Source organism: Capsicum annuum, chromosome 3 (assembly GCF_002878395.1).
Source record: "Capsicum annuum cultivar UCD-10X-F1 chromosome 3, UCD10Xv1.1, whole genome shotgun sequence".
In the NCBI taxonomy this organism is placed as follows: Eukaryota; Viridiplantae; Streptophyta; class Magnoliopsida; order Solanales; family Solanaceae; genus Capsicum; species Capsicum annuum.
In genome coordinates, this window is record NC_061113.1 from 72,732,954 (window position 1) to 72,805,042 (window position 72,089).

General features: G+C 35.2%; 1 protein-coding gene across 5 annotated transcripts; it reads right to left on the reverse strand.

The window, feature by feature from the left end:
• Nucleotides 1-21,933: 21,933 nt before the first annotated feature.
• Nucleotides 21,934-29,566, reverse strand: LOC107863728 (3-phosphoinositide-dependent protein kinase 2). Of its 5 annotated transcripts, none has more exons than XM_016709831.2 (12): nucleotides 29,445-29,566; nucleotides 28,757-29,049; nucleotides 27,073-27,253; nucleotides 26,909-26,961; nucleotides 26,422-26,523; nucleotides 26,242-26,350; nucleotides 26,049-26,127; nucleotides 24,899-25,064; nucleotides 23,646-23,780; nucleotides 23,379-23,545; nucleotides 22,328-22,550; nucleotides 21,934-22,168 (listed from the first exon to the last, which is right to left on the reverse strand). In XM_016709831.2, exons 2-12 carry the CDS (start codon nucleotides 28,910-28,912, stop codon nucleotides 22,085-22,087), a joined length of 1,455 nt encoding a protein of 484 aa, XP_016565317.1. In that variant the 5' UTR covers nucleotides 28,913-29,049; nucleotides 29,445-29,566; the 3' UTR covers nucleotides 21,934-22,084. The 5 variants fall into 5 exon arrangements, with proteins under 5 accessions (XP_016565317.1, XP_016565316.1, XP_047264003.1 ...); XM_016709830.2 differs by lacking the exon at nucleotides 29,445-29,566 and adding an exon at nucleotides 29,292-29,438; XM_047408047.1 differs by lacking the exon at nucleotides 28,757-29,049 and having other exon boundaries at nucleotides 29,445-29,558.
• Nucleotides 29,567-72,089: the final 42,523 nt, after the last annotated feature.

The following is a 72,089-nucleotide window of genomic DNA, read 5'->3' on the forward strand; positions in this document are numbered from 1 at the left end:
AAGGGGGAAGGTATTGTAAAACCTCAATTTTTCTTCATGTTACAAAACCTCTCATCGTTTCTCATGAGATCAGATCCAGCATAAAGAAATGGTTAATTATAAGTTGACTCTCTTGTTTCTATCTTAGTTATATAGCTATGTTCATAAGAATTCATGCACTTGCAGATCAGTTCAGTAGCACATTATGTTTCAGATTCAGCTATTCAATTTATTTTAGTTGTGCATGATAGCTTATAGCCTCATATTCCTTAGTGTTCCAGCTTAATTAGCCATATTCGAGGACGAATGTTTCCCAAGGGGAGATAATGTAATACCCAGCATTTTTGGGCTAGTCTATGAACCATCGTTCTTACGTGTATAAGTTATTATCCAAGTGATTCTCATGTGAATATAGGTTTCATGATCTTTATACTAGTGTGTGGAATGCTCATGAGGTTTTAAAATGTTCATAGAAATCATTTAGAGCCAAGTTGAGCTAAGATCCTTTGATTCGTCCAAAATTCGATATTCGATTCTACAAGGGTCTACTTCAAACATGTATAAAGTTTTATATACATTGAATTTTTCAGCGTAAGACCCACCAAATTGTATATAATTGAATTATCTTTCCAACGATACCAATTTTGCCAAAATCCGATACCCGAGCTAAAAGTTATGGCCATTTTTGTGAGAGAGGGAGTAGCATCGCGCGATTAGCGTACGACGCACGTCCTATCACACGCACCCAATTTCCAAGTTCTGTTTTTTCGTTTTTAAGGGAAAAAAGGTCCTTTACTTCACCCAAGCTTTTCCATAACAGATAATTAAAGCCTTAGGGAGCATTATGTGCCCCTTTACTCATAATTTCTCTCCAAGCCTCCCTCAAGAACAAACCCTAATTCCCATTCAAGAAATTCAAGCTTTCATTACAATACCTTCAAGAAAAACCATAAATTTGGTTCACTAATCTAAGAATCTCAAGAAGAAGCTTCAAGAACACCATTAGAGATTCAAAAGTTCAAGATTTTACATTCAATTCATCCTAGGAAATCCAAGATTCAAACTTTCTCATCCAAGATCATCAATTAAGGTATGTGGGGTTTCAATAAGGACAATCCTTTCGTCCTTGTGCCCAAAACTTATTTTAACTTATAACTTACTGAATTTTATGTGATTTTCCATGAAATTGAAGTTAGGGTTTATACCAAATTTATAATGTTTGAAGATTATGAGTTTACAAGTGATTAAATATTGAATTGCATGACGATTTTCATGTATTTATGCGCGTAACGCAATTTTTCAGATTTTTGAAACTGAGTTTAAGTATGATATTGAGATTCTTGATCTTATTATTTTGATGGTGTTGAAGTATTTTCAAGAAGCATATTGAGTTGGATGTTTTTCTATGATTTTGAATGTTTATATATGAGTTCTAAATTGGCATTCATACCCATTATCACTATTTACAAGATTTTGAGTTTTTGAGAGCTATTGAAGATAAATTTCATGAGTTTTTTATATTTTCATGAGCATTGCTGAAATTTTCAGATGTTAATATGATTTACGAATGTTTATGTTATCAAGCATGAATTTTGAGATGTCTTGACATGAGTTTGAAGCATGAGCTTTAACCCCTAAGATTGAGTTTTGATATTTCAAGAAGCTTATATTTTTAGCATGCTTTGATAAGCAAGATTTGATCTTTTGATCCTAAGCTAAGATGAGGAATCCACATTATTCATATAGTTCATGATTTATAGCAAAGAGAAGCGTAATTGGTTTTTATTATAAATCCTTATGCTATTTTAAGGTGGGATTTCCTAAAAGTTCTAAGCCTAAGTATGGGAGTAGTATTTAGCACCGAGTTAGGTATGATTTCAAGGTCCCATACCCCAGAACTACGTGCCATCGTAGGATTGAGATTTATGGGCCCGAGGCCGAGATAGTGATCACTAAAGTTAAGGTTCTATTCTGATGGCAAGGGTAGAACAGCTCTCTCCAACGTAGCTAAGACGTTGGACTCCATGTCAGCTCACATGGTTTATGTCGGTTATAATAAACTCCCAATCCCAAAGTCACAAAGTTCTAAAGTCCCAAAATTCCATAATCTCAAGTCTTTTAAGTCCTCAAGTTTCAAAATTAGTCTCCTATTCTCCTCAAGATAAAAGCGTGAGTTTTGAGAGTTATTGTTTTGAGATCTCTTCAGTTTGCAAGTTTTGAGAATAAGAGGAGAATACATATTTTAGAAACTAAATATAATGACTCACGAGATTTACACTATATATTTCATGATTCATGATTTATGAGATTTATATTTCAGATTTATTCAAGCAATGTGAGTCATTTATATCAGCATGCATGATTTCTATAAAGAGTGATGATATTGTTTAACTATTGCATACACCCCCATATACTCAGTACATCCTCAAAGTACTGATCCACATATATGTTTTTGTGCTATATTGTCTCATAATGTAGGTACAAGTTATAGCGCATATACCATATTCAGTCAGTTCGTAACTTCCAGTCAGCAGGTGATGAGTACTTTTAATTCAAGGGCATGAGTTAGTTATACAGTTCGAGAAGTATTATAATTTTTTTATTCAGTCGTATTGAATTGGGATAGTTGGGAGTCATGACCCGGCTACCTATAGTCAGTACTAGTAGAGGCTTCATAGACAGTCTGTAGTGTTAATGTATTTAATTTCAGTTTTGTTTGTAACAGCAGAGTTGTAATCTTATAAATTCAGATTTGTATTGATCCAGTTCAAAAAAGTTTTATGTTTTCGCTGATTTTATTCAGATTTATGTATTTTATTCAGTTGCTTATAAGTATACCAGTAGAAGGGTTAGTTTGGGATGACTTGTGGCCCTTAACACCGTGTGATGTCTCGGGACCCATTTTGGGGGTGTTACAGTGACAGATATCAGTCATGGGTTAGTTTGTGGTCCTTCGAGGTCATGAGCACCGTGTGGCGTTTTGAGTACCAGATTCGGGGCGTTACACATTTTTAAACGGAATAAAAAGAAAAATAGGTCATTTTTCTTTAAAATGGAGCGAGTACCTATTTTGATTTTTACAGTTTGCAAATTGACTTTTCCTTTTAACTATGAGAGAAATTAAACAAACAAAAAAAAAAAAGAGAACGTGGAAAAGAACCTGAATGCGCATGACGCCGGCTAGTTGACAGAAAGAGAAAGAAGAACAAAAGTAAAGTTTTTAACCTTAGGCTTTCTTATTTCTCACCTTTTTGGTTTTATATTTGATTTGAAAAGAGAGAGAAAAGAAAGTGCAGTATTAATATTGAAGTTAGTTTGAATTAACAATGAAAAGCGTCTTCCACCATATTTGAACTCGCGATCTACTGCATCTGACCAGTTTTAAGGGTTTGTTAAGGGGCTCCCACCAACAAATAGTTATTGACTGGTTATACTTTTCAATATAACTAGTTTAAACGTAAAATTTATAATTATTTATTTTAGTTAATTTCAAAATAAATATTAAGAAAATAATCGATTAAGAAATTTTTACCCTACAAAATTCAATTATTTATTAAGCAAAGATTACTTGATATTAAATAAATTATAATAAAGTTAAGTTGATTGGTGGTATGACATGTACCATTTATTTCATATTATTTATTTTATTTTACTTTTGATTACTATTATAAAATAATATGATAATCAAGTGACGAAAAAAATATTAAAATAAACAAATTAGCTATTGATTGAGACATTCAAATCTACACAAAGTTGATAGAAGAAGAATTTTCACTCTATCCAACCTGCAACAATAAAAACTGCACCAGATGTAGTGTGTAATAAACTAAAAATATTTTTAGTCATATGCACCACAAAATTAAAGCAAAAAGAAAATTAAATAACAACCTTCGTCTCGAGAAGAAAACTTACCAAGGTTTTAACAAAGAAATAGCCTACTGTGTATAACCTACAATCCTATGTATAATAATAGTTATTTTTCTAAATTATTTTTCTAAATTATGACATACAAGAAAATTCATGTAATTAAGAAATTTAAATTATGTTAAACTGATACTTTATGCACGTGGCAATAGTTGAATACCTACAAATTAATATATAAGCATAGACCATAAATATAAGATTAAATATTGTACTTTAAAATTAAAAAATAATTTTTAATTTATATTTATAATATTATTGATATCGAGATCTGTATCTATAATCTATTATATATTAAAAATATTGAGGTTTGTCCATTATTAAAAGTCTTTGTTTTAGATAAAATCATCTTTTTACTATTTTTTACTAATATATAAGAGTTCAAAATTAATTAAATATATTATTGTAAAAAAAAAAATTATTAGAAGTCATCAAAATCAATGACAATCAATATTTTTTTCTTTAGTTTAAGAATTCTAAATCAATTAATTTTGATTTTAAGAAGATTTTAAAAATCTAGAAATAAATATAAAAGCGTTAGGATAAGAAAAATTTAAGAAGTATCAAATTTAAAAGTTTTAAGTACATAAAAAGAATATAATCAATGATTTTGTAAAGACTTGACTTTAAAAATTAGGAAAGATTTTAAATATAGAAAAAAATAATTGTACCATAAATATGGTTCAAATTGATGTGTCTCTCTTAGTCTTTGCCAGCAACGAAAAGAGGTACTACATGACAAATGTAAAAGTGATGATCCATCAACCACTTGAAACTTCTAGTGGTAAAATATGTATGTGCTTATGCTGAAATATATGTTTGTGTTTACATTGTTATATTAAAGTGTGAAGAATCTTTGAAAAGTGAATTAAACTTTTTACACTTCATTAAAAATCTTCGCAAAAGACAAAATTATTTAATTGTAAATAATCAAACTTACATGTGCGAGGCACGTGTGGTTAAATTAATTTTATTAAAAGTGTGAAGGTCCACATAAATGTTATTTAAATTTTTTAACTTTCATTAAGAGTCTCTCGAATAGAAAAAAATTGTCATTACTACTTTTTATCAAATTTATTATCTAATTAGATTATATAGAGAATTAATGCGGGTAGATTTGCTTTTCCTTGTATGTATGAAGAAGGACTTCTAAAATATATTATAAGAAACAAAAAAATTATTCATAGGATCTTTTACTAGAAGTAATATTGGTAATATGTACTCTAAAGATAAAAGGAAACACCAACAGTTGTCATCACCGATATAAAATATATGTACTCTAAAGATAAAAGGAAACACCAATAGTTGCCATCAGCGGTACAAAATATAGAATTTTAAGTCACTGTAGATAACTTTTATTTTATAATATTTAAATTAAAGATTTCTAAACTGATAAGAGAAAATAAAATTATTTAAGAAGTAAAATATAACTTTCTACGATTTGTTTATGTTTATTATTCTATGGCATAAATAATATATTAATATTGTGTGTTTAATTTGGTTCGGGATTTTGAGTAGTTAAGTTTAGAATTCTTTATATCATAAATATTAACTAATGTTGTCTTTGATTTAGACTATTTTATGCTTAGGAGTTCTACCGTAGGTTACAACGAAAAAAATTAGGTTTAGGATTATTCCAAAATCCGTAACATGAAATCATGATAATGTCAATGATTTAGGAGAAAAGATTCTTCAATGCATTGTTCCATCCTTCAAGAGGAATTATTATTCTGTGGCCCTGTTTTTTATGCACGAGAATAAAAACTTTGTTTGTTCATTCATGAACTATGTACCATCCTTAACACAACTTATATCCTTAATCCAAGAAGATCTTGATTTCGAATAGTTTTAATAGTTCTACTCACGTCAATACAATGGAAAATCAAGAACTTATGTACCATCCTTAACACTACTTATTTCCTCAATCCAAGAACCAGGGGAATATATCATCTTTCCTTAGGCACAGGTGATAAGAAAGTGGCCCAATTTAGAAATTTATGGCTTTGGTTTCCATCCTATTAGGTTCGAAGATAAAGTAGTTAGAGCTTATAGAGAGGAAATTCTTGGTGATACTAATGGTCTTCGTTATTACAAGTCGGAAGCTCAAGTCTACACCATTGGGAAACTAAAGGGTATGCGATAAGTCGTGAAGGACGTATCATGTATCGTTTTGGATGGTAGTCATATGGGTGGACATTTATGGAAAGGTCCATTATATTGGTTGATTTCTAATGCTAACAAAAATGAGTTAATATGTTCGTTTGATTTAGATAGTGAGTCATTGAATCTTTCCATAATAGCACTGCTGAATTCATTTGTTTCATTCAAATATTACGATAATTTTGCTCTCAGATTGTTTCTTACTTGTATCAGAAAAACCAATCCAAAAATATCACACCAAATCGAACCGAATCGAATTAGTTTTGTCCAGTGTTCGATGCACATTTCTACAAAATCCAAAATCGGTGAACGAAACAAGCTCTAATAAAATCAGATTGAAGAATCGAACGCCCACTCTTAATCTTGAGTTTTAGCAATTTGGTGATTATCATTGAACTATTTTATTTGGTTTGAATTGTGGTTTCTTTTAATTAATACAAAGAGCTTCATGAAATCATAGGTTGAAGGTTGAAAGTTGAACCAAGGGGAAAAATAGTCGAAGGACATTCTTCCTCGCGATTAAACTCTAAGTACTTTTCTTGCGTTATATTCACTAGGTTGTAATGTAAAATGTAAACGGTAAAATTGATATTGTTAATTTTAGCATTTCCTATTTTGTAAGTCAACTTTTTAAATATATATAAGCTTTATAATAATAATAATAAGGGACAAACGTGCACAATACGTTTTCTAAAATATTGTAGTAATAACACGTGTATATATCACATTAATCACTAAAATATTGTATATAAGAGCAACAAATTCTATAAAATAACAATAAATACTAAAATAACAATAGGGGTGTGCATCGATCGAATTGGTTCGGTTTTACGTGTTATTGGTTCAGTTTATCGGTTTTCGATTTTTAAATATGTAAAACCAATAACCAACCAATAAGATATTTTCTTATCGGTTTCGGTTTATCGGTTGTTGGTCCTTAACGGTTCGATTTTCGGTTTAACCAATAAGAAAATACTTATAAAATAGAAATAGTAGCAACCAACATAAAAAGATGAAATCTTAATTACCGCCAAAACCTACGCAATGCATTTCAGTTTACAAGAATCTTCAAACTTGAACTGAATGTTAGTTAGGAAAAAAATTGAATCCTAATTGTTGGAAGCTATAAATGCTTCAAACTTTTTATTACGATAATAGCTGAACTTTATATTGTACATTTATTGCCCTAATAGATTAATACTTTGTGAATCACTGAATTATGAATTAGTAGTGCATATAATCTATATAGATAGATAGATAGATAGATAGATAAAGAGAGAGAGGGAGAGACATTTAAATATATAACATAAATAGGGATAAAACAATAACTTAGTGTATCCACCAATAACCCAATAAGCTAAACTCGATATCGAACCGTTTACCCAATAAAATTTTTTATAAAACCAATTAAAAACCGTTAATCAGATAACCCAATACCAATTACATTTTTATTGGTTCAATTTATCGATCGGTTCGGTTTTTACACAGCCCTAAATAACAGGAAACCACAACAATGCCAATGAAGTAGAACAAATCTCTTTGCTTGCATGTAAGGTCTGAATGAAATTTTTCTTTAAAATATTAATTGTTCCTCAAAAAGATTAAATAGAACATACACCATCCATTCGCTTTTACTTATCATTAGTTTCTAATTGAATTTCTACTTTTACTTATTATTTTTGACATATCAAAAAAAAGATAACTTCATTGTTTCTATTTTATCCTTACCATTAATTGTTTTTTCTTCAAATTAATTTCAAAACATGATGTAAACATCATTTAATAAAAAGGTAGTATGATAAAATAGTTATGTTATTAATTATTTTTTTTAATGTGTGCCAAGTTAAAATGTATCGAGTAAAACCATACAGAGGGAGCATATAGGAGTATTACATTTTAGGGTTTAGAGTCCAAATCCCAATATAGTATGGTAGTGTACGTGTAACTATTATTATTATAAAAAAACAATTGATGCATTTTATTATTTGTTCAATTAAGGAAAAAATTAATTACCCAAATTTTAAGACTTTAATTTTAAATATTTTAAATTTAATTAATAATAAGAAAAAAGTGAAAAGAAGCATGTGTCTATTTAGAGTCTTTTAATTAAGAACAAAAAGTTAAAATCACTTTTATAAAGATTTTCACACTTTTAATATATATATTGTAGATTACGGGATCTACCGCAATAGGTAGAACCTGCATCTGCTACTATAGATCGGCCCCTGCTTATCCTTACTTTCTAATGTGTTTCTCCATATTTCAATAGATGAAAATATTAGAATTTAATTCCATTTTAATTAGTCTTTGAACACTAACAAAATGCTTGCGCGAATAAGGGAAAACTGAGACATTGCAGTTCATTTATTTTTTCCTCAGAAGGTAATTTTAAAGAGTGGAGAGGCTTTAGTACCACAACTATTTTGCAGTTAAAAATTCTTTCTGGTAGGGCTGTTCAAAATCGAACCGTGACCGTTAACCCAATCGCAAAATTAGTTTATTGGCTAATTGGTGATGAGTTATTGGATTAATGATTGGACAACGGATCAAAATTTTATAATTAATGGCTTATTGGTGTGGAGACGGATTACTCAATTTTTTTATCGAGTAAACCGTTAACCCGTTAAGAATTATTATAATTATATTTTAACCCCTAGATATATAAGTATCTTTTGTCAATCCAACATATAAAACTTCATTTATGATTCTATTCACTTCTTAGGTTAGAAAATAACATGCCACTTCTTGAGACATCTAACTGCTGGACAGTAAAATTTTGAGTCGGGAAAATAAATAATTCGAGACAAGAAAATATACTGTAACAATCAATTTATTGATTTCAATATATGAGTGTTACAATCTCTATGAATCCTCTTATTCGCCTTTTCAAATATAAATTCAAGGGTTTAAAGCTTGATCTTGAATTTGAACTTAATTTGTTGATTTGAGGGTCTTGATCTTGACTTTTGCTTGAATTCAAGAGCTTTTGAGCTTGTTCTTGAATATTGCGGTTTTGATCTTGATGAACTTGATTTGAATGTTTGAGCTTTTTAGAGAAATTGTGACGTTTGATCCATGAGCTTTCTCTTGCTACTTGTTAGAGTTCGGGGGGGAGGGGGGTCCTTTTTCTAAATTATGAGGCCCTTATTAACTGAAGGAAAGGAAGAGTCATGATGAATATAGACTTCCTTTGACCAATCAGATTTAAGTGATGTGGCGCCTTTTATGGGCTTTTATTTCATCTGTATCAGTTTGACATGTGGCAAGTTCCTATCGGCTCTTTCACTTGACTTGGCATGCCACGTCATTTGACATGTGGCGCTTATTTGGGCCTCTAGAATATGATAATATCTTGAGCTTAGTAAAGTGGGCTCATCATTTGTAGCCCAAATTAATGGATTAACCCAATAAATATTGGGTCTTATTTAAATCCATACTTATTTGAACTTAAATAATTAATTCAATTATATTAATCCGCAATATTTATCTGGGACTAATATATTTTGAATTTAATATAATTCGAATTTTGTACGGATTTAAATTTAATAAAATTGCATCGTCCATAAATGTCCCTACTTCAAGACTTGTCGAGACATTTAATATTTTAGAGACTAGCCTTGAAGTATGATTATTTAAACATGTTTCCTTCGTGCTTCAACGATTTTCCATACATAAGAACACCTCATTCAAAAATTTTAAAGCCGAACCATATTGACATTGTCTCTCAAAGCTCTCTTATTTTTTTTCACGAATCTCTATACTTAAGACCCGTTGGTGAGGCATGATATCCAATTTCAAACAATTTTGGAAGACTTTTTCATTGCCTTATTTAACCAGGAATAAAACTCTTTCGATGTAAACTTAGATTGGGGAAGGAAACAACCTCCAATTTGACTTTGTATGGGAGAAGGAAACAACCTCCAATTTGAATTTGTATGGAAGAAGAAAATCAACCTCTAATTTGAATTTGTATGGGAGAAGGAAATAACTTCCAATTTGAATTTGTATGGGAAACGGAAACAATCTCCAATTTGAATTTGGAGATAGAAGCTATCCCAATCTAAATTTATATTGGAGAAAGAAACAATCTCCAATTTGAATTTGGAGATGGAAGTTATTCCTATCTGAATTTGTATTGGAGAAGAAAGAATCCATCCTATAACTCTATAAAAGGAGGTAGTTTTCCCATTTTTTCAATATAAATTTTGGGGTTTTCAAGTCATCAACAATATTGAGCTAATTTCTTTCCCTCCTACTTTTCTCTTATTTTCGTCACTTTTTTTTCAGCACAGCATGTTAGTGGCAAAAAGTTCATATCTAATTGTAGGAATATCGAAATTATGAACCGTTTGATATTACAGAAACTAGACTCAAGATCTATAACATATCCAAATTTAGATTTAAATTCCTTCAATATAATTGTCGACAATTTTTTGAAGTTAGCCCTGAATTTTATCATGCTGAAAATTTCAGATCTGCGCGTCTTTACTAAAACTTTCATATCATGAAGTAGGAAAGATGAAATCACAAGCCGCTTAATTCTTTTGAAACTAGACACAAAGATCTATAACATATCCAAAATTCATAATTTAATACAATCGAGATATTTTCAGGTGTTATCCTGAAATCAACATTGAGTTTTGATACATCAACAATTTCAGATTTATGCGACATCACCAAAAAATTATATCTCAATGTGAGATTACCAAAATTATGATCCGCTTAATCCTATAGATTCTAGAAACATGCATGTATTACATATCCAAAATTTAGATTTTAACACTTTTTTTATTGTTCTAGATGATTTTTTGAAGTCGATCTTATATGTTGTCCGACAGAGAATTCTAGATTTGCATTGCCTCACCAAATAATTTATTTCTTGATGTGGCACCATCACCACCAAAGGGCATTTTGATTGCCTCAAACTATATTTTGAGGGATTTATTCTCATCAAGGCATCTTGTCTCAATCCAAGTTGGTGATATACAATTTTTAAGATCACAATGCTTTGATAGGTAAAATCCTTTCTATTTGTGTTTTTGCATTCTTTCTTGTTTTCTCTTTGTTTTTTTTTTTTTTGGAGAATTGAAACAGATAGCAATATGCAACAATCGACTTAGGGTGCGAGAGTTTAACTTCGCCTCCATCACCTTAAGTCCGACCAATTTTACTTAAAGATGGTAGACATCGACTTAAGGTGCGAGAGTTTAACTTCGCCTCCATCACTTTAAGTCCGACCAATTTTACTTGAAGATGGTGGACATCGGCTTAAGGTGCAAGAGTTTAACTTCTCCTCCGTCACTTTAAGTCCGACCAATTTTACTTGAAGACGGTGGACATCGGCTTAAGGTACGAGAGTTTAACTTCACCACCGTCACCTTAAGTCTGACCAATTTTACTTGAAGACGGTGGACATCGGCTTAAGGTGCGAGAGTTTAACTTTGCCTTCGTCACCTTAAGTCCGACCAATTTTACTTGAAGATGGTGGACATCGGCTTAAGGTGCGAGAGTTTAACTTCGCCTCCGTCACTTTAAGTCCAACCAATTTTACTCGAAGACGGTAGACATCGTCTTAAGGTACGAGAGTTTAACTTCGCCTCCATCACCTTAAGTCCGGCCAATTTTACTTGAAGACGGTGGACATCGGCTGAAGGTATGAGAGTTTAACTTCGCCTCCATCACCTTAAGTCCGACCAATTTTACTTGAAGATGGTGGACATCCGCTTAAGGTGCGAGAGTTTAAATTCGCCTTTGTCACCTTAAGTTCGACCAATTTTACTTGAAGATGGTACAGTGATTTTCTTTAAGTATGGGCCCTTTTCAATGTTCAACTTAAGGTGCAAAGGGACAAATCTTGTCCACCTTAAGGCATGAAAATTTTGATATCCTTTTAAGGATAAATATGCGAGAGGCCAGCTTAAGGTGCAAAGGGACACATTTTGTCCACCTTAAGGCATGAAAATATTCAGATCCTTTTAAGGATAAACCTGTTAAAGGCCAGCTTAAGGTGTAAAGGGACAAATTTTGCCCACCTTAAGACATGGAAATTTTGATATTCTTTAAAGATAAACCTGTTAGAGGACAGCTTAAGGTGCAAGGGACACATTTTTTCCACCTTAAGGCATGGAAATTTTGAGATCCTTTTAAGGATAAACCCGTTAAAGGCCAGCTTAAGGTGCAAAGAGACAAATCTTGTCCACCTTAAGGCATGGAAATTTTGAGATTCTTTTAAGGATAAACCCATTAGAGGTCAGCTTAAGGTACAAAGGGACAAATTTTGTCCACCTTAAAGCATGGAAATTTCGATATCCTTTAAAGATAAACCCGTGAGAAGACAGCTTAAGGTGCAAAGGGATAATTTTTGTCCACCTTAAGGCATGGAAATTTCGATATCCTTTTAAGGATAAACCCATGAGAGGCCAGCTTAAGGTGCAAAGGGGCAAATCTTGTCCACCTTAAGGCATGGAAATTTTGATATCCTTTTAAGGATAAGCCCGTGAGAGGTTAGCTTAAGGTGCAAAGGGACAAATCTTGTCCACCTTAAGGCATGAAAATTTCAATATCCTTTAAGGATAAACTCATTAGAGGCCCACTTAAGGTGAAAAAGAACAAATCTTGTCCACCTTAAGGCATGAAAACTTTGAGATCCTTCTAGTTGTAGTCTTGGAGAACTTTGGCATTCCAAATCCCATTGAAGGAACTCTCTTTCTTTTTGACGGGTTGCCTCCATTGAGTCACCGATATTTAGAGTAAGTCCAAAATTTAATTAGAATAGTTTCATAGTTGACATTCATATGACAAACACTGTAGGAACATATTTTTTTTACACTCATGCAACTGAACTCGGAATGAGATTCCAAGCGCCTACGTACCTCAGTGAAGAGGATCAAGTCACAATGTAGTTCTGGGTGAGTTTTTTTTTGTGTCCTAACTTTTGCCTAGGCCGCCTCTTTCGAGGTTTTCAAACTAACAGACTTTTATTTTTTATTTTTTAAGTTGTACACAGTTTATACTCTTGCGGGCCAGGAGTGGACATGCAGTTTATACTCGTGCTTTAAGGAATGTACATGCAGTTTATACTTGTGCCTTAAGGAGTGTACATACAGTTTATACTCGTGCCTTAAGGAGTGTACATCTTCTTTCAGGGATAGTACTTCTTCAAAAACTTGGCGTTGATGGGGACAACCCTCACGCCATCTGCATCGACAAGATTGTAAGCACCGTTTGAATATGCCTCTTGTACGACATATGGTCCATCCTACTTCGGGGTGAATTTGCCCCAGACTTACGAGAAGTGATAATGGGTCTCCTTACTGCAAGGACTTGATCTCTAACTTCGAAGAACCTCAAGCAAACTCTTTTGTTGAAAGAACGAGATAGACAGGTTTGGTAACATTCAAGATTTTGTTGAGCCTCTAGCCTCTTTTCATTAAGAGCTTCTAACTCCGCAAGATGCAACTTAGCATTTTCTTCATCAGTGAGCCCTTCTTGAAAAGCTAGTCTCAAAGAAGGTATTTGGCACTCAAGTGGTAGGACTACTTCAACTCCAAAAGCAAGTGAGTATGAGGTTGTTTGTGTTGGTGTACGGTAAGTTTTCCTATACGCCCATAAAGCTTCTTACATTCGCTCATGCCAATCTTGTTTGGATTTGGAGATAACTTTCTTCAATAAATTGCACAAAGTTTTATTGAAGGCTTCAGTTAGACCATTGGCGGCAGAATGGTACATAGAATACTTGCGCTGCTTGAAGCCAAAGAGATAACATATTTTGTTCATCAGCTTGTTATCAAATGGATTTCCATTGTCAGTTATTATGTACTGAGGAATTCCAAAGCGGTAGACGATATTCACTCGGATAAAATTTGCAACATTTCTTTCTTTACTTCCTTGAGAGTAATAGCTTCGGCTCACTTTGAGAAGTAATCTGTCAGGGCCAAGATGTATAAGTGTCCACTAGAAGATTTTTCTAGTGGACCAACATCATCCATTCCCCAAGCATTGAACGATCAAGACGCTACACTTGGATGTAGTACCTCTGGAGGTTGATGTATGGAGTATGCATGGAATTGGAAAGCTTTGCATATTCTAGCATAGTCCAAGGAATCTTTCACCATCTTTGGCCAATAATATCCCATCCTTTTAATGTGAAAATGGAGCTTTGGTCCAGCCTGTGCGATCCACAAACTCCTGAGTGCGCTTCTTGCAAAGCTTGAATTACTTCTTTCTCTCCCAAACACCGTAAGAGTACTCCTTCAAATGACTTCGGTACAGTGTGTCTTTGTAGTAAAGGAAGTGAGGTGCACAACGATGGATGTTAGTCCTTCTCCTTGAATCTTCTGGAAGTATCCCATAACACAAGTAGTCAAAGATACGTTGTCGCCAATCCTCCTTTACAACTTCGGACACAACAACAAGGTATTCAACCTTGTTTTATAAATCCTCATCTGATGGTGGTACTACCTATTTTTGGTGGACAGTGACGACGGTACTACCCATTTTTGGCGGACAGTAACTTGGGTCTGATTTGGAAGAGTCAGGGTTGAGGCCAAAGCAGCTAGGGCATCAACTTGTTTATTTTCTCTCCTTGGCACATGTCAGAGGGTTACTCCTCCAAGTCACCCCATCAACTTCTGTGCATACTCATGATATGGTCGCAGCTCAAGCTTTCTGACTTTATAGCTTCCCAAAAGCTGCTTGATCACCAATTGAGAGTCACCAAAAACTTGTAATTGCAGTTATTTTATGTCAACTGCCATCTCAAGTCCAAGTATTAAAGCTTGATATTCAGTAATATTATTAGAGCAATGATTTATTAGGGTAAAAAAGTATGTGATGACCTCTTCTTGTGGAGTGACAAACACCACACCGACACCAGCTCCATCTCGATGTGCGGCACCATCAAAGTACATCTTCCATAGGGGTCTAACTTCAATGACCATTGCATCTTCATCAGGAAGTTCATCACTCAATTTCCAATCATCAGGTATTGGGTGGTCTGCCATGAAGTTAGCCAATGCTTGTCCCTTTATGGCCTTTTAGGGAACGTACACAATGTCAAACTGTTGAAATTGAAGGTACATTTTACAAGTCGGTTACTAAGGATTGGTTTCGACATTACAAACTTGATGGGATTCGCCCTAGACAAAAGAAGTACAACATGGGCTTGAAAGTAGTGTTTTATCTTTTGTATTAAGAAAGCCAATGCCAAACCTAACTTTTTGATTGGAGAATACTTTTGGTGTCATCATTATGTTCAAATAGTAAAGAGAGTTCTCTTTGCCTTCACTATTTTATTGAGCCAGTAGTGGTCCGACTGACCTTTTTTGTACCACAATGTAGAGTATCAATGGTCTTCCAGGTATGGGTGCCGCAAGAACTGGTGGCTTCATTAAGTATGATTTGATACTCTCAAAGACATTACTACAAGCTTGGTCCCATTCGAAGGGAGTGTCCTTCTTTATGAGACAACTAAATGGTTGACATTTTTCGGCCAGGTTTGAGATGAACCTCCTTAAATATGCTAACCTTCTTTGAAGGCTTTTTAACTTATGAATATTTCTAGGTTCGGGCATCTTCAAAATCGCATCAACCTTGTCTTGATCAATTTCAATTCCTCGATGTCGTACAATGAAGCCAAGAAACTTTCCAGAAGTAAATCCAAAGGCATATTTCAATGGATTCATCCTTAGTTGATATCTTTGAAGTAATTCGAATACCATTCTTAGGTCTTTTAAGTGGTCGTATCTCTTTCTTGACTTCACCACTAGATCATCCACATAGCATTCAACATTTGTATGGAGCAGGCCATCAAAGATGTTCTGCATAGCCTTTTGATAAGTGGCACCAGCATTCTTCAAACCAAAAGGCATCACCTTGTAGCAATAAATACCTTTGGGCATACGAAATGCAGTAAATTCTTCATCCTTTGGCGCCATACGGATTTGGTTGTAGCCGGATGAACCATTCATGAAGGACATTGCCTCATAACCAGTGATAGCATCAATCATCAACTCTGGTATGGGGATTGGAACGTCATCTTTAGGGCAGGCGTTGTTGAGATCCCAAAAGTCGACACATACTCGAATTTGGCCATTCTTCTTCCATACTGGAACAATACTTGAAATCCACGTGGGATATTTGACTTCGCGATAAAGCCAGCTTCAATGAGTTTTTTAACTTCATTTTCGATCAATGGAACTAACTCTGGCCTAAAGCGCCTTTAGGCTTGCTTAACAGGACGAGCGTCATTCCTGACCGTCAACTGATGGACCACTAGTTTTAGATCTAATCCAGGCATTTCCTTATTGCTCCAGTCGAAGACATCCATATATTCTTTGAGTATGTCCATGTAAGCGATTTTCTTCTCCACTTTTAGAAACGCACTCAGGTAAGTTGGTCTTGGGTCTTCATTGGTTCAAGATTAGCTTCCTTCAAGGGATATATTGTGGCCTTTACTCCTTCTTCAAGTTTCAATAGAGCATCTCCAGCCTCTTCCTCCTCTTGAGGATCATCGTCATTGATGGATATATGATGACACCAAAAGGCATCTTCTATCTCTTTATCAACCTTCATTTAAGACGAGACATCTTTCTCATTCTGGGTCGTAACATGATATGAAAAGCCAACACTCTCTTTATCTTCTTCGCATTGCTTGGTATAAACTACAGTATGCGCCTTTGATTTTAGCACCTCGTTGCATGAAACAACCAGTTTCGTCTGTCGCTTCATTCTAGAAGGAATCAAACTTTGGAAATCCTTTTGTATCTTAAGTGAAGAGTACATCGATGGAATTAGACTTAAGGTCCGTATACCAATCAAACGCATTTTTCGTTAGGGAACGAACAAACTGTTTGACAAGATAGTCACCGTAAGTTCCAACATTGTTACATCTCTCAATGAAGTATGCGACATGCTGTTTTGGGTTCCCTTTGCCCTCAAATTGTTGAAATTTGGGGGGTTGATAGCTGGCAGGAATTTTGAGGCTATCAATCCTTGCCATGTAAGGCTTGGCATAAGTAAGGAAAGACTTAGCAACAACATCATACTTGTATTTTAGGGTCCCTTTAATGAATTCCCTCAATTTCCCAATCGGGATCATTCCCTCAGAAGAAACTTGCACCTCTTTAATCGCTGGTGTTTGTTTCACAGAATTTTCTGTCTCATGAACCTCTGGAGATTTTTCAGGTGCATGGATAGACTTTTCGTCTATCAGACCTTCTACCCTATCCACTATATTATCAATTCAAGCATCTTGATTCTGAATATATTTGGTTAGGCCATCAATTGCCTTTGCCAGTTTCGCAAATTGCTCCTCCATAGACGAGGTATCAGTTACCATCACTTGCATAATCACTGGAGATGTTGGAGAGTAGCACGGATTATCGCATAAGTTGATCTTTGAAGTGCTTAAATTATGCGGTGTAGTCGAAGATAATGAGTTGCTTGAACAACCATCGCTCTTCGCACCAGAGTATTTGGACCGGAATGCTCAAGTAGAGCTAGAGTCTTCTTAAGCGATTCTGCGACACTGCTTCCTCTTTCCGAAGTATTTGTATTGGACTTCGTTCCCTTTAGGGTTGAAGATCCAACAACTGGAGTTGGTGCGAACGACACTGGATGTGTTTGTTGTCCTAGCAAGCCTGCCTTGCTCCTTGTAACAGCTCCTAAGCTTTCGAAAGTAACACCAAGGATACTCTCTACTTCAGCAGAGAACTTTGAGTCAGTAGCCTTAGAAGCAATTGATTGAGAGTTGACCTTCTTGGAAGTTATTTAGTTGTTCTTAAACTTTGAAGTATGAAAATTTGAGATGAGAGGTAGAGATTGTCCCACTGAGCGTGCCAGAATTTGTTGGACAGTAAAAAATTTTGAGACGGGGAAATAAATAATTCGAGACAAGAAAATATACTGCAACAATCAATTTATTGATTTCAATATGTGAGTGTTACAATCTCCATGAATCCTCTGATTCGCCTTTTCAAATATAAATTCAAGGCTTAAAGCTTGATCTTGAATTTGAACTTGATTTGTTGATTTGAGGGTCTTGATCTTGACTTGTGCTTGAATTCAAGGGTTTTTGAGCTTGTTCTTGAATATTGCAGTCTTGATCTTAAATCTTGAGGAACTTGACTTGAATGTTTGAGCTTTTTAGAGAAATTGTGGTGTTTGATCCATGAGCTTTCTCTTGCTACTTGTTAGACTTCTGGGGGGTTCTTTTTTTGAATTATGAGGCCCCTATTTATAGTTGTAGGAAAAGAAGAGTCATGATGAATATGGACTTTTTTTGACCAATCAGATTTAAGTGATGTGGCGCCTTTTATGGGTTTTTCTTTCATGGGTTTGCTGCATCAGTTTGACATGTGACACTATCCTGTTGGCTCCTTTAGTTGACTTGCATGCCATGTCATTTGACACATGGTGCTTATTTGGGCCTCTAGACTATGACAATATCTTGGGCTTAGTAAAGTGGGCTCATCATTTGTAGCCCAATTTAATGGACTAACCCAATAAATATTGGGCCTTATTTAAATCAATACCTATTCGGACTTAAATAATTAATTCAATTATATTAATCCATAATATTTATTTGGGACTAATATGTTTTAAATTTAATATAATCCAAATTTTGTATGGATTTAAATTTAATAAAATTGCATCGCCCACACTAATCATAAAGTGCAGTCAAACTCCCTAAAATATAAAGAAAATCTAAAATTAATTCTTAAATCAAAACATAAATTATTCTTGACAACACAAAGGACCGCAATAAAAATGAAACAACCCAAATGTGTCCTTTCACAAAGTTTGATACAAAACATAAAAATTCAAATAATATTAAAGTTTTAATTTTTTTCTGTCAATCTAGTAATTAAAAATGTTTCTACATACATTTTTGGTCTAGAAAAAAAAACTTATTTGATTCGATGTTTTAACCTATTAAATAACTGCATGAACTAAACTCAAGAAGCCTAAAAGACTGATAAATAAATCAATCATAGTATACAAATAATTTAGTCAGTGAAGAAATGAAGGAACTACCAATCGCTCAATATTTCATTCTCTCTTAAATTTATCTGTTACACCATCTAATACCGCCCGTTAATTGCTGATCCGATACCGAACCAACCGTTATCTTATTGGGTGGCTAGCGGATTAGTATATTTAAAAATCGATAACCAATAAACCGAACCGTTAAGTATAATTATCCAACCGATCTAATCGATAAGCAACCTTACTTTTCTGTTAACTTTGTTATCTCTTTTAATCCCCACTTGGTCCTAGAAATATTAAAAGAAAAAGCAATTTAGGTTTGGTATTTGGATAACAAGGTGTTAGCTTGAAGTTGATTTGAAATTATTATTAGGGCCCGTTTGGCCATAAAAAATTCCCTTTTTTTCGGAATATTTTTTCACTTTTTTCACTTTTTTAAAAATTGTGGTGTTTGGCTATGAAACTCCAAAAAATTATTTCAGAGTTGGATTTCAAAAAGTGAAAACAACTTTTTGTTGTTTTCACAATTTTTCACTCCCATTTTCAACTTTCATTATTATTATATATAACCTCAATCTTTAAATTTTTACACAAACACCTCTTATAACTACAACCACCAAGAAAAAATTATTATTTGTTTTCTATGGTACAACATCATTTTTAATTGTTACAGATATTCTAATATCTTTTTCTTCTTTTAACTAAAATTTACTAACGTGAAGTAAAGACTAATAAATGGCAATCTATGGCGGAAATATATCAACTTTTTTTTGAATGAACTATATTATAGGAATATAAGGCCTAATACATTATGTTATTTAAAAATGAAAAATTTAATATTTTTTTCTTGTCATTCTAATTTTCTGTATATGTCATATAATGGCTATGATGATTTTAATAAATTATTAAAAAGTGGTCAATAAAGTCGCATATCAAACATAACGTAACGATCCATATTGACGATTACCTTATTTGGGTTTTATGAATTTCGAACAGAGACTAGTGTGGTAATTAGCTTAACAAAAGTTTGTTCTCTTTACCAAAAAAAAAAAACATATATATTCAAGGAAAATCAATATCATCAATAAAGAGAAAAGCAAAAAATTAGCACTAATCTATTCATAAATAATTCATTCGTAAAATTTTTTAAAAAGATCAAATTCAATAAAATAATTAATTCAAGTGAAAGTAATTAAGAATTTTCATCACAAATTTAAAAATATATAAAATATATTTATATCCATCAATCATATTTATCAAAATATATTTTCTCTATTCAATCGATTATGCTTAGATAAACTTATTTAGCTCGTGTTTGTGATATTTTTATTCAAATTTTAGAAGAATAACAATCATAATAATTAGTTTGTTAATTATTTTATCAATTGAAGACATATAAATTATTTTCTCAATATTTCGTTGTACGTTAGTAGGTAAATTAGTAGTTAGTGATTTTGATAATTTTTAAAAGTTGAGGGCATAAAATTATATTTAAAAAAGATTTTTCAAAAGTTTAAAAAAAATTTCAAAAAGACATGGTCAAACACAACTTCAACTCCAACTTCATCTTCAACTCCAACTCCGAAAAAAGTAGTTTTTATGGCCAAACGGCTACTTAGGGCCCGTTTGGGATTGCTGTTGCAAAACTGCTTATTTGAGAAACACTTTTATAAAATGGCTTTTCAAAAAAGTTCTTTTAAAAAAAAAGTAATTTGTGTTTGGTGAATTTATTCGAAAAGTGCTTTTAATAATCAAATTATGTTTGGATAATCTTTTTCAAGAAGTATTTTTTCGAGATAAATGACCAAAAAGGACATCTATCAGTAGACTTTTATTACTAAAATCAATTTATAGAGAAATTATTTTTAAAATCAATTCTAAAATTAAGTAGCCAAATTCATATACGTATACTACCTGATGACAAATATTTAAAATAAAATTCTATCTGTTATTTGTTATCTTTTTTTAATATATTTTTACGATGTCAAAATTTACTACGAATAACAGTCATCATATATATATATATATATATATATATATATATATATATATATGTATACTATATTTTAACAAATATGTCACTTTTCATGAATTATTTATTGAAAATTAAATATTCAAGAAAAAATTCATATGTGATGTCAAAGTACAATCTTGTAACGTGATTCATTTGTCAAAGTACAATCAATTGTTATCATTTGTCAATTGTTATCATTAATAATAATAAAATAACTTATATATTCTTTAGTTGTCATCATCAATGATATTTTCAAATTTATTAAAAGAAAATGAGTGAAAATAAAAATATATAAATCATAAAGAATTATGATTTAAATATGAAATGTAAAATTTTAAAAATCAAACGTTAATAAAACTTGTAAGATATATATATATATATATATATATATATATATATATATATATATTTGTTTGTGATAGGAATAATTCTGTCATAAAAAGATAATTTTCTGCTTCTGTTTTTTTTTTAGAAGCAAAAATTTTCTGCTTCTGCAGCTTCTGCTTATTTTTAAAATCACTTTTGAAAGTTTACCAAACACCCTTTTTTTTTTTTAAGAAGTGCTTTTACTACAAAATAAGTGCTTCCCAAACATGCTATTAGTTTCAAGAAACAGGTGAATAGACCCACACCAAAATAAAGGGTTTAAAGGAAAAGAAATAGAGATGTTTTTTTTTCTGGAAAACAATAATTCTTGTTTCAGAATCAAAATTTTGCTCTGGAAAACAAATATAATTGCTGTTTGGTTTCAGACAAAAACAGCTCTTGTGAGGAGTGGTTTTGGAACAGCTGAGAACTCACCAACTTCTTTCAATATTGTACCCTATAAACGTGGATGTGCACGTCATCCAAAAGGAGGAATAAAAGAAAGCTGTGGTGAAAATTATCAACTAGACTCAACCTGTAAATTGTGTTGTATTGATAAGTATTATGTAGGAGAATCCAACAGTTTTGGATCCCCGGCAGCCTCTCCAATTTCATTTCTTTTCTAAAAAGTATGGTCGAAATGAAGATAAATAAATATCACCGATTCTGGAGAGTTTCAATTGCCTTTTTCCACTGCATTGCTCGTTGCTTAGCATCCTCGAAAGACATAACTTTCTTTGGCTGTACGATCACAAGATGCATGTACATACAAAGATTAAGTTAAAACTCCAATAACTAGGAAAATCGTAACAGCAATCATCAAAAAAAGTAAGAATGACTGGGCTCTTAAGAATACAAAAACAGGCAATTAGGTTTGCAGAAAAAGCAACCAGACTCAACTGTGCAAATCTTGAACTGTGAAGAGCTTATGACTTGAATACTGAGATCGTTAGAATTGTCGGACCATATAATATTCCCTTTGAATACCAACTTTGAGGGGTCTACGTAGATCAACTTTGGCTTATTTGTCAGGATAAGCTGAACTTTCTTGCTTGTAAGCTTCTGTAGCTTTTTAACATTGGAGATCATAAGAACGGATTCACCAGGCTCCAAAAACTGCTTCCTGTTGATGCATCATAAGAAACACGTTGACATGCATTACCGATAGTCAAGGAATGAGAGAGGGAAAGAGTTGAGGAAAATAACAAAACAGAGGAGTCGGCCTAAAGCAATCAATATATGTCACGAGCCTGCGCGTAATGGAGCATGCAATTGAGGGTCGCATTGTCCCGCTTAACAAGTCCAGAAGAGTAGTTGAAGCAATACAACATAGGCTTAGCAGAGTAGGAACAAGATTCTACAGGAGACTTTATGTAAGACTTTAAAGGCTAATAGTTTGCACTTTGCACTACAAGTTGATACGGATGAACTAATGAAGCAAAGATTACTTTCCTTTTTTCGCAATTAGGAAACATAAAGAGCTTCAGAAGCTGAAGATATATGTAAGAAACTGGCATCTAAGTAGAAAGACACTTTTTTACATGTTGAAAAACAAAAACCAAAGTACAGAGGAGATTAGCAATTTGAAAAAAATAAGCTACCGTCTTTTTCCTTTTTTACCTTTATAGGATAGAAAGGCTAAAACTAAAATAGCAAAAAGGGCATAATTGGGTCAGACATGGGTTCAAGCCTTGGAAACAACATCTGGCAAAAATGCAAGGTAAGGCCGCGTACAACACACCCTTGAGGTGTGGCCCTTCCCTGGACCCTACGCATACCGGGAGCTTTAGTGCACCGGGCTGCCCTTTTATTCACTAGACCTCTTTCTGCTACACAACACTTCTAGCTCCCATAACAAGAAGCAGCAGCACAGAGTAAAAACAAGGCTAACCATTGTTAATAGTCAAACCAAGAGATAACAGCAAAAATATTCCATCCGTGTTAAACCTACCATTTTGAATCAAATGAATCGATTGAAGCAAGCCTGGTAATACTACCAGCTTCGGAAGAGGATGTCGCACCACCATTTCCAGCATTAGTTCTAGCTGAACCATCCCCAATATGCGAGGGATTCCAAGAAGAATCTTGATCTTCACCACTGCTACGAGTAGAGTGCCCCTGAAGATTCAAGATACCTTGTAATACCTCTATGAATATTCAACTCTTTAAAAGAATTGAGATAAGGCTTCAAGTATAAAAATAAAAGGAACTGCCTTACTTTTGGCTCTGCAGCAATCCGTGGAGGAGTTTGTAACCTTAAATTATCCCAATCAACCCCACTAAAGAAAGGATGGTTTTTCAGTGAAACGTAACCATCAGGTCCAGCACCTGGTCTTCGGCTAGGATCAATATCCTGAGTCGTTATGAAGCAAGTTAGTTGGCAAAAGAGATTTTCTGATATGTACAGATGTATGGCATGTGTACTCTTGTAAATATAAATACAGACATATTTACGTGCCACTTTTACCTGGAATTAGATACATTTTTACGACTACATTCTAATGGAATGCTGGGGGATGTTTATCAATTGTGTCCTGCATTATTTTAGAAATGGCACATCCATGATTTCCATGTTGGACACGGTATCTTCTCTACATACCATAAAAGGAGAAGGTGTGTAGTCCATGACCCAAAATAGCAGAAGATGCATGCACTAAATGTTTCATAAAGCTAAAAAGACAAGCAAATATGTTTCTATCTAAGATCTTATCCCTGCTTTAAATCATAGAGGCACCTCATAAAAAGACCTAAACATGTCAACCAAGCCAAATTTCTATCTTGAACACAGGCTGGACTAGGGGTTGCAAGCTCATATTACCAATTACACACAAAGAAATCTATGTCAATCGAGATGCAAAAGTCATCCGCCAGTTGATAAGGCCCACATGGTGTATATTGCTGGTGTTATGCTCATGGAATAGCAAGAGTTTAGTGAATCAGCAAAGTGCACTAGTCAAAACATTTGCATAAGCTTATCTTATATTAATTAACAGATAAGATAAATAGAGATGTACATCAGAAAAGAAAGACAAAACAAAGAGTGGGGGGAAGAAAAGGACGGGATTCTTTGTTAAATAGACCTTTTAAGTCTATTATTTAATTAAATGGACCATAAGTTTTTTTATTTAGTGAGATGACCTATTTTTCCGACCGATCTATTATCTGTCCGACAGTTAATCCGACAGATCTATTATCTGTCCGACAGATATATAGACAGATCTATTATCTGTCCGACTGATCTATTATCTGTCCGACAGATCTATTATCTGTCCGACAGATATATAGGCAGATCTATTATCTGTCCGATAAATGAGAAAATAAAAGTAGGTTATTTTGCTAATTACAAACTTGAAAAGGGTTGGACATTTTGCTAAATACAAACTTAAAAAGGCTTAATAGTCAAATTTTCTCGAAAAGAACAAGGAACCACAAGAAAATGCAAGTAAAGATTAAGCATGAATTATAGCTTACGAGCAACTGATCAATGAGATCTCTGGCTTCATTTGAGAAGTAATTCGGAAACCTGATATCTCTGGCAATGATTCTTTGAAAGATGAGCCATTCACTGGCATCTTTAAAAGGAGAAGTTCCTGAAAGCATTTGATACAGAGTGCAGCCAAGTGCCCAGAGATCATTTCTGGTAGAATAATGTCCAAAAGGAATAATTATGTTTCATTCAAAAATCCATAATTCAGAGAACACCAACAAATAAGTGTATAGAATCTAATACCAATCAGCAGAGATTCGGAAGAACAAGTGCAAATACAGGGTATTTGGCATAGAGGAAAATATTTTCCACGGAAAATGAAAACAAAACTTTCTTATTTTCTTGTGCTCGATACGCAAGTTCAAACTACTATTTTAAAAGCATTTGTATACGCAAAACAATGAAAATATATAGGGCAAGGTGATAGATATTGTGATTTGTTGCGGGGGAGGGCAAGGGGGTTGAGGTGGGTGGGTTAATGGTGGGGTAGGAAAAAAGTTTTAACTTTTTTAAAAAAAAAAAAAAATTTTTTTTTTAAAAAAACGAGTTGAGATGGGTGGGATGAGGTGGGGTAGAAATCTTTTTAAGAAAATTAAGAAAAAAATGGGGGTGGTGTGGGGTGGATGTGGGTGGTGGGGTACAAAAAAATTAATTTTTTTTAAAAAGGTAAATTTTAAATTTGTTTTATAAAATAATTGGGGATGGTGGGTGGGGTGGAGGTGGAGGTGGGTAGAAAAAAATTACAAAATATATTAATTAAAATTGGGGGTGTGAGGGGTTGAAGGTGGAGATGGAGGTTGGGTGGGTGGTTTTGGGGTGGGGTAGGAAAAAAATGATTTTGTTATTTTAAAAAGATAGGGGTGGGGGTCGGTGATTTAAAGTGTGGTAGGAGACATCGCCACTTGTTTTTCTTAAAAATTATTTTTCAAAATTTTTAACCGAAGGAACATAAGAAAAGAGGAAACTCGCTACCGAACACACCCACAGTTTCCAGCTGCTTGATACAATTTTCAGAGGTTTTGCTTTCTTTCTTAGAGCTCAATATGATGTCCTTTACATGTGGATTACCTTACAATCTACTTTTGATACAAAACTAAAGAAGAGACTTGGCTTTTCCAAGGGCAGGGTCCATACCCAAAAGTCGCAGGAGAAGAATTTAAAACTTCAGGAGGGACATATGCAGCTGTCCCCACAAAAGTACACGCCTTGTCATCTGGAGGAAAGAAAGACCACTGATTCAGCAATGATAATGACATCAAAATACACTATTTTATGCCAATATGATTCTGATTTTCATGGAAATAACCACACGGAAAGCAAGGTATACCAGATGCTGCATTTGGAAGTACTGTTATCCTGCTATCCTGCATTGGCTTTACACTGCCAAAGTCCGCAATTTTAATACGTCCATCTGCAGTGAGTAGCAGGTTCTCTGGCTGCCATAAATAAAACTTTCAAAATTGTCCTAGCATATTTTGCTGACACAGCAGTCACATAGTAAAAGTACCTTGATATCTCGATGAATCAATCCCATACTGTGTATATATTCAAGAGAATCTGCAACTTCAGCTGCATAAAAACGCGCCTCATCCTCAGACAAACGGCCTTTCTGCACCAACCAACTAAAAGTTTAATAGGAAACAATTTACTTGCTTTCCATGCAAAAGAGAATAGTAGTGGATTCTGGATTTGTTCACACACTGTAATAGGCAATCCTTCCCTAGCAATGATGTTAGAATAGCTGGACAAAGAATATTTTGAAAGATGATTGTTTTTACAGAAGGAACAGAAAACTATTTGAGATTCAGGAAGTCAATCACATTACAAAGTTCAAGAAGAAATATAAGACTTTTTTCCCCATCTTATGTTGTGATTCTCGATGCTTACAGCAGAAATTAAAAGAACACAGGCATCAAGGTTCTTCATTTACTGTTCTTAATTGTAAAGTTTCTTCATTTACTATTTTTGATTGGCAAGTTTCTTCATTTACTCACCCTGGTAATTTGATCAAAAAGCTCGCCACCTTCACAGGACTCCAGTGCCATGTCTTCATAATAGGGTAACATAAGATTAGAAGGTGAAAAATCAATGTTCGACAAGAAATGCTAGACATAATGAGTGGAAAAAGATGCATAACAGAGAATGTGTAAATACTCACATAGTGAAAAAGTGTCTTGGAAGGTGAAAAAGAGTCGCACAATACCAGGATGATCCAACTGATCAAGTACAATCCTCTCTAGTTTCACATAAGCAGTCTTATTTTCTTTAGTGATGAACTTTTTGTCCATGATCTTCAAGGCATAAACATTCCCTGTGTCTTTCTTTTTTGCTCTGACAACCTGGTAGTGTACACAATTTACATCCAATACTTCAATTACTATTATGATTAATTTATCAAGAGGAAAAGCAAGAGTGGTAAAAGTAGAAGACCAAAATATAAGATGATTTTTGCAAGCTACTAACATAGGCTAATAAGAAGACCCTCAATTGTGCAACGGGAAATGTAATCCCTGTGTACTAGACCTCTGCATTAGGAGCATGATCACCAATTAATGCCACCAAGCATTTCTTAAAAATTAAAACGCATCTCAAAGATGAACTCAGTAAATTTTTTTTTTTTTGGGTATGAAAGAGTACTGCAACAAATAGATAATCTTCATTTTTTTTTCCTTTTTCCTTTTGTACAGGACATTTGAAGGATTCTTTATAACAAAACCATAACTAGCTGGTTTCAACTGTTGACTATCAAGTGAGTCACGGAGAAAAGCTAGAAAAATGAGTAGAGACATCTGGAGGATGAATAAAGATGACACCTGAAATCGACAAGATAACTCATTATACCCAAAAGTATGGTATAAACAACAACATACCCAACGAAATCTCACAAGTGGAGTTTGTATGTAGACCTTACCACTATCTCATGGAGGTAGAGAGGCTATTTCCTAAAGACCCTCGGTTAGGTAAATTTTGGTAATGACATAACATGAGGATGCTTGTAAAAAAAATGAAAATTCATGGTTGACATTTTCAACGAATAACAAACCCTCTCCAAGGGGGACAATGAGAAGGTAAAAGAGGAAGAAGAAGAATGTTAACCAACATACTGTTAGAAAAATTGAGTGTATCTCAAAAGGAAAGTGTCAGCATTGACTAGGAATATGTTCAGATTCATTCACCAAATGTGTCATGACAATCATATCAATGAGCTCCTATTTGAATTATGACTATATATTTATTCACCTATTATTAATATTGAATACCGATTGTTTATTACAACTCCTACGGTCAACATTACTGTATGACAAAAAAAATCATAACACACCATTTACTTCAAAAATAACCTTTAATCCTTTTTAATTCTCATTACTCTAATCATTGGTATTGGACATTACGAATGATTGTTTTTTTATCAATATATATCCATGTTCTTTTCCTTTAGGAGAGGAGAGTAAGACAGAAGAAAAAAATTTTCTTCTATATTTTTTGCTGTGCTTTATACTATTTAATCTTTGTTATTTTCTAATTCCTAGCTTTATACTATAAGATCTTGTTGAACCATGGGGATACACCAACAACGGGTGCAAGATCTTTAACGACAATATCTTTTGACACGCCTCAAGCTAAAAAAAAGTTTCCTACAATGTTCGTGATCAAGTATTTTTCATATTATTTCCAACATACAAGACAAACCATAATGAGCAGATAAATAAAGCAAGACAATAAAACCAGAGAATATCAGCACACTTGAGCACAAGAAGAAAAATAAAAAGTTTGAAGCAGAATCTCAAAGTAGACTCCTTCCAATAAGCCAAATAAAGATAGAAAAAGAATAAAAATGTGACCTTGGAATAAGAACCAACTCCATAGATCTTTCCCAATTCAAAATCTTGGATTGTGAAATGTTCCTGTGGTGCTCTGAATACAAAGCTCTTAGATCTCTGAGGATTTGGTGAACTGTTGTCTATCCTAAGCTTTGAATCTAACGCTTGCTCCATCATCACCTCCTTCCCTCCACTAATGCCAACATTTCACCCTAAAATTCTTTCTATCAAATTTTATGCATTTATTTTTTAATATAGGAAATGCTGTTAGTAGTTTCCTTCTTTCTCCCCAAGAAAATCAGGGGTTTCAATCCCTGCAAATTTTTACCGTTGAATAACATCAGAAACAAAAACAAATGATTCCTTATACATGCATAGATGATATCTGTGCGTTACCAAAAAGAAAAAAAAAGGAAAAACCGCCTACATGTATGTATATGCGAAAATATTTGAACTTTAAATGTCAAAACTCTAGAAAAGGTAAGCTTAGACAAATTGAGAAAGAAAAGGTATGAATTGTTGGATTGAAGAACTCATGGAAATGAATGATGGGTACCTTCTGATATCATTACCAGTCAATTTCTCCGATAATTTTATTATATATCTCAATTCATTTTCTTCTTTCTTTAAATTGATGAACACTTCTATTATCCTCAGAATAATGGCATAAATATAAAGGGCCTGAAAAGTAGGAAGAGGTGAGAAGGACCTGCTGTCTATGATCGGGGAGCCCTTCAAATATGGCATCAGTTACACTGCATGTTGCCATGGCTTTGCTTTGTGAGTTCTCACTCCGAATCATTGGATTTTCCAAATTAGGCTCCATCTTTTTTGATTCAAAGACTTTTAAGTCCATTTGCCAATTTCGGTAGTAATTCGTTTTTATCATAATACATAAACATGCTCTTTTAACCGAAATTCGTTTTTATCATAATACATAAACATGCTCTTTTAACTGGATCACAAATTACATATGTGACCTTCTACTTGGAATGTGTATAACTTGGCACTTAAAACGTATAAAGTTAAACAAATACACACATATATCTTATGTAGCATCGTACGTGGTCATTTCTTATCCTACGTGTATTATGTCACATAGAACGTGTATGTCTATTTGTTTAATTTTATACAAATTTAAGTGTCTACTTGTGCACACCCAAAGTTGGAGGTTATAGAGAGTATGCAGGTTAAGTTAAAGGACATGTCTATGTATTATGCTTCTTTATTTCATATTTTTATAGCGGAATGGTCTAGTGAATCTTATACTTGTCCGAATTTGTAAAGTGAACACATCTATTTAGCATTTTGTCATCTGAACTCCTCAACTCAATAAAACTTAACATTTTAAACTTTATTTCAATATGTGTAATACAAACGCCTCGGCATCATTTTTACATGCTACATTAAATTTCACATCAATTTTAAATGCCACATAAGAAATTAAATATTAAAAAATAAATATATATAAAAAATAAATAACATAAAATGAAATTTAAAACAAAATATAAAAAACCTTCCCTCTCCCCCCAATTTCAGTTTACTCGTTTCTCCTCGCACTTTTTTTTCTTTTCTTTGTCTTTCTTCTCATATACTTCAACCCGACAAACACCCTTCCACTCCCTAACCTTCAACCCAACAACACTATCTCTATCTCTCTCAATACTCTTTCAATCAAATAAAATAAATTTACCCGTCATCATAATTTTCTGACAAGATAATTATCGATTATAATTTTAAACAAAAACCTAAAAGAAAATCGATCAAATAATTGTTAACAATAACCTCATAATTGTTAACAAAAGGCTCATAATAATAATAATAATAAATACAAATTTTATTCCTTCATTTCTTTTCAAAAATATTTATTTTTCTATATCCTAGAAGATGTTTGGTGTTGGAAATTGATTTGGCAGGGGGTGGGGATGATGTTCGAAGAAGATAGAGATGAAAGAACAAAAGAGTAGCAGGATGGTGAGGGCTGAAGAATAATAAAAATATGAGGTTGGGGGTGGCGTTAGCTAGGTATGGTGGGGTGGGTCGAAAAAGAAGTTAGGTATTTTTGGGATTTTCTTTTCTATTTTTTTTTCTTTTGTCCAAATATATTGTTGTTTTCTTTAAAATTTTCATGTTTTTAAAGGTGAAATATTGGTTTCACTCAACTTTAAATGAGTGTTTGCACGCATATTTTCAATTCAGCAACATTATCACATCAACTCGGTCAATGGCCAGAGGGGTTTAGAATTTTGTGTTTTATTGAGTTGAGGGGTTCAGATGACTAATGACTAAGTAGAGGTGTTCACTTTACAAACTAGGATAAGTACAAGAGTTCAGTAGACCATTTAGCCTATTTGTATTCTCCTTAAGTTTGATTTCACAATACAATTTAACCTCTCTATAATGGGTATTCATTATAACACCATTTCACTATATTTAACAACCTTTTTTTATCTTTGCAGATAAGTCTAGTATGTCAAAATTTGGGTCAAGATTTTCCCAAATTGGGAGTTAGAAATTTCATGTTAGGCTAGCCTTGGACGGAATCCGAGCATGGCATGATCTAGGTAAATCAGAGAATTGATTGGTTAAAGGTTGTGTAATTCGAGGCAATTTTGTGTTCGTCAAATTGATTAGGAATCCATAGGATATTTTAGAGATGAATTTGGGTGAGTAGAACTCCCTATATCAGACTTAACGTAAAGTGGTCGGTTTGTGATGTTGGAATGTAAGGGTACGTAGTGAAAAAAGAAAAAACTAGGATCAATCCCAAGTTTCTGTCTCTCCTTACCCACTATAGCGGGTGGCAGGCCGCTACTACTATACCGCTATAATAGGAGTCACCTTTGGTCAATCCTGCCATAGTGTTCTGTTACGACCCAAACTAGGGCTTAGTCGTGATGGATATCTCCAGCCCACCATGGACCGGAGACCACCCCCTTAGCAAACCTCAAGAGAACAATAATAATAATAAAATGGAAGTCAATCAAGATAGTAATAGAAGATGAATACATAACTCAAATGAAAACTAATAGTTATAACGCCAACTAACCCATACTTGTCCACAATAGCCTTTAAAATCAGAATGTAACGAAGTCGGGACATGCCTCTGACTATAACCAAAAGAAAAGAATCCAATAGTACTAACTCAATATCAAAAGAATAATAAAATGACAAGACCTTCTAGAGGATGGAGGGACGGTTAGTGGAATAATCACTAGCATGTAACTCAGGGAAAGTGATATAGTAATGTCATTTCCAAAATCAATCAAAAATACATGCGCGCGCGCACACAAACATATATATAGGATGTCGAGATAGGAAAAAGGGTCATGAACATGAGAGTTTAAAACATTAACCTGAACAATGTAGCACGATCCGTCTTAAAGGTACCCATGAGCTATATGGGTTTAGCTCCCCCTGCTGAAACGGCCCAATGCGTGTTAGCCGCACAAACTGAGGAAAAACCGAGGGAAAATTAGAGCCACCAAAGCGATAGCCATCCCAAATATATATATATATATATGCATCAAGCACACGATCATATAGACCCCCAACACCAAAAAATGTAATTTCTAGTGTTCGTCCCCCCGGGACTTACACCTGCACAGTGAACTAAACAATCCCCTTTAAGCCCAAATTAAATAATTTGCACATAAAAATAACGAGTAACCCAGGAGTTATTCATTAAGACATTTACCACTTAGTATCGTCATACCAATATGCTTGCAAGCTAAATTAAACATGTTAAATCAATCCACATAACCACATTGACTCTCAAGTTCCATTTAAAATCCAAACCATGGCTACCAAGGCCATTCAAATCCATTTTTATATCCATTAATACAATGCATTGGGTTCAAAAATAAGTTAAACCATGCAATTTTCCATGTTCAAGATCAAGTTTACAAAGTGGATGAGGTTAATGCCAATTCCAAGACAAAAATTATCCAATTTAGGGAAACCCATGCCTCCTTTTCTAATAATTTAAATAATGCACCAATTCAGTCTCAAAAACATCAATTTAAAGCATGAAGAATCAATTTAAAACATGGAATAAGTAATTCAGTAACAACCCAAACTCCTCAACCCAAATTCAAAACCCATAATTTAAATCAAATAAAAATCTATTCAATTAATGCCACAATATAAAATTCAAGTTTAGAAAAGAGAAACATGCCTGAAATACACAAGAAATTGAAGTCAATTCATAGTTTGGAGCCTAGATGATGAATAATTAGTCCTCACTACCAGGTAATTAGCAGACTTAACATCCTATCCACAATGACCCAAATCAAATCAAACTGATTCCGAGATCGAGGAAGATGGGTAATGAAATCCATGTTAATCACTTCCCACTTCCACACTGGCAACTAAATTTCTTGAAACAACCTTCCGAGCCTCGAGTGCTCAACCTTTATATATTGACACACCATGCATTTAGCCACAAAATTGGCCACATCTTGCTTCGTATTATTCCACCAATAAATCGCCTTAAGATTATGGTACATCTTCATTAAACCAGGATGAATGTCATAATGCGATTCATGAGCCTCAGTCAAGATCCTTTCTCGCAACCCATCTATATCGGAAACACATAATATACCTTGGTACCTCAAGATACCATCGCCATAAATTTCAAAATCTATAACTTTTTGCTATCACATATCTCCCTTATTCTTCATTAAGACAATATCCAATACTTGTTTCTCCTTTATTTCAGTACCAAGAGAGGACTGCACAACCTTTTGCATAAATACATCCCCATTCTCAAAGTCTAAGAGACAAACTCTAATGTTAGCCAAACGATGAATTTATTTCACCAAATTCACGCTTATCCTTATCCACCTGACTAGAATCCCCATAGAAAATCTGCTAAGAATATTAACAACCATATTAGCTTTACCTGGGTGGTAATGGAGACTCATGTCATAGTCTTTCAGAAAACAAAAGCTGTCTTATTTGCCTGAGATTCAATTTCTTCTGGGTGAACACATATTGCAGGCTCTTATGATCAGAAAAGATATCTACATTGACTCCATACAAATAGTGACTCCAAATCTTCAATGCAAACCCCATAGATAATAACTCCAAGTCATGAGTCGGATAATTCCTCTCATGAGCTTTTAACTGCCTAGAAGCATAGGCCACCACCGTACCATGATGCATCAATGCACAACCAAGTACAACACGAGATGCATCGCAATAAACCACGAATCCATCATTACTTTCGGGCAGGGTCAAAATTGAAGCTGAAGTCAACTTATCTTTCAGCTTTTTAAAACTACCCTCACAAGCATCAGACCACGAGAACTTCACCTTCTTCGGGGCATATATAGTCGAGAAACTCTCTATCTCATATAGTAACTGGATAAACCCAAGAAGCCCCAAATATTGATTGGAGTCATGGGCTTAGGCCAACTCTTAACCACTACAACTTTTAGTCGATCTACTATGATCGCTTCACTAGAAATGACATGACCCAGATAGTAACAACTTCCAACTAAAACTCACACTTTGAAAACTTAGCATACAAATGCTGATAGTTCAAGGTTTGTAATATGATAAGAAGATAGCCGACATGATCTACTTTACTCATAGAGTACACCTAAATATTATCTATAAACACGATGATGAACAAATCCATAAACTGACGAAAACCCTATTCATCAAGTCCATGAATGACTCTGTGGAATTAGTTAAACCAAAAGATATGACTAAGAAATCATAGTGACCATATCGAGTTTTGGAAGGTAGTCTCAAGGATATTCACCTTTCTAATCTTTAGCTGATGATAACCAAACCTAAGATTAATCTTAGAGAAATATCTAGAACCCTAAAGTTGGTTGAAAAAAATCATCAATTGGAGAAAGAAGATACTCGTTATTTACCATAACCATCTCTGAAGGGAACCATCCGTCTTACACATGAACAAAATAGGAGAACCCCACAGAGACACACGAGGAAGGATAAAACCCTTGTCAGAGAGGTCTTTCAACTATTCCTTAAGATCCTTCAACTCATTTGGAGCCATTCTATAAGGAGGGATAGAGATATGATGAGTGTCCAAAATAAGGTTAATCCCAAAATCAATCTCTCTATCAGGAGGGATACCAAGAAAATCATCTGGAAAAACATTAGGGAATTCATTAACCATGGGAACGAATTGTAAGGAAGGCTACTCTGAGTTAGAATCTTTAACCTGAACTAAATGATAAAGACATCCCTTAGAAATAAACTTATGGGCTCTAAAATACAATATGAATCTTTCCTTAGGCACTAGAGAAACCTTTTCCCACTCAATGATCACCTCATTAGGAAATTTCAACACGACCTTATGGGTTTAACAATCTAAGGATACATAGCACGAGTCCAACTAGTCCATCCTTAATATGACATCAAAATAAACCATATGTAACTCTATCAGATCTACCAGAGTATCTTTACCACCAACAGATGCCACACAACCCTTATATACTCTTTTAGCAACCATAGAGTCACCTACTGGGGTAGAAACTGAAAAGGGATCAGGGATACACTCGATACTAAAACCAAAATGTTTTTCCATAAATGAGGTCACATAAGAAAGAGTAGACCCCAAATAAAGCAAGCAATATTTATCATGAGAGAAACATCGTAACATACCAGCAATAATATTGGGAAATACCTCAGAGTCCTATGGGTAGCAAGAGCATACAAATGATTTTGGACAGCGCCTATACTTGAAGTAGAAGCAACACCCTTTGGTGCAGGAGCTAATGAAGTGGCAACAAGAATCTTATATGCTCCTGAAGTAACATTAGAAGGACTACCCCTCTATAAGTGACCAATCTAACCATATTTATAATACTTGTTCCTTCCCTGTTTGCAAAATCCATAGTGCACCTGGCCGCAGAATCTATAAGGAGGATATAGTGGAGGGAACTAATCCCCACCAACCTGAGATTGGGCATCCTGTGCCCTAAACCAATTATCATGCTGAGAATGATGATTAACTAACTACTTCAGATAAGGAGCACTATCCGTAGAGTAGGATCCAGAACTCCCCCACTTCTTCTTAGACCATTTTTCACCATCTCTACTACTTTGCTGCTGACCTCCACCCTGATAAAAAAATTAGAACTTCTTATTTTGCCTTTCCCCTATATCTGCCTACTTCTTTTTCTCTTTCTAAACCTACTGTATATATACAACTAATCTGGAGATGTCCATATCCTTGTTCAGTAAGGCAACCTTACTCTCTAGAATCAAATTACAGGACAACCCAAAAGCAAATTTCCTCATTCTAGCCCTCGTGCTAAACACTAACTCTGGAGCATATCAAGATAATTAATGGAATTTCAAAGCATACTCTTTGACCGTCATCTTACCTTACTTCAGATTAACAAGCTCTTTCTCCCTTAAGGAAAGAAGAGGTTCAAAAAATCACTAGAAAAATCATCCCACAGTGCAGATTTGACATCCTCTCCTTTAGACTATTTTTATTCCTTATACCATTGGTGTGCTAAATCCTTCAGTTGATAGGCAACAAATTCCACACATTCCACATTAGCAATATTCATAACTCAAAAGATCTTTTATATGTCATCTACAAAACCTTGAGGATCCTCCTCAACCTTAATACTAGTAAAAGTTAGAGAACTCAACCTCATAAACTGGCCAATACTTGTGGCCTCATAAGATGGATTAACAAAAGCTACACACTCAGATGGAGAAGTTACCAAATGAGCCAATATATGAATAGATTGATAAAATTCTGCATTCGACACATCAGCCTAAGGAGATCGAGGAGGACTTGAGGGAAACGGTGAACTCTAGAATGGAAATTAGAAACTGGACCACTAGATCTAGTTTGTACCCCATAAGTAGGGCATGTCTCATCATCATTATCCTTAAGTGGGATTATAATAACCCGAAAAATCTAAACCAATATTAACACCATGCTTCAAGCTCATGCATAGTACATCATGGTTCTTTTATAGTTTTATGAGCAAGTTAGATGTATATTAAGTCTTCAAATAACTCCCAGCTATCAAACGAATCAAAACATTCCTTACCGATTGAATTCTTGGGAAGAATATTGCTATAGTCAACTTCAAATGAGCATATATATCATTATACTATGAATTATTGATCTCATGACCTACCAAAAGATAGATAATTGAATTATATTTTTAACGATACAAATTTCACCTAAATCCTATATCAGAGCAAAATGTTATGCCTATTTTACTCCAGCATGTCAGGCTGGAAAACTAAGTGACGATATTTTATGATAACTTATCACAAGTCTGACGACTTATCACGAATTTCATCAGGCCTGGGCAAAAACCCTAAAATTCTAGCTCCCAGGTGACGACTTAGGCTGATGGGCTATCATGGATTTGATGGCTTATCAGCCTTGGTCGTCTACTGATAAATTCAGCAATTAAGAAGTGGTTTTATAAGGGTATTTTGGTCTTTTCCTTTGCTTCCCATGACTTAAAACCCTCAAGGAATGTAACTTTCTCCTATTTTTCTTTATTTAAACATCTAAAAAATTCTCTCATACACTCTTAACCATAAGATTAGGGTTTTCTCTTAAGATCATCTCCTCAAGAACAAGAACATTCTCTCCAAAAGGGGTTAAACCCTAGTCAAGAAAAATCAAGAGCAAGCCTAAGGATTTCTTAAAGAACCTTCAAGGAACATTAGATCTCTTTTAAGATCAAGCTTTAAGGTTTGTGTAGTGTTCATCCATGTGTAGTGTTCATCCATGGATTCCTTTCATCCATGGAGTTCAAGAACCCTCTTTTAAACTATGAACCATGAAGTTATGTTGTGGGTTGATTATGTTTGTGTGATTGATTGTTATTAAACTTCCAAATTAGAATCTTTATGTGATTTTATGAAGTTAGGATGACATGCAAATTGAAATATATAAAATTTGGGTTGTTTAAACCATTAAGGTGATAAATATGCCTATGCCACAAGGTGCGCATGCAAGGTGTTTGATAAAATACCTAAGAGACTAGAAATCAGCACTGAGTGAACCTAAGGATGGGGACTCGCCTATCATTCAGTGTAGGGTGAGATCCTTAGAAGCAATCCTTATGTTCCAAAACTATGTATCCAGCTTAGGTTGAGATGTCCCTACATATATGGCTAATACATCTCATTTGAGTTTACTTGATAGCAGGGGGCAGATGGAAAGAGCTCCCAAATAGAATAGGTTTTAATCACATGTGTTTCTCTACCCGTGGCACGGTATTGACACCCTTCTAGTTGGGGTTACAGGTTGGACTGCACCAGTTCAGATTCAGGGCATGTCGGTTAGATAATTGCTTCTAACAATCTCAGTTTCAGTCTCATTCTTAGTCTTAGTAAAAGAACTCAGATATTTCTTCAGATTTCATGACTGTTAGATACTGTTAACTCAGATACAGTATGAAACTCAGTTAGTTCTATCATATTTGGGACTGTCAGATACAGTCTCTTATGTTATTAGTTATCAGAACTCATATTATCAGTATTCATATTTAGGACTATCAGATATGGTCAAGCATATCAGTTCTTCATATTCTTCGCTGTTAGATACAGTTAATCAGATTAATTCTTTATAATTAGATTATTAGATACAGTCAACCAGGCCAATTCTTCATAATTAGAACTATAAAAAATAGTTATTAATGTATCAGTAATATAGTTTTAGTCCTTCAGTATTCAACAATACAGTATCAATTCTCTACTTATTAGTGACTTACATATCAATATCAGTAAACTCAATCAATCAGTATCTCAGTATCAGTAAGCTCATGTTGTCAATATTTAGACTCCGTAGTCAATATCACCGCGAGTTTAGTTATAGTCAGTTATGTATATATGTATTCTCACGTTCATATTAGTCAGCATTGTTCATGCATATAACTCTTTGTATTTAGCCTACCTCACATGCATACCAGTACATTCAAAGTACTGACGCATTTGCTCTATGGTGTCTTATACCATAGTTTTAGAAGCACGAGCTCCAAAGCATCAGTAGTATTTCAGATTTCAGCGGACAGAGTTAGCAGTGAGTCTTCATCATTCAAGGAAAATAGTATTTGATTAGTTCATTCTTTCATTACTTATTTATTTCAGTAGATGGAGTTATTTGGGGATATGTCCCATCAACTCATTATTCAGATAGTTTAGAGGCTTTTAGACTATAGCATGTCAGATAGTTATTTCAAATTTGTTTCGGTATTGTTATACCATTTTCAGACATTGTTCTTATCAGATGTTTATTCAAATTTAAACCTTATAGCTATTCAGTACATCTTTCCATATTTTTAGTAATTTTTGTAGTATACATGTTCAAATATCAGTCATGGGTTAGCTTGTGGTCCTTTGGAATCATGAGCATCGTGTAGCATTTTGGTTCAAAAAATTGAGGCGTTACATACTTGGTATCAGAGCCTAAGGTTTAATAGAGTCCTAGAAAGTCTGAAAGCTACATCTAGGAGAGTCTTGTACATGGGTGTATTGTGCACCACACTTATGTGCAGGAGGCTATGAGATGTTTTAGGAATAGTTTCCCTTCTTTCATATTTCAAATCATGCTATATAAAGGTTTCAAGGTAATAGAAGTAGTGAAGCTCAAGTCCTACAGATAGGGCTTTCTCAGACGGTCCCTACAGATAGTTATGGGATTTTCCATATCTCAGATAGTATTCCTCAGTTCTGTTGTGTTCCAAAGTTATACAGACCTCATTCATAATCATGAGAACTCATTCTCGAACCCTGATTCATATATTCGACCAGATCCTATCTCAGAATCCTATGATAGCATATAACTAGAGTTAGAAGCATGAATCCAGGGGTTTAGTAGTAATGGAGTTTGGATAATGTTATTCGGATTGATCAGATTATATATTCATAGGGATAGTTATGCCAGAATGAATCAGTAGGCTTGAACAATGTGAGTTATAAATTAAAGTTTATTGACTGGAAATTAAGCATGAAGGTATGAATGTGATATTAGTAGTATATGAGAAAGCAGAGAAAGATGATGTGTTTAGTAAGGCGAGCATGTATCGATCAGAGTGTAAGTATGTGATGATGATTGAAGTTCAGTTTAGAGATTAGTTTAGTGTTCACAGACATGATGATGTCTTAAAGCCAAGGGGGAGATGGTAGATCAAGTACTCAAGTTAGGCTCTCAGATTTTAGTAGTAGTGCCAGTATGTATAGAAAAGCATTTAGGAAAGACGATTCCCAACCCATCCTTATCTCAGTGTAAAGTTTTGCACTCTAGTTAGCATGATGCCTATGCATGCTTTATGCCTCAATTCCATGAACGCAACTTATATTCATGCTTTCCATAAAATCATGTACTATTCCATTTCCCATCATAAGAGGTTTAGTTCTATTCCCCTCAGTAATACAAATCATGTCCCACGAATGCAGAAAGCTCCCAGCTCAGGTCATGCAGCTCATGACTTATGTACACATGTCATACTTTATAGATTGATTAGCTCCTACGACTCATGTTACACTCCTATTGATCAGTTAAGCCAGGATATGTCATGTGTATCCTCTGTTTAGACCTTTTGGGTGTATCCATATTATTGATATCCTATTTCTTAGACCTCAATCATGTGTCAAGTTCAGCTAGTGTTCATTCATGTTTCAGGTCCTCTTGATTCAACCCCTTCAGTGAGCTTTCTTTGTAAGAATAGTGTAGTGATGAGCAGTTGCTTAGATAAGTGAGAGAGTAAATGATACATGTTAAGAGAAGATTGTTTCATGCCAATTTTACGTGAGGGTGTAATTATAGAGATAGGCTTGAATGTCATGCTAACGTGCAAATAAATGACTAGCAAGAGGTTGTACTTAGAAATCAGGAAAAAAAATTCAGAGTGTGAGTGTACATTTCAGATCCTTGACTTATGACATATTTCATTATGCGACTATCATAACTCAGTTGCCATCTCAATTACAGTATTAGTTATAATGTATGCTTTAATTCAGTAATCATGTTAGTTTATGTGTAATGCCTCCGTTTCACATCTCATATAATCAGTCGTGATTCAATTCCCAGGTGCCTTGCATATCACCTCAGTTTCCTTCAATAGCTCAGCCAAGTCAGTATTCTGTGAGAGACCTAGTATCCCAAAGGTGAGATACGCTATGATTCCTTGAACTTTTATAACATAAGCATTCATTCTCTCTTATGTAATGAATCTAGTATGGAGTAGGGGATACTCATAAGTTGACCCTTAAGCTCCAACCTCAGTTGCATGCCATGTATTACAGACTCAGTTTAGTTTATGTATCATGCTCCAGACTCACTTATGTTCTCATATTTCTGCTCATGTATATTGACTAATTAGTCTCAGACTCATCGGTATTTTTAGTTCAAGGTAATAGTCTTCCTTGAAGTTACTCATTCTCATGTTCAAAATTTAGTAACAAACTTGGTATTCAGTTCCATGCTCAGTTTTCAGTTCAAACTTGGTATCTTTACCATTACATGTTCAGTCTCATGTTTATGAGTCAATTCCGTTATGTATTCACGCATCAGATATGCGTGGTCAGCTTACCAGTACTTTTAGTCATGCATTCACATGTCATGTCAGTCATAAAATTTGGCATTAAATATGCATTCTTATTATGAGAAACTCAGTTCATCAGAACACTCAGTTATGCATTCATGAATCAGATACTCAAGCATCAGATATTCATGTTCAGTATGATGTATTCAGCTTATCAGTCATGTCAATCCCAAAACCATGTTTCATTAGTGTATGTCTTGTACGTACTTCAGTTGATATTTTCCTCCATCTCAGTCATTCTCATTCGAGGACGATTGTTCCCAAGGGGGAGATATTGTAATACCTCGAAAAATCCAAACCAATATTAGCACCATACATCAAGCTCATGTATAGTACATCATGGTTATTTTATAGTTTTATGGACAAGTTACATTTATATTAAGTCTTCAAATAACTCCCAGCTATCAAACAAATCAAAACATTCTTTACCGATTGAATTCTTGGGAAGGATATTGCTATAGTCAACTTCAAATGAGCATATCTCTCATTATACTACAAATTATTGAGCTCATGATATACCAAAAGATAGATAATTGAATTATCTTTACAACTGATAATTGAATTATCTTTCCAATGATACCAATTTCTCCTAAATCCGATATCGGAGCAAAAAGTTATATCCATTTTACTCCAGAATGTCAGGCGGGAAAACCGAGTGACGACATTTTATGATAACTTATCACAAGTCTGACGGCTTATCACGAATGTCATCAGGCCTGGGCATAAACCTAAATATTCCAGCTCCCAGGTGATGACCTGGGCTGATGGGCTATCATGGATTTGACAACTTATCAGGCTTGGTCATCAGCTGATAAATTCAGCAATTAGGAAGTAGTTTCGTAAGGGTGTTTTGGTCTTTTTCTTCTCTTCCCACAACTTAAAACCCTCAAGGCATGTAACTTTTTCTTATTTTTCTTCAGTTAAACATCTCAAAAATTCTTTCATACACTCTCTACCATAAGATTAGGGTTTTCTCTCAAGATCATCTCCTTAAGAATAAAAACATTCTCTCCAAAAGGGGTTAAACCCTAGTCAAGAAAAATCAAGAGCAAGCCTAAGGATTTCTTAAAGAACCTTCAAGGAACATTAGATCTCTTTCAAGATCAAGCTTTAAGGTATGCGTAGTGTTCATCCAGGGATTCCTTTCATCCGTGGAGTTCAAGAACCCTCTTTTAAACTATGAATCATGAAGTTATGTTGTGGGTTGATTATATTTGTATGATTGATTGTTATACAACTCCCAAATTAGAATCTTTATGTGATTTTATGAAGATAGGATGACATGCAAATTGAAGTATATGAAATTTGGGTGGTTTAAATCATTATGGTGATGAATATGCCTATGCCACAAGGTGTACATGCAAGGTGTTTGATAAAATACCTAAGAGACTAGAAATCATGTATTATAGCTAAATAGAACTTAAATGACAAGACCACGCTCTATTCCTTACGACTCAACATGAATTCTATGCTAATTGTTGTGTATTATTGTTGTGATATGGAATGCTCATAAAATTGAAGTTATGCAAGTATTTACATGGTATACGCATTCCTTTTCATGTATATGGTGTTGAGAAACATGTGTAGTATAAAATCACCTACTTATAGTATTTGAATTGTGGATGTTATTCCTATAATCAAGAAATGTCATGTGTGTCAGTTTCCTTCCATCGAGTCCTGGGGATACTTGTACTAAAAAATATAGCTATGTTCCTAGAACCATGTCATGTTATCATGATACTCAGTTAAGCCATGATCTATAGAATTTTGTTAGTCAATGACTCAGGAAAACTCAAAAATCGTAGTAGTCTCAATAGTTCAGTAATATCAGTGATCTTAGTACTCAATAATCTCTGTAACCTCAGTATTCAAAGTCAATATCATTAACTTCAATACTCTCAATTAGTCTTCAGAACTCAATACATTCCGCCAGTCTTTGGAATTCAGTAAACTCAGTTTAGCTCTACTAAATAATACTAATAGTATCAGTTCAGCTAATCAGTTCAGTTCAACTAATCAGTTAAGTTCAATTAATCAGTTTAGTATCTTTTAGTTGGGAGTAGAGTTCAACACCGAGTGAACCTAAGGATGGGGACTCACCTATCATTCAGAATAGGGTGAGATCTTTAGAAGCAATCCTTATGTTCCAGAACTATGTAGCCAGCTTAGGTTGAGATGTCCCTACATATAGGGCTAGTACATCTCATTTGAGTTTGCTTGATATTTCTTCAGATTTCATAACTGTTAGATACTGTTAACTCAGATACAGTATGAAACTCAGTTAGTTCCTTCAGATTTAGGACTGTCAGATACAGTCACTAATGTTATCAGTTATTAGAACTCTATTATCAGTATTCACATTTAGGACTATCAGATACGATCAAGCATATCAGTTCTTCATATTACTAGCTGTTAGATATAGTCAATCAAATTAATTCTTTATAATTAGACTATCAAATACAGTCAACCAAGCCAGTTCTTTATAATCAGAACTGTCAGAAATAGTTATTCATGTACCAGTAATATAGTTTTAGTCCTTCAGTATTCAACAATACAGTATCAGTTCCCTACTTATTAGTGACTTACATATCAATATTAGTAAACTCAATTAATCAATATCTCAGTATCAATAAGCTCATGTTGTCAATATTCAGACTCCGTAGTCAGTATCACCACAAGTTTAGTTACAGTCACTTATGTATGTATGTATTCTTACGTTTATATCAGTCAGCATTGTTCATGCATATAACCCTTTGCATTTAGCCTACCTCACTTGCATACTAGTACATTCAAAGTACTGACATATTTGCGCTATAGTGTCTTATACCATAGGTTTAGAAGTACGAGATCCAGAGCATCAGTAGCATTTCAAATTTTAGCAGACAGAGTTAGCAGTTAGTCATCATCATTCGAGGATAATAATATTTGATTAGTTCATTCTTTTAGTACTTATTTATTTTAGTAGATAGAGTTAGTTGGGGACATGCCCCATTAACTCCTTATTCAGACAGTTTAGAGGCTTTCAGACTATAGCATGTCAGACAGTTATTTCAGATTTGTTTTGGTATTGTTATACTATTTTCAGACATTGTTCTTATCAGATATTTATTTAGATTTGAACCTTATGTCCATTTACTACATGTTTCCGTATTTTTTATTATTTTATGCCATATACAGGTACAAATATCAATCATGGATTAGCTTATGGTCCTTCGGGGTCATGGGTATCGTGTAGTATTTTGGTTCAAAAAATTAGGGTGTTACAGGGATAGAGGAGTTTCCAGGAGATTTAGATCAGCTGGGAGACATAATAGGAAAAACAAAAACATAGGAATTAGAGAGAATCTATACTCCAAACTCTATAGCTTGAAATAAGACAAAACAAAAGGGAAATATTCCTAAATGCCTCGTAGACTCCCCCTTATAAGTGTGTCATGCTACACACCTATAAATAATACTCTACTTGATACGGCTTTGTTAGACACCCAATGACACTAAACCTAGGATTTAATACCACCTTGACACGACCCAAACCAGGGTCCAGTCGTGTTGGGTATCTCAGGTCCTATGGGAACCAGAGATCACCCCTGCACCTAACCAACCCAAAAATAACATACCTCAAAGTCAAATAAATTCTGAACATATAACAAGAGAGCTTACAATAGCTTAAAAAAGTTTTAATGCATATCCATAACCAGCAATTGACGATCGACTAAATGATCGACCGACTCCTCTTTATAATATGAGTACAAAGAGTACAAGGAATACAAGATCTTCTCAAAATCCAAGCTTGGATTTGCAAAATGGTTGAAGATATTTTGGAACCATTTCAAATCCTTGTCATAAGTTGTAGAGAGGCGGAGGGACTTCTCACTCCAAGGGAACCTCACTTAAAGAGGCATGATGGTCTTTTACACTCCAAAGGTTACACTCAAGAGACGCCTATTTCCCTATGCTCATTAAGGGAATTTTGTTTTTGCTTGTAATAATTATAAATAGAAACTTAGGCCTTTACTTTTCATTAGTTTTGATGAATTATTGAGTGAATCTCATATTGTATCTTTTCTTCCTCTTCCTTAAGAGTGGAATCCAAAACTAGGGTTAGTAAGAGCGTGGAATCACTCTTGTTGACATTTTGGCTTAGAAAGGTTGGTGCTTAAGGAGTTGAATCCCTTTTATGTCAACCCAAGAATGTGGTGTTACCTTTATTGGCTGTAATAGTTCTTGATGTTTAATATACACCTTGTTTATTATCATTGGTATAGGTGTATGTCTCACTACTATACTTTACTTTTTTGCATCTATGTTGAGTTTGCTTGTTGAATCTGTGTAGTTTCTTGCTTTTAGTGTCATCATCTCTTCTTCTCTCATCTTATTTAGTGTTGTTTCGGGTTTTAGGTCTATACCTATATCATTTGTCAAGATCCATGTATTAGAGTTGTTCCCATAACTCTAAGTCTTGGATCTTAAGAAAATCTTCACAAAAAAGGGGTCTAGAGTAAAAAAAATCACAAAAAATTGAATCTCATTTTGTAGTGGTAAATCCAAAAGTTAAAAGCTAGATCTATGAATTTTTAGTTTGTTTCGATAGTTTCTAGTTATATATCCTTGCTCACTAGCACTAAAATAGTTTAGATCTAAGTTTTGAGCAAGATTTGGTTGTTTTTGAGCATTCCACCATTGTATTGTATACTTGAGTTTGAATCTTTTTTGAAGGTGGATTCCTATGGTGTCTGGTATTTGTGATGTCTTGTAGTTGATTTGTTGTTAGTTGTTCTTGGCTTGGAAAGGGAACCTAGATCTAAAAGAAAATTTGAATTTGGGTTCTATTTGCCTTGTGGTCAAACTTGGTCAACTCTTAACTATTCATATTGTTCTTCCATCATCTTCATATCTTGTTAAAGAAGAATATTCAAAGATCTTGTTTGATCTAAAAGATGGAATAAAGAGAGTGTACTAGTTATTTGTACAAAAAAAATATTCCAAGCATATTCAAGTCATCCAAAAGAAAAAGAGCCAAAGGGAATATTCAAAGTACAATTGAAAGTACAAAGGGGGGGACCAACTCATTTCAAATCTATTTGGAAGCTTGAAAGGGCTCTAAAACTTAGATTTGCCCCTCAAAATCATCACTCTCTCTTTTTTGGAGTTATAGGCCAAGACATCAAGTTGGAGAACAAAATTTTTTTGAAAGTTGATGTCCAATCACAAGGTGCCATGCCATCATTTGTGGACAACCAAATTTTTTCTCAAACTTAGATTTCTTAGTTTCAGTTTGTTGTTTCTATTTTAAATTTTGTTGGTTCTATCTCTAATTAGCAAACTAGTAACTACCTACTAGGTTGATAATTAGTCTAGAGTCCTTTTTATTTTGTGTTATCGTTCTTTGTGTGCTTTTTTCGTTTTGTAATTCGTAGTATCTTGTTGGTTCAAGTCCGAAAGCAATATTTCTTTGAGTGACCTCAAAGAAAAATCTATTTTGATAAAAAGTAGACTCATCCCTCAATCACTCACTAAGTACAAGCTGAATTTTCAACACTTGTGAATCTAAGTGTGAGGTAAGAATCCAAGAGTGAGAGTGGTGAGGTTATTTGGACTAACTCGTTTGTTCATTTTCATAGGTTTGTTTCTTATTTTAGGTAATTGGCTATGGAACTCGAGGGTTGTACTTCATAATCCATAGATAGCAATGTCCTTGATGGGTTCAATGCTTTTCTTTAGGCCATCAATTGAACTCTTGCAATATTGGGGTCAAATATAGGAGAAATGAAGGAGGATATGTCTTCAATTTAGGAAATGTATCGACATTGAGTGGTAGGCTTGATCATGTTGAGAACTAAAGGAGCTCCAGACCCTCTACTCCTCAACCCTACTATATGTATTCTTGTGTCCAATCCCATAACTTCTCAATGACTATCACACTCGAGACGTTCCAAAAAATGCTTTACCTTCCAAGACCTTCACAAAACCAAGCCCAAACTCCTCCTACCCGAGACCTACATAGACCTCTACACCCTTAAATGAACCAAGTTCGACAAGAAGGACTTAGAAACCAAATATCTACACCATATCCAAATTATCAAGTTCTAAATTAACTTGACCAAAGAACTTACCCTCCACAAGTCTAAACTCCTCAAAACCAAAGGCCAAACAATCAACCAAACCTAATGCCACCCCTTCAAGCTCCATTAAACCACAACCATCGTATCTAAATTAAATACTATGGTAGAGGGGAACAAGAGGATTATGGTATTCCTAATAATAACTACTTGATTGAGGAAGATATGAGGGAAATATATGATCAAAGAGGGAATCATGGTAGATTTCGAGTGCATGAAGGAAGACATGGTCATGGGAATCCTCAAGGAACCTGTGAGGTGGGCATCAATTCAATCAAGGTTGATATTCTTATTTTCAAAGGTGAAAGTGATCCCAAGGTGTACTTAGATTGGGAGTATTCTTGTGAGAAGTTGTTCCAAATTAATGATTTGTCTGAGGAAAAGAAAAATTACTATGCCATAGCTCATTTTGAAGGCTATGCAAACTCTTGGTGGGATTATACAAAGAGATTTGGGAATGTGATAATTGGTGGCCAACCTCATCTTTGGGAGAACTTGAAGAGACTTATGAGAGAGGTATGTACCGGAGCATTATAGACATGAGCTCCTTGCCAAGATTTACAACTTGAGGCAAAGGATAAAGAGTGTTATAAAGAATTATGATGAATTTCAACAACTAATTTTGAAGCTTGATCATCGGGGTGAACAAGTCCAACATGATGTAATACGCTTCAAAGTTGGATTGAATAAGGACATATCCTTACGTTTGACTCTCTATAAGTTTGAAACAATTGATAGTATCTTCTAAGAATTTATGGAGATTGATAAAGAGATCAAGGAGAGGTCGACATACAAAGAAAAGAACCATTACACCTCTTTGGGTTGGTCTAAGGAAAAGAAAGTGAATCCATCAACTGTAGATTGGTACAAAGATAAATACCTTAGGTCTAATGCTCCTCAAACCGAGACTAAGGCTACCCAACACTATCCTACAAGAAATAAAGGTAAACCAACTTCTACTTCTCATTCCAAGGGAATTCAATGCTTTAAATTTCAAGGGTGGGTACACAAGGCTAGTGAGTGTCTAAACTGATGTAATATAATCCTAAGAGAGGGAAATTATACTATATTAGGGAGAAAATGGAGTTGGAAATCAAGGGGAATGATGGCAACTCTCTAGATGGAGAACATGGAGAACCTGAAACTCAAGAAGAAGGTAGTGAGGAGGATGTTTTTCCGTGTGAGGGTGATTGTGAAATCCCTAGTTATGTGGTTAGAAGAACCATGTTTAGTAAGGCCTTGGATGATTCAAGTCAAATAGAGAATCTCTTTCACACTAAGTGCCTTATTAAAGGCTGTATATATTTAATAATTATAGATAGTGGGAGTTGTGTTAACATTGCCAGTGTCAACATAGTTGACTACTTGAAACTACCCACTACCCCTCACCCAAATATGTATAAGCTTTAATGGTTGAATACTTGTGATGAGTTTAAGGTTAATCGATAATGTTTGGTTAGATTCAAGGTAGGGAGCTATCAAGATAAGGTGTTATGTGATGTAATCCCCAAGCAAGCATGTCACATATTGTTGGGTAGACCTTGGCAATTTGATAGATTTACTAAGCATAATGGGAGGACTAATAGGTACACCCTTAAGCATAGAGGATGAAAGTTCAATCTTCTTTCTCTTTTACCATCTAGAGTGAATGAAATCCAAGAACAAACCAAGGAGTTGAAAAAGAAAGGAAAAAGGGAAAGAGAAAATAAAGCCGCGGGTAGTGAAGTTGGAAAAGGGAAATAAACACTTTCTTGTGGGACTTGCCCACAAAGGACCTTTGTTACTCGCTTTCCCAAGTGATAGAACTTTTCCTAGCATTGATTCTTCTTCTGTGCAGGTTCAAGATCATATTCTTTCAAAGAAGGCTCCAAAAAAAGTTCCTTACGAACATGTGGTTGATAAACTGATGACATCCTTGGCCGAGATTTCCAAGCAAGTGGACTACCATGGATCAAATTGAGGTAACATTGCTACACTCTACACTCCTTTGAGCTTAAAATACTATGATGTGGCTAGTAGAAGCCAATGTGAAACGGCTTCAGGTTTGCCTAGTATAGAAGTGCATGCCTCATTCCTTATTAGTACTCATGATGTGTGTGATGATCAGCTTGCTCTTAAGTATAGTTCACTACTTGATAATGTGAATGGTGTGACCAAAAACTTTCAAGTTTGTGTTGATGCTTATAATGTTAATCATGATATTGGCCATGATCCTTTGAATTTATGTGATGAAAGCCGTGCTAATAGTCTTGTGCATAGTGGTCATGTGTATGGAAATATTGTTAATGATAGAATGTATTTTGTTGAGGGAAGTCTCCAGGACATAGATCCTTATTCTTGATTGTTGGTCTTTCCATAAACACAAATGCCTTGTATGATTAGAAGGATGGAACTCTAGTGAAAGGTATGGGTAGCCTTGGTTTGTGTCCTTGGCTACTTGTACCATTGGATCCCGGTTCACTCTTGAGGTGTGGAAGGGATAGCTTCAACTTATGTTTATTCACTTTTGATGTTAATCCTATTCACTTCTTTTTTGCTAAGCTTTTCATGTCATACACAAAGGACCCGTGGTGTATGTAAGTATGAACAACCTTGGATTAATGATATAATTGTTGTACTAATGCTAACCCTCATACCGTGAGGATTATGTGTTTGTTTTTACTTTTATTTGGTTTTGCAATGAGTGAATTTGAGGTCAAATTCCTTTCAATATGTAGAGGATGATATGAGTACAAAGAGCACAAGGAATACAAGAACTTCTCGAAGTTTAAGCTCGAATTTGCAAAGCGGTTGAATACCTTTTGGGACCATTTCAAAGCCTTGGCATAAGTTGAAAAAGTAGGAGGGACTTCACACTCCAAGGTCAACTCACTCAAAGAGGGCATGATGGTTTTTTACACTCCAAAGGCTACACTCAAGAGGCGCCTATTTCCTTAATCTTATTAAGGGCATTTTTGTCTTTGCTTGTAATAATTATAAATAAATACTTAGGCCTTTAGTTTTAATTAGTACTGATGAATTATTGAGTGAATCTCATATTGTATCTTTTCTTCCTCCTCCTTAAAAGTGGAATCCAAAACTAGGGTTAGTAAGAGTGTGGAATCACTCTTGCTGACATTTTGGCTTAGAAAGGTTGGTGTTTGGGGAGTTGAATCCCTTTTGTGTCAACCTAATAGTGTGGTGTTACCTTTATTAGTTGTAATGGGTCTTGGTGTTTAATATACACCTTTGTTCTTATCATTGGTAAAGGTTTATGTCTCACTACTTTCCTTTACTTTATTGCTTCTATGCTGAGTGTGCTTGATGAATCCATGTATTGTCTTTCTTCTAGTGTCATCATCTCTTCTTCTCCAACTTTATTTAGTGTTGTTTTGGGTGTATAGGTCTATACCTATATCATTTTATAACCACAATAGTCCAAACAAAGCCTTCTAAAACAATGATCCAAAACTGAATATCACTAAAGTGTTCGAACATGCCCCTGAATATAGCTCCATAACTCAAAAGAAAAATATAATCCTAAAATAGAGTATTTCAAAACATAAAGATCACCATTTCAACTAGACTTTTGATCAATCCATAATCACTAAGCAGGGGAAGTAGAAGTATGGCCAAATCCTACATCGCGTGGGGATATAATGTACGAAGACAGTTAGTAGGGTGAATGCTAGCATGAACTCAGGGATAAAGATAAAATAATATCATCAATTCAAATCAAGTTAACCAATGCAAATAACTATATGGAAATACATATATATATCATGTCAAGATAGGAAACAAGGTTTAGCATGCACTTTAAAACCTTAACTTGGATTATGTAGCTCAACCATCATATAATAGTACCCACGAGTTATATGGGCCCTAACTACCACCCCATGGTCAGGCCCTAGAACGTGTAGCCATACGAATTAGAGAATAATCTTGTATATATGCACATAGAGGGATCACACCTCCCAAAATATACTAAGGTGACTTAAACACCCGATCATATAATAATATACGGGGGACTTGAACCTCTCTAATCATGAAATAATAATAAGGGGGACTCAAACCTCCCTGGTTACTTTGACCCCTTCATCGGTAAATACAGTTTCCAGTATCAGTCACTTGGACCTCCACCTCTACAACTCAGATAAACAACTCTATTTAGAGCCTAGTTATTACATTTATCACACAATCTTATTCATGAACCACATTCAAAATTTTGGCATACATTGTTGGTATCACCATACCAACTACACTTGTAAGGTAACAATTGGTGCCAAAACAATTCCTAGTAACTTAGAGAAAACAACTCCCTCTGTTCATTAATATAAGGTGGAGGGCACTAACTCTCTTTGTTCATTAAATTAGACTATTGTGTTTTCAAATACCTCTTTGTATGATGCAATAGTTCAAGACTAATTCAATTTTATTAATTCCCACCATTCTTATAAACTTACATGATTTTGTTACAACTCAGCCCAACAACTTATCAGAAAACCATACAACTCATAGTGCTTGTTGTAACCAGGGCAGTGAGCTCAAAGGTCAAGGAATTTTCAAGGGCTAAAAATCTGGGGTGTTTCATTGTGTAGTTGAGTCATAAAAATGGAGGTCCAAGTGATCGATACTGGAAACTATATTTGCCGACGAGGGGTCAAAGTGATTAGGGAGGTTTGTGTCCCCGTCATTATTATTAAATAATTGGGAGGTTTGAGTATCCCATATATTATTACATAATTGGATGCTTAACTCACCTTAGTATATGATTGGGAGGTTTGAGTCCCCCGTGTATGTATAAAAAATTATTCTCTGGTTCGTGCGACTACACGTAATGGGCCTAACTAGGGGGTAAGATGGGGCCCATATAGCTTGTAGGTACATTTATGGTTGAGATACATAATCTTGGCTAAAGTTTTAAAGCTCATGTTAAGCCTTGTTCCTTATCCCGATATGTGATATATCTATATGTATATACATTTGATTATATGCATTGTTTTTGACTTATTTTGAATTATTGATCATGGAATGATGTTATTCTTATCCCCGAGGTACATGCTAGTGTTCACCACACTAACCGTCTCTAAATATTGTATCCCTATACGATGCAGACACCATAACTTCTTCTACTTTTCTCGTGCAGAGTTAGGTTAATCGATTTAATTCATTGGTTCGTGGAATTTCATTATCATTTCACCAACTTTCATTCTTAGATTTGAATTGATAGTTATTTTTATTATTATTAACATTATTATTTTTATTCTTATTGGCATCTGTTAGAGTCGGGAACATGTCCCGATCAAGACTAGTTTTGGTTCTTTGTATAAAAGGCTTTGTTGGAATATTGTGGATATTAGGCAGTGTTGATTGGTTGTTAGGCCGGTCATCGATCATTGATTATTGACTTATTTTGATTTTTATTAATCTTGATGCATGCTATCTTTTTATATGTTCAAAATTTATCTAACATTAGGAGATGTAGTGTTGGGTTTGGTTAGGTACAGGGGGTGATGTTTGGTCCATGTGAGACTTGAGATACCCATCATGGCTAAGCCCTATTTTGGGTTATGATAAAGATGGTATCAAAGCCTAGGTTTGGTATCATTGGGTGTCTAATACAACTGTGTTAAATACAGTCTTGTTTATGAGTGTATAACATACCGCATTTATAAGAGAGAGGCCATGAGGCATTTAGGAATATTTCCCTTTATTTTTGTTATATTTCAAACTATAAAGTCTAAGGTCTTAAATCTCTTCTAATTTCCATATGCTTACTTTTCAGATCATGCCTCTCAGTAGATCTTATATTGATAAAAACTCTTCTGTCCTATCAGAGGATAATATGGATGGAGCTCGTCCTACTCTAGTAGCTCACACTCGGTTTAGGGTGGCTGTTTATGATTTTCCTGAGAGAGCTCCTATAGTTCGCCCTATCCCTCTTAAGGTACCTGGGGCTGGTGTATCTAATAGTGAGTTTTTCCAGTTGATTAATTTCTTATCTAGTTGGGGTCCTCCCAGACTGAGCGTGTTACTTCTGTTGCTCTATTATCTGAGGCCTTTAGAGTTGTCAATTTATGAGGTTGAGTAGGACCAGTCTAGGGGTGACGATGCTGAATCTGCTTTGTGGGATGATTTCTCTAGTACTTTTCTTGATCGTTTCTTTTCTCTAGAGTTGAGGAAAACAAAGGTCGAAGAGTTTGTAAATCTTAAGCAAGGTAGGATTTGAGTAAATTAATATGCCTTATGCTCTTGAATTGGTGTCTAGCATGAGGGCTAGAATGAGAAAGTTTGCCTCTAGGTTGTCCCATAAATTGATCTTGGAGAGCAAGGCTGCCTTGTTGAATAAAGATATGGACTACTCTATACTTGTTGTGTATATGCATCAAGTGGAAGAAGAAAATAAGAAATATGCAAATATGCCTTAGAAGAAGAAGTGGTAGAGATGGTGAAAGTGGTCAAAAAAAAATTCCGGTTCTTACTCTCCGGCTAGTGCTCCTTATCCAAAGCCATCGGGTGATCATTACTCTTAGTATAATAGTAAGTTTAGAGCACCATGAGCCCATCCTCAAGCTAGCAGAGCTCAGTACGCTTTGTCATATCATCCTTGTAGATTTTATAGCTAGGTGCATTAATTTTGTTGTAAGAAAGGGAGGAATAAGTGCTTTAAATATGGTCAGACTGGTCATCTGTAGAGGGATTGCTCTTCTAATGTTTCTTCTGGGGAAAATAAGACTCCTATAGCTACTTCATCTGTAGTCGTACCAAAATGTGCTGCTTTTGCTTCTGGCTCTACCATAGTTTGAAACTGTCTGTATGCTCTTGCCACTCACCAAGATTTTGAGGTTTCCTCCGCTGTTGTTTGGTACGCTTAAACTCTTTTCTTGTGATGTATATTATTAACTTGATCCTTGGTCTACTAACTCTTATGTGACCCCTTACATGGCTATTCATATTTGTTTTGATCCTTAGTATATTTTGGATCCCTTATTTATATCAATCCTGGTGGTTGATTCCATTGTGGCTAGAAGGTCTATAGGGGTTTTCTGTTGTCGGTTTATAGTAGAGATACCTTGGTGGATCTACAAAGTTGGACATGGTAAACTTTGATGTAATTTTATGTATGGATTGGTTGCATTCGTGCTATGCATCTCTTGATTGCCAGACCCAAAGGGTCAGCTTCTATTTCCCAAATGAGCCAGTGATTGAGAGGGAACGTAGTTCCCTAGTACCTAAAGAAAAGTTTATTTTGTATCTTAGAGCCCATAAATTGGTTTCTAAAGGGTGCCTCTATCACTTAGAGCATGTTAAGGATTTTAGATCTGAAGGTCCTTCTTTGCAGACTGTACCTATGGCTTATGAATTTCCCAAAGAATTCCCCAATGATCTTCCTGGTGTTCCTCCTAATAGGGAAATTAATTTTGGGATTGATATTTTTCTAGATGCTCGTTCTATTTCTATTTCTCCTTACAGAGTGGCTCCGATCGAGTTAAAGAAACTCAAGATTATTTGCCTAGTGTGTCTCCATAGGGTGCTCCTATTTTTTTCATGTGTAATAAGGATGGTTCCTTTCAAATATTTATTGATTACCGCTAACTGAATAAGGTGATCGTGAAGAATAAGTACCCTCTTCTAATAATTAATGATTTGTTCGATCAGCTCCAGGGTGCTACGTTATTTTCTAAGATTGATCTTCGATCGGGTTTCCATCAGTTGAAAATTACGGAGGTAGATATCCCTAAGACTGCTTGCCAAACTCGGTATGGTCATTTTGAGTTTTTGGTGATGTCCTTTGGTGATGTCCTTTGGTTTGACCAATGCCCCAGCAACATACTTTTATCTTATAAATTGAGTTTTTCACCACTTCTTGGATCTTTTTGTCATTATCTTTATCAATGGTATTTTTTTATTCTAAGAGCAAAAGAGGTCATGCCAATCAGCTTTCCCTTGTGTCGCAGACCCTAAAGAACTAGCATTTATATGCAATATTCTTTAAGTGTGAGTTCTGGCTGAATGTTGTAACATATCTGGGTCATGTTATTTTTAGTGAAGGGATCATGGTGGATCTACAAAAGGTTGCAGTGGTTAAAAAGTGGCTTAGACCCAAGACTCCATCCAACATTCAAAGCTTCTTGGGTTTAGCTGGTTACTATAGAAAGTTTGTGGAGAGTTTCTCTTCTATTGCTTCCCTATTAACTAAGTTGACTCCAAAGAAGGTAAAATTCTTATGGTCTGATGCTTATGAGGGTATTTTTGAGAAGCTGAATGATAAGTTGACTTCAACTCTGATCTTGACTTTGCCTAAAGTTACTGGTGGTTTTGTTATCTTTTTTGATGCATCTCGTGTGGGATTGGGTTGTATGTTGATGTAGCATAGTAGGTGGTTTCTTATGCTTCTAGATAATTGAAATATCACAAGAGGAATTATGAGACCATGATTTAGAATTGTTAGGTGTGGTGTTTGCATTAAAGATTTGGTGGCATTATTTGCATGGGGTCCATGTTGATCTTTATTTTTATCCTAAGAGACTACAATATGTGTTCACACAGAAGGAATTGAATCTCAAGCAAAGGAGATGGCTTGAGTTGTTTAAGGACTATGACATAAGTCTTTACTATAATCCAGGTAAAGCTAACGTGGTTATTGATGCTCTTAGTAGGTCTTCAATAGAAAGCTTAGCTTACATAGATGAGGATAAATGGGATTTGGTAAAGGATATTCACTATTTGGCTAATCTTGGAGTTCATTGCATAGATTCTAAGAATGATGGTGTGATTGTTAAAGAGGTGACAAGGTCATCTCTTGGTGATGAAGTAAAGAAGAAGCAAGTGTAGGATCCTATTCTAATGCAAATCAAGAATGATGTAGGTAGGTCAAAAGTGATAGTTTTGAGATTAGTGATGATGGTATCTTGAGGTACCAAGGTAGATTATGTTTTTTAATGTTGATGGGTTACGAGGAAGATTTTTGGCTGAAGCTCAAAAGTCGCATTATACTATTTATCCTCGTTTGACAAAAATGTATCATGAGCTTAAGGAGATTTATTGGTTGAATAATATGAAGTGGGATTGGCCAATTTTATAGATAAGTGCCTTGCCAGTCAGCAAGTGAAGGTAGAGCACTTGTGGTCCAGAGGGTTGACTCAGGAGATTGAACTGTCAGCGTGGAAATGGGAGATATTTAATATGGATTATGTTACGGGTCTTTTATGGTCTGGGAAACAATTTGATTTGATTTGGGTCATCCTGGATAGGATGAATAAGTCTGCTCCCTTCTTGCCAGTAAGGACTAATTTTTCTTCTAAGGATTATGCCAAGTTGTTCATTGAGGAGATCACGGAGTTGCATGGTATTCTAGTTTCCATTATATCTGATTAGGGTACCCAGTTCTCTCTCACTTTTGCAGATCATTCTAGCAGTGTTTGGGGACTAAAATAGCACTTAGCACCACCTTCCACCCACAGATAGATGGGTAAGTAGAAAGTATAATTCAGGTTTTGGAAGATATGTTTTGAGCTTTTAATTTTGATTTTGGTGGTAGTTGGGTTAACCACTTTCCTCTCATAAAATTTACCTACAACAACAATTATCACTTTACCATTGGTATGGCTCCATTTAAGGTTTTATATGATAGGAGGTATATATATCTTGTTGGGTGGTTTGAGGTTGGTGAGAGTAAGTTGTTTGGTCCAGTTCTGGTTCACATGCCATGAAGTAGGTGAAGGTGATTTGGCATAGACTTAAGGCCGCCCAAAGTTGCCAAAATTCCAACGCGGATATAAGGCGAACAAAGTTGGAGTTCAGTGTTGGTGATTAGGTTTTTTTGAAGGTGTCCCCTATGAAGGGAGTGATGCAATTTGGTAAGAAAGGGAAGTGCAGTTGCTACTATGTCGGTCCGCACTTGGTTTTTAAGAGGCTTGGTAATGTCACTTATGAATTAGAGTTTTATTTTAGGTTGAGCTCCATTCATCTAGTGTTTTATGCTTCGATGATAAGAAAGTGCATGGGTGATCCTTCCATTGTTGTTCCTTTGAAGTAGGTGGGTATTTCAGATTCATTGTCCTACGAGAAGGTCCCAGTTAAGATTTTTGATCACAAGTTCATCGATTGTGAACCAAAGAGGTGGCTTTGGTAAAGGTTCTTTGGAGAAATCATAAGGTTGAGGAAGCTACTTGGGAGACAAAGAGGACATGAAGTCTAAGTATCCATTCCTGTTTCCCATCTCGAATAATCATGCTTGAGGTATGTGTATTCCTTAACATCTTTGTTTTCTGACTTTTTCTAATGGAAATGGTGATTACCTTGGCATCTTTGTTTTCTGTGTTAGTTAAAGATAAGAGTAGGGGTATGTGGAGTCAAATCATGCTAATAAATGCCTTGTCCTATCATCCAAGGATGAATAATCCTAAGGGGGGAGTATGTAACACCCCGAGTATTTGGTCCTTGAAAATTTCAGCAATTTTATCCTCACTGTCATAACTATGACTCACCCTATAAGTCTTATGGTGTCTTGACGGGTCAGGTTACCCTAGTCGTAAGGTGTCTAGTGAATGGTGTATGAGTTATTGTCCTGGGTACGACTTGGGGACATGAGTCGTAAAGACCCATGACAAGTGATTGGGATCGAAGTGTAACATAATAAAAAATAAGTGGCAAATTTCTGCTCCGAGTACGAGTGGATCACTATGAGTCGTAAGGACTTGTTACGAGTTGTTGGGTGCAAATTGTAGGATGTTCAGTGTTCACCCAATTGGGTTCTGCGTTGATTAAAACTCGACCCTAGGAGTTGTGGAGTCCCATAATGAGTGGTACTAGTTGAGTCGTAGGGTCTATAGTGTGTTAGTGTCCTGAGGACCGTCTTAGTTATGACTCATGGTGTCGACCTATAGTGTGTGGGTGTCCCGAGGACCGTAGTTATGACTCATGGTATCGAGTCATAATGTGTCTATGCGAGTCCCCTCTACCCCAATTGTAACACACGACTTGAAACCCTATTTGGGACCCAATTAGCATTGTTAACTCACTAAAATACTTTCAAAAAACTCTCTCAATTCTCTCAAGTGCTCATATATAGGGTTTCCAAGAAGTAGGTCATCCAAGGGATTAAGGGTTAAATTCCTTACGTGAAACTTATCATTCAGGCATATTATTCTTCTTTCATTGTTAATTTATTAAAAAAATATATTTTTAAGTATTAATCATCAGATATTGATAATTGTTTTGAACCAAGGGTTGAGGGTTTTGAATGTTTATAGATTGAAGAATATTTCTCATGGTTTTCATGTGTTTAATCATGCTTTAATTATGGTTTTAAACTTATGGGTGCATGGGTATGGTGAATGAATAAGGGAATTGTTATTTTCTCAAACTTATGACTTTTAAAGGGGTTATAACCTCAACCCCATATTGTTACATTAGTTTTAGTTATGAGAAATGTGGAAATTGAACTATCCTTCAACTAATGCATTATGGTTTTGAGTTAAACCATGAGGGTTTTATGTTTTCTCAAACTATTGCATAATTGAACCAAGGGGATTGTGAATTCCCCCAAGTGATGTAATTATTTAGGCATGTTGTTGTTACCTTGCAAGTGTAGTTGGTATGATGATACCAACAATGTATACCTTAATTTGAAATATGGTTCAATGAATAGGAATATGTGATGAATGTTTTTTTAATTGGGCTTTAATAGGGGTTGTGTAGTTGAGTCATGAAAGTGGAGGGCCGAGTGACCTATACTTGAAACCGCATTTGTTGATGCGGCGGTCAAAGTGACCTGGGAGGTTTGCTTCCCCATTATTATTATTACATGATTGGGATGTTTTAGTCTACCGTACATTATTACCTGATCGGGTGCTTAAGTCACCTCAGTCTATGATTGGGATGTTTGAGTCCTTCGTGCATATATATGAGGTTATTCTCCAATTCATACAACTACACAAACTGTGGCCCGACCAAGGAGTGAGAGTTGGGGCCCATATAGACTGTGGGTACATGTTTTATGGTTTATCTGCACAATCCAAGCTAAAGTTTTCAAGCGCATATTAAGCCTTGTTCCCTATCCCAGTATGTGATATATCTATATGTATATGTATTTGATTATGTGCATTGGTTTTGATTGATTTTGAATTGTTGATCGTGGTATTATGTTATCTTTATCCCTGAGTTACATACTAGTGTTCACCCACTAACCATCTCTGGATGTTGTATCCCCACGCGATGCAGGCACAAGAGCTTCTTCTACTTTTCCTGCGCAGAGTTAGGTTAATCGATTCGGTCTATTAGTTTGTTGTGTTGTGGTGAAGTGGTCAGATTTCATTCCCCCAGAAGGCTTAGTCATTTCACCAGCTTTTATTTTTATATTTGAATTAATAGTTATTTTCATTATCATTAACATTATCATGTTTATTCTCATTGTCATCTGTCAGAGTTAGGGACATATCCCGACCAAGAATGGTTTTGTTCTTTATTTAGAAGGCTTTGTTTGGATTATTATGGATATTTGGAGATGTTGGTTGATTATTTGTCAGGTCATCGGTTATAGATATTCATTAAATTTTTCTTAAGTTATTGCATGCTATCTTGTTATTTTTCAGAGTTCATTTGATATTAGGGTATGTTGTGGTTGGTTCAGTTGGGTGCAAGGGGTGATCTCCTATCTACGTGGGACTTTAGATACCTGTCCCATCTAGGCCTTAGTTTGGGTCATGATAAAGATGGTATTAAAGACTAGGTTTAGTGTCATTGGGTGTCCAACAAATTTGTACCAAGTAGAGTCTCATTTATGGGTATTTAGCATACCACACTTTTAAGGAAGAGACTATGAGGCATTTAGGAATATTTCTATTTTAATGTTGTTTTATTTCAAGCTATAGAGTCTAAGGTATTGAATCTTCTCTAATTCCTGAGTGTTCCCTTTTCAGATTATGCCTCCCAGAAGATCTGATGCTTGCAGAAACTCCTTTGTCCTGTTTGAGGACAATATGGATGTAGCTCGCCCAACTCCAAGATTTTAGACTTAGTTTAGGGTCGCTGCTTTTGATTTCCCTAAGGGAACTCCACTGGTTCCCTCTGTCCCTCCTAAGGCACCTCAAGTTGATGTGTGTAATGCTGACTTTTGCCAGTCATTTAATTTGCTTGCCCAGCCGGTGGCCTCCCAAACTGAGCATGTTTCTTCTGTTGCTCCATCATCTAAGGCCACTAGGGTTGGCCAATTCATGAGGTTGAGTCATTCATTTTTCACTGGTTCTAAAGTATAGAAAGATCCTAAAAGCTTTATTGATGAGATAGAAAAGATCTTTCATGTGATGCATGCTACTAACGCAGAGGGTGTAGAGTTTGCTACTTATTAGTTAAAGGATGTGGCATACCAACGGTATGAGGAGTGGGACTAGTATAGCGGTGATAAAACTGAGTCTGCTTTGTGGGATAATTTTTCTAGTGCTTTCCTTGATCATTTCTTTTTTCAGGAGTTGAGGAGGAGAAAACTGAGGAATTTATGTATTTAAAGCAAGGTAGGATATCAGAAAGGAGTATGCCTTGAAGTCCATCAGCTGTCGTGTTATGCTCTTGAATTGGTATTTGGCATGAGGGATAGTATAAGGAAGTTAGCTTCGGTGTTGTCCCGTGAGTTGATCTTGGAATGCAAGGCTCCTTGTTGAACAAGGATATAGACATCACTGTATTTATGGGGTAGATGCAACAAGTGTAGGAAGAAAAAAAAAGGCAAATGGAGATGAGTGAGAGGCAAAATAAGAAGTTTTGCTATTAGGATCTGTGTAGAGGTCAGCAGCAAAGTGGTAGAGACAGTGGGAAGTGGTCTAAGAAGAAGTGGGTCAATTTTGGTTCCTAATCTACGTTTGGTGCTTATTTTTTAAGGCTGTCGGGCTACCATCTTTCGCAATATAATGGTGGACTTAGAGTACTATAAGGCAATCACAGGCTAGTGGCGTTTAGTCAGCCCCATCATATCTTCTTTATAGATTTTATGGTCAGGTGCATCATGTTTCTTGTGAGAAAGGAAGGAACAAGTGCTTTAAATATAGTCAAACTGGTTATCTACAGGGGGATTATCTATCTAAGGTTGCTTTTGTTGTAAATATGATTCCTATTACTGCTTTATCTACTCCTGCACCAAAGGGTGCTCCTTCTACTTGTGGCTTTAGCACTACCCGAAACCGTCTGTATGCTCTTGTTACTCACTAAGATTTTGAGATATTCCTCGATGGTGTTATTGGTATGTTGAAACTTTTTTCTTGTGATGTATATTATCTACTTGATCTCAGGTCTACTCTCTTATGTGACCCCTTATGTGGCTATCCATTTTGGCTTTGATCCTAAGTGTATTTTTGGCCCTTTCTCTATGTCTACCTCGGTGGGTGACTTTGTTAGGGCTAGAAAAGTCTATAGGGGTTGTGTGATGTCGGTTAATGGTAGGGAGACCTTGGTGGATCTAATAGAGTTGGACATATTGAAATTTGATGTGATTTTAGGGATGGGTTTATTGTATTTGTGTTATGCTTCTCTTGATTGTCGGTCCTAAAGGGTCAGTTTCCATTTTCCAAATGAGATGTCTCTATCACCTAGTTCATGTTAAGGATTATAGATTTGAAGGTCCTTCTTTACAGGCTGTCCCCATGGTTTGTGAATTTTTTGAAATATTCCCTGTTGATCTTCCTGGTATTCCTCCCTATAGGAAAATTGATTTTGGGATCAATCTTCTTCTAGACAATCATCCTATTGCTATCTCTCCTTATAGGATGCCTCCGATTGAATTACAGGAACTCAAGGATCAATTGAAAGATCTTCTTAACAAGGATTTTATCCGCCATAATATGTCTCTGTAGGGTTCTCTGATTCTTTTCGTACGTAAGAAGGATGGTTCCCTTCAAATGTGTATTGATTACCTCCAACTGAATAAAGTAACCATAAAGAATAGACACTTTTGAGGATTAATGATCTCTTTGAACAACTTCAGGGAGCTAAGTTCTTTTCTAAAACTGATCTTCGATCTGGGTACCATCGGTTGAAGATTAAGGAGGCAGATATCCCTAAGACTACCTTTTAAATGTGGTATGGTCATTTTGAGTTTTTGGTGATGTTCTCTGGATTGAGTAGTGCCTTGGACGTATTTATGGATCTTATGAATTGGGTTTTCCCTCAGTTCTTGGACTTGTTTGTCATTGTCTTTATCGATAATATTTTGGTGTATTCCAAAAGTGAGGCAGATCATGACAATTACCTCCACCTTGTGTTGTAGACCTTAAAGGATCAATAGTTATATGCAAAGTTCTATAAGTGTAATTTCTAGTTGAATGATATAACATATCTGGGTTATGTTGTTTACAGTTAGGGGATCATGGTGGATCCACAGAAGGTTATGGTGGTTAGGATATGGTCTAGACCCACGACTCTATCTAATATTCGGAGCTTCTTAGCTTTAGCCGGCTATTATAGAAGGATTGTGGAAAGTTTCTATCACTGCTATATTAACTAAGTTGACTTAGAAGAAGCTAATGTTCTTATTATCTGATGCTTGTGAGGGTAGTTTTGAGGAGCTGAAGAATAAGTTGACTTTGGCTATAGTCTTGACTCTGACTGAAGGCAGTGATAGTTTTGTCCTCTATTGTGATGCATCCTGGGGGGGATTGGGCTGTGTGTTGATGCAACATATCAAAGTTGTTGCTTATGCTTCTAGGCAGTTGAAAGTTTATGAGAATAATTATCTAACTCATGATTTTGAATTGTTATCCATGATGTTTGCAGTAAAGATCTAGTGACACTATATGTATGGGGTTTTTATTAATATTTATTCTTATCACGAGAGCCTGCAATACGTGTTCACATAGAAGGAAATATATATCAAGCAAATGAGGTGGCTTGAGTTTCTAAAAGACTATGACATTAGTCTTCTTTATCATCCAGGTAAAGATAACGTAGTTGTTGATACTCTTAGCAGGTTTTCTATGGCAAGCTTGTCTTATGTGGATTAGGAGAAGCAGGATTTGGTAAAGGATATTCACCATTAGGCTAATCTTAGAGTTTGTCTCTTTGATTTCGAGGATAGTGGTATGATTGTTCAAGAGGTGATAAAGTCATCTTTTGGTATAGAGGTAAAAAAGAAGCACGTGTTAGATCCCATTCTAATGCAAATCAATAATAATATAGGTAGGCAAAAACTGATGGTTTTTGAGATTTATGCTGATGGTATCTTGAGGTACCAACGCAAATTATGCGTTCCCAATATTAATGGGTTGCGAGGAAAAATTTTGATTGAAGCTCATGAGTCAAATTATGGCTAAGTGCTTAGTGTGTCAACAAGTGAAGGTGGAGCACTTGAGGCCCAGTGGGTTGACTTAAGAAAATGAGCTGCCAGTGTGGAAATGAGAGATAATTAATATAGATTTTATTATCGGTCTTTCGCTGTCTCGCCAATAATTTAATTCGATTTGGGTCATCGTAGATAGGTTGACTAAGTCTGCTCACTTCTTGCCGGTGAGGACTAATTTCTTTTATGAGTATTATGCCAAGTTGTTCATTAAGGAGATCTTGAAGTTGCATGGTACTCTAGTTTCCATCATATCTGATCGGGGTACTCAATTCTCATCTTATTTTTGGAGGTTACTCCAGTAAGGTTTAGGGACTAAGGTAACCCTTAGTACTGTGTTCCACCTACAGATGAATAGGCAAACAGAAAAGACAATTTTGGTTTTGTAAGATATGATTTTGATTAGGTGTTTGATTTTGGTGGTAGTTGGGTTTACCGCTTGCCTCTCATATAATTTGCCTACAATAACAGTTATCACTCAAACATTGGTATGGTTTCATTTGAGCCTTATATAGTAGAAGGTATAGGTCTCCCATTAGGTGGTTTGAGGTTGGTGAAAATAAGTTATTTGTCCCTAATTTTGTTCACCAAGCCATAGAGAAGGTGAAGGTGATTTGGGATAGAATTAAGGCCGCCCAAAGTTGCCAAAAGTCCTACGCAAATGTGAGGCTAAGGGAGTTGAAGTTCAATGTTGGTGATTGGGTGTTCGTAAAGGTATTTTCCTTGAAGGGAGTGATGCAGTTTGGTAAAAAGAGGAAGCTCAGTCCCTGTTATGTTGGTACGTGCTTGGTTTTAATGAAGGTTGGTAATATTGCCTATTAATTAGATTTGCCTTCTAGTTTGAGAACCATTCATCTGGTGTTTTATGTTTCAATGTTGAGAAAATTCATAGGTGATCTTTTAAAAGTTATTCCTTTGGAGGAGATGGGTATTTCAGTTTCTTTGTCCTACGAGGAGGTCCCAGTTGAGGAAGAATAAGTTGAGTTTTGCTCTGGTCTTGACTCTGCCTGAAGAAACTGATGGTTTTATCGTCTATTGTGTTGCATCCTAGGTGGGATTGGGCTATGTGTTGATGCAACATGCAAAAGTTATTGCTTATGTTTTTAGGAAGTTAAAAGTTCATGCGAAGAATTATCCGACTTATGATTTGGAATTGTTATCCATGATGTTTGTATTAAAGATCTGGCAGCATTTTTTGTATGAGGTCTATGTTGATATATATTTTGATCATAAGTTCTTGCAATATATATTCACCTAGAAAGAATTGTATCTCAGGCAAAGGAGGTGGCTTGAGTTTCTAAAAGACTATGACACGAGTGTTCTCTATCATCTAGGTAAAGCTAACGTAGTTGTTAATGCTCTTAGCAGGTTGTCCAAAGGAAGCTTATCTCATGTGGATTAGAAGAAGCAGAATTTGGTAAAGGATATTCACCATTTGGATAATCTTGGAGTTTTTCTCTTAGATTCTGAGGATTGTGGTGTGATTCTTCAAGAGGTGTCAAAGTTATCTTTTGGTGCGGAGGTAAATAAGAAGCAAGTGTTAGATCCTATTCTGATGCAAATCAAGAATGATGTAGGTAGGCAGAAAATAATGGTTTTTGAGATTTATGGTGATGGTATCTTAAGGAACTAAGGTAAATTGTGTGTTCCCCATATTGATGGGTTGTGAGGAAGAAGCTCACGAGTCGCGTTATACTATTTAACCTGGTTCGATAAAATGTATCATGATCTCAAGGAAATCTATTAGTGCAATAATATAAAGCGGGATATGACCAATTTTGTTGCTAAGTGTATGGTATGTCAATAAGTGAAGGTATAGCATTTGAGGCCAGATGGGTTGACTTAAGAGATTGAGCTGCCGATATGGAAATGGGAGATTATGGATTTTTTTATAGGTCTTCCACAGTCTTGCTAGCAATTTGATTTGATTTGGGTCATTCTGGATAGGTTGACTGTGTATGCTCACTCTTGCTAGTGAGGACTAATTTCTCTTTTGAGGATTATGCCAAGTTGTTCATTGAGGAGATCGTGAAGTTGAATGGTACTCTAGTTTCCATCATATCCGATCAGGGTAATCAATTCTCATCTCATCTTTGGAGGTCATTCTAATGAGGTTTAGGGACTAAAGTGACCCTTAGTACCGCATTCCACCCACAGATGAATGGGGAAATGGAAAGGATAATTCAGGTTTTAGAAAAAATGCTTTGGGCTTGGGTGTTTGATTTTGGTGGTAATTGGGTTGACTGCTTGCCTCTCCAAGAATTTGCCTATAGCAACAGTTAATGATATTGAGGTAAATGATTATATATTTACTGATTCGAGTTCAACTATTGCTTATATATTAATCAGTTCAATTTTTAGTATTGATTATCCATTATGACCGATTTAATCCTGGGTATTGCTTATATTATGACTAATTCTTTTCTAGGTATTGACTATATATATATATTACTGGTTCAAATATGGGGGATGATTGTGATATTGATTATATACTTTGCATTCATTCATGCATGCAGATTTCTTATCACTAATATACGCCTATATCTATTAGCCTATAGGGGTTGTATAGGTATGGGTGATGACTATGCTTTATGGTGTGTTGTATATTGATTGAACCTTTTGAGCCTTGGGCGGTGGGGGTACATGAAAGGCTCGGCTAGGCATTAGTTGTTCGGACAAGCTGGTTATTCATGTTATCATTGATATTATTATTATTATAATCATTTTTATGGCTAATTTGTGATATATTGGTTTCTAATTCGGTTTCGAGATTTGAGGTATGAAGCTGGCTCTTTTATCTTATGATTTGATTACTATGCATGACTAGCTCATATTCGACATATGAATTCAAAATCTTGAGTATTCTAGCACTAGTTCCTGCTATGATTTTTAAGGTCTTAAGATGCTAGTCTGATGCTTTAAGTTTTACCTTTAATTAACCTAATCTATACAAGTATATCTATATCTATTTACATGTAGCTATAGTACTATCGTATATCCCTTTCTTCATTTATTTAGATTGTATATTCATTCCATGGCCTTGTATACTAGTATATATTCTTCTTTCGCCCTTTATTTATATATTTGCCAGGGATATGCGGTATAATGTTGAGATTCTTGAGTATGGCTAGAGTAGGATAGTTCATCTTTGATACTTCCTTAGCTTTATTATACTAGTTTCTTGGCTATGAGTAGAATAGTTTCCCTTACTATCTTACTAGCTTTACTATATGATTGTTGGACATTTGGGTGTAGTTCCTTTTCTGTTTATATAATTTATATATCTGTATTATCTTTGGAGCTTAGTCGGTAGTTGCCTACTGAGAACCATGTGTTTGGTACTCATACTACACTTTTTCAGCCTGCAGATCACAGTATGGGTTATCGCCATTGATGTGGGAATCATGTGGAGAAGCCATGGTTTGGAGACTTAGAGTGAACTCCTGACGTTCGTAGTATTACCTTTCTCTGTCTTATGTACTAGAATAGTCTTTATATTGTATTTAGAGATGGTTGTATCTGTATATTCATTTAGTACTTCTTTTGAATCCTTTTTATATTAGAAACTCTTGTACTAATACCACCAGGTTTTAGGACTATATTATGTATTTGATCTGTTATTGTATCTATTTTTCATTCTTTCCTTCATCTATTTGGGTAGTCCCTTACTAGCCATTCCAGACTACAGGTTTGGCTTGCCTACTAGAGGGTTATAGCAGGCGCCATCATGGCCTGAGAAATTGGGTCCTAATAAATTGGTATCCGATCCAGGTTCATTGATATATTAGTACAAGAGCTAAGTGTTTAGTAGAGTCCTGTAAATTAGTGCAGAGATGCCCATTACCTATCTTTGGGAGGCAACAGGGATATTCTTAGAAAATTCATTTCTCAACTCCTTATCATGTGTACGCATTGAGATGATCCTCAAGCATATTCTTTGATCTTATTCTATCCCTAATGGATGATTCTAGATAGTCAATAGATGCAAATGAGACTTCAACATGCATTTCCAGAGTTTTAGTGCAGTGATAGACTAGAGAGATAGGTATTGATATCAAAGACATTCAGCATGAGCCAAAGGATTTGGGGCCAACTCAATATCCAGTTAAGCTCGTAATTAATTTAACCCTTTGAGGTTCAGTATTGTGGATTTGACTCATGCTATAAATTCCTTATAGCCATCGATGACACTTAAGTATTAAGCAGTTCTCAGGCCAGAGTTGGATTTATTGGTGTTCATCAAGGCTCTTTACCTGTTTTACAGTACGAGATTGGGTTTCTAGATTTAGGCCAAGCATATTCTTATGCTATACTCTTCTGAGCCGAACATGGTGCATGGATTTTTTAGAGGTTTAGCATTGCCACTCCATTCGATATCAAATTACTTAACAAAAGCTGAGTTTTTCTTCTCTCATATTATGGATTATGCGAAGGCCACAGAGAGAGCATGTATTGAGACTTATAGAGATAGCGGCAAGAGGCCATGCCATTAGTATAGTGTTATTGGTATTTCATCCAGTAGTAAGGATCCTTTTGGTGGATGTCAGCTTCACTTGCAGCCCGTCAATTCTATGTAGGTAACATTTTAAATTATCAGTAACTCTTAGGTTAGTGGTGTCAATTATTTTGGATCAAAGCATGTAGCACCTCAAAGTATTCCAAAAGCTTATATTTGTTGTGGTGAGATAGGACATTGGTTCAATGAGTGTCCCCTATATGGGATTTTTGGTCATTCAGCTCTTTCAGATAAGCCTTGTGATGTTGTGGAACCTTCAGTTAGAGATAGTGTGCTTAGTGCCTTAGTTGATTATTCAATTAATCCAAGTTTGGACCTATTCAAATTTATTCTCCCGTAGATCCATCAAATATTTGATTACGGATTTCACCATTATAGGTGTGATTTTATTTCCCATATTTACCTTTTTCATTTATGTGTATTGGGGTTTTCATACCCATTGATGATTATATGCCTTGATAAGTTCATATTGTTTATTGTGTGACTTGTTATTGAATTCATAATTATGTGGCTACCCTATGGGTTTTTTTAGTAGTGGATGAAGTAAATATATATTGATATCTTATCCCTATAGGTGTAGCATTGGGTTCAAGTCCCATTTACCTTGGCACATTGGCCTTATTATGGCCCTTGAGTAGTACATGCTATTGATTTTCATTTTGGAATTGCCTATTCATGATATTGATGTTTATATTGCTATTGTTATTGGTATTATTTGATGTAATTGTTCCTTGCTGGGTAATTTTTTAGACTAGTGTTATCTAGTTAGAATTCTATTCTTTGCAGTTCTTATTCGGTGGCTTAAGTGGCTATACCTCAATTTGATGATTTCTTCCCTATAGCGATACAAGGTTGATTGTTTTCTTCTATTGTTGGCTGTGTTAGACTGATTATAGAGGGAATTATGGTATCGAAAGTGAGCTGGCCTTTGATGGTTCTATTATGGTTCTAGAGTTGGCAATTTAGTTGTATTATCATTAATGAGTTTGGTATTCTTAGAGGAGTTGCACAGGCTATCCCTTTCCATGTAGCCTACTTTTTAGCATGACCATTTTTGGGTTCATTCTTTACTTGTGGCTAGTTTATTACCCGGTAATGGTTTTATATTGATATTGAGATGTACTGGATTTATCTCTCAGGTTTGTTAGGTTTGCCTTCTAGTGATAGTTTGCCCTTATTATTAGTTTGGAATTGGATGCTCCGTTCTTTCTATGGTTTGGTTCTTGTCTAAAGTGGAGTAAAGAGTTAAGGACATGTGAACTTTCTTGTGATCGCTTCTTAAGTTGGTAAATTGGAAATTCTTTATCTTGAGTTACTTGGTTCATTTTCTGGTTTGTGGCATTGGTGTTGAGATTTTCAAATAAGTACTTAGTGGGAATGTTACACATGAGTTGGATTCAATATGGTTTGATTCTTAATTGATGGGACATGCTAAAGTGGATCATTCCATGAAGAGTAGTTATTCTTTAAACTCCTGGATTTCAGTTTCGATCACTATTTGGACTAGTTGTAGCATTGGTATAGAAAACATTCCTTGCTTATCTTCATTTGTATGCCCAGATTATGCCTTATGGGCTTATTCTCATTTTTCCCATATGGATTTTCAGCGAATTAGCTTTAGTTTTTCGAGTTTTCTATGATGAGATTGCACGAATAGGACTTAGGTAAGTTTTTCTCTTGGTTTGGAATGGATAACAAATGTAGAATGGTAAATAAAGGTTATATTGGATTTGGAGTTGGTGGTATGACTCATGTCTTGGGTTAGTTTTGGCTTGGATAAGCCTTTGTTGATTTGTTCAGACATCAAGATGGTGTTAGTGTGTTGTGGTTTAAATTTGTGTCCATCAACCCTTTTCGATTCAGTTGGAGGCCAGTTGGTGGTTGAAGTTGAGTTTTGACTATTTGGAAGTAAAGTAAGAGTGCTGGTTGAAAAAGTGTTACCTGTGGAAAAATCCCTTGGAAGTATTCTCTCTTTGTAGAGGTGTTTGGGTAGTCATACTCGAATCATGGGGGCCCAGCACCTCGTCATTTCAACCTTTTAAGACTTTATATCCCTTGACTTTCGCAGATGAAAGTCCTCTTAGTAGTTGACATTGTAATGACCCTCTAAGTCATTTCCATGATTTGCATGCATTTCTGGTATTTTGAGCCTCCCCACAGTGGCTACAAGTCTTTTATGAACTGGAACTATCGGTTTGCTGATCAGTCAGTTCGTTTGGATTTTAGGCTTATTTTCCTATTTTGAGCTTTTGCTGGTTAGGATTTGGCCTTGAACTTAAACTCTTAGTAGATGAACTTAGATTCCAATTCGAACTGCGCCAGCAGCTCAGGAATATCGATTTTAGGCTAGGTACACCTTTAGTTCAGGTCCTGACGCACCCGAGCTTATTTTAACCTATTGGTCGGAAAGTTAAAGAATTGGAAATTTAGGTGTGGGGCCCACATTAGGTTGAAAAAACCTTAGATGGAAATTTGACTTTTGCATCGCATCTGAAACATTGAATTTAGTGTGGTTACATAGTTCATTTGTGTATATAGGGTTCCAAATAAATCCCGAGGACTTGGTGGATAATTGGAAACATTTCCAAGTTTCAGCTAATATTAGATAGGCCGATGATCCCACACCAAGGTCCCCGATTGTGGTACCTTTGGAAGAGGGGATAGTGTGATTGCACTGAGGGTTATTGCATTTGCAACATCTACTCCTGATGCCATGTAGTGAGATTGCACCCCTGAATATTACGATTGCAACATATGATTACCTGGATAGGGTATAAATAGACCCTTTATGTTGTGAATTAGCCCATTCTCTGCCCATCTCTTAAGAGCAAGAACACTAGTATAAGATAAGGTGGGATTAAAGCTTGTACATAATTTAGGGAGCTTGTATAACAATTATTCTGTTATTTCCCTTTGAATTCATGGACAGATTCCTTTAATTTCTTGATAAATTCTTAAAAATTAGGGCTTTGAATTCTTAAACTTAATGGGGTTGATTTGATACCCGATTTGTGCTCCATTTATGCTCAACTTTTAAGGAAAACTTCGTTATCCTTTGACGGACCTCATGATGGTTTCAATTTTTATTCCATTAGCGGGCCTCGTAGGCTCATTCTTGTCTTAAAATTTGCCCCAACTCGTTATATGGAAATATAGGTCTTATTTGACTCCTAATGATGTTTATATTATGATTTAGATAGCATAGCCATATTTTGGGGTTGTGGAGTGAAGAAAGACATTTTGTGGATGATTCAAGGATTTGTGGTTCGACTTCGAGGTAGGCTTCTATCTAATCTTCATTGTAAGGTGATTTGTGTTTTATATTGCAGGTGAATATGAACGTTAAGATTGATTATGGGTAGAATGACTTAGTCTTGGTTATTGAAGTTTGGGAATTTGATGAGGGTTTTGACCCGTAAGGTGAAATGATTATTCCACTCTTAGAATCCTATTACCTTCTTCAGATTGAGCTAATTAGTAGAATAGAGATGTTATGATTCTAGCTTTGGAATGTGGTTTAGGTATTGGAAGCATGGTTAGTATGATTAACCGTATTTTGACTATATATTGAAATCGTAATTTAGGTGGTGTTGACTTAATTGCTCATATTTCTAGGTGGGATTCCTATCTTAGAGTTAATTATTGATTATGTACCACAAATAAGTGAATTTAGATACCTTATCCTAGTCCAGGGTATAAATTGCCTAAATATGGAATTCGAGGATTAGAAGTGGGTTCTTCCAGCCCAACCTTAGGACAACATTTATGTTACCCATGTGAAATTATTTATGCATATTGGACATAGTTGAAACTATTGAGCCTTTAGTATAAGGTTACTTCA

Excerpts from the sequence above, each read along its gene's own strand:
- LOC107863728 (XM_016709831.2), bottom strand. The coding sequence starts at position 28,912 with ATGATGGAGCAAGCGTTAGATTCAAAGCTTAGGATAGACAACAGTTCA. Across the intron at positions 26,351-26,421 it reads TGATTCATCGAGATATCAAG|CCAGAGAACCTGCTACTCAC; the intron begins GTACTTTTACTA and ends TATTTATGGCAG. Across the intron at positions 23,546-23,645 it reads GGATTGCTGCAGAGCCAAAA|GGGCACTCTACTCGTAGCAG; the intron begins GTAAGGCAGTTC and ends TTGAATCTTCAG.